Source organism: Bombus pascuorum, chromosome 5 (assembly GCF_905332965.1).
Source record: "Bombus pascuorum chromosome 5, iyBomPasc1.1, whole genome shotgun sequence".
NCBI lineage: Eukaryota > Metazoa > Arthropoda > Insecta > Hymenoptera > Apidae > Bombus > Bombus pascuorum.
The window spans coordinates 16,898,437-16,970,525 of NC_083492.1; the positions used below are offsets into that span (position 1 = coordinate 16,898,437).

The 72,089-nt window shown below is 34.9% G+C and overlaps 7 protein-coding genes and 1 long non-coding RNA gene across 10 annotated transcripts in view; 5 read left to right on the forward strand and 3 right to left on the reverse strand.

Moving 5' to 3' along the window:
• The first annotated feature begins 12,332 nt into the window (after window positions 1-12,332).
• On the forward strand, window positions 12,333-23,802 carry LOC132906776 (transcription factor Sox-21-B-like). The gene is made up of 2 exons (XM_060959284.1): window positions 12,333-13,225; window positions 20,028-23,802. The coding sequence occupies exons 1-2, from the start codon at window positions 13,023-13,025 to the stop codon at window positions 20,803-20,805; spliced, it is 981 nt and encodes a 326-aa protein (XP_060815267.1). The 5' UTR covers window positions 12,333-13,022; the 3' UTR covers window positions 20,806-23,802.
• A 15,694-nt stretch (window positions 23,803-39,496) lies between these two features.
• Window positions 39,497-48,582, reverse strand: LOC132906919 (peroxisomal ATPase PEX1). The gene is made up of 15 exons (XM_060959554.1): window positions 48,469-48,582; window positions 46,633-46,848; window positions 46,448-46,562; window positions 45,142-46,120; window positions 44,610-44,824; window positions 44,148-44,304; window positions 43,918-44,080; window positions 43,440-43,599; window positions 42,698-43,014; window positions 42,542-42,606; window positions 42,323-42,382; window positions 42,058-42,244; window positions 41,698-41,871; window positions 40,092-40,204; window positions 39,497-39,760 (listed from the first exon to the last, which is right to left on the reverse strand). The coding sequence occupies exons 1-15, from the start codon at window positions 48,559-48,561 to the stop codon at window positions 39,688-39,690; spliced, it is 3,087 nt and encodes a 1,028-aa protein (XP_060815537.1). The 5' UTR covers window positions 48,562-48,582; the 3' UTR covers window positions 39,497-39,687.
• LOC132906941 (G2/mitotic-specific cyclin-B3) lies at window positions 48,535-53,920 on the forward strand. Its single transcript, XM_060959614.1, has 8 exons — window positions 48,535-48,659; window positions 49,229-49,445; window positions 50,140-50,398; window positions 50,488-50,826; window positions 50,911-51,360; window positions 51,830-51,985; window positions 52,055-52,362; window positions 52,466-53,920. The coding sequence occupies exons 3-8, from the start codon at window positions 50,177-50,179 to the stop codon at window positions 52,515-52,517; spliced, it is 1,527 nt and encodes a 508-aa protein (XP_060815597.1). The 5' UTR covers window positions 48,535-48,659; window positions 49,229-49,445; window positions 50,140-50,176; the 3' UTR covers window positions 52,518-53,920.
• Window positions 53,921-54,253: 333 nt separating this feature from the next.
• On the reverse strand, window positions 54,254-59,485 carry LOC132906924 (run domain Beclin-1-interacting and cysteine-rich domain-containing protein). 2 transcript variants are annotated; one of them, XM_060959572.1, is made up of 8 exons: window positions 58,733-59,485; window positions 58,216-58,367; window positions 57,899-58,082; window positions 56,194-57,791; window positions 55,935-56,117; window positions 55,676-55,858; window positions 55,447-55,600; window positions 54,254-55,349 (listed from the first exon to the last, which is right to left on the reverse strand). In XM_060959572.1, exons 1-8 carry the CDS (start codon window positions 58,910-58,912, stop codon window positions 55,152-55,154), a joined length of 2,832 nt encoding a protein of 943 aa, XP_060815555.1. In that variant the 5' UTR covers window positions 58,913-59,485; the 3' UTR covers window positions 54,254-55,151. The 2 variants fall into 2 exon arrangements, with proteins under 2 accessions (XP_060815555.1, XP_060815556.1); XM_060959573.1 differs by having other exon boundaries at window positions 55,183-55,367.
• Window positions 59,486-59,629: 144 nt separating this feature from the next.
• On the reverse strand, window positions 59,630-62,099 carry LOC132906956 (transcription elongation factor S-II). Of its 2 annotated transcripts, none has more exons than XM_060959645.1 (4): window positions 61,879-62,099; window positions 61,005-61,182; window positions 60,548-60,906; window positions 59,630-60,471 (listed from the first exon to the last, which is right to left on the reverse strand). In XM_060959645.1, the coding sequence occupies exons 1-4, from the start codon at window positions 61,945-61,947 to the stop codon at window positions 60,136-60,138; spliced, it is 942 nt and encodes a 313-aa protein (XP_060815628.1). In that variant the 5' UTR covers window positions 61,948-62,099; the 3' UTR covers window positions 59,630-60,135. The 2 variants fall into 2 exon arrangements, with proteins under 2 accessions (XP_060815628.1, XP_060815629.1); XM_060959646.1 differs by having other exon boundaries at window positions 61,871-62,098.
• Window positions 62,100-63,865: 1,766 nt separating this feature from the next.
• On the forward strand, window positions 63,866-64,747 carry LOC132906906 (uncharacterized). Its single transcript, XR_009658062.1, has 2 exons — window positions 63,866-64,431; window positions 64,566-64,747. It is a non-coding gene; the product is annotated as an uncharacterized LOC132906906 (long non-coding RNA).
• Window positions 64,748-65,250: 503 nt separating this feature from the next.
• On the forward strand, window positions 65,251-66,842 carry LOC132906905 (odorant receptor 9a-like). Its single transcript, XM_060959515.1, has 5 exons — window positions 65,251-65,559; window positions 65,670-65,760; window positions 65,834-65,970; window positions 66,050-66,182; window positions 66,273-66,842. The coding sequence occupies exons 1-5, from the start codon at window positions 65,540-65,542 to the stop codon at window positions 66,324-66,326; spliced, it is 435 nt and encodes a 144-aa protein (XP_060815498.1). The 5' UTR covers window positions 65,251-65,539; the 3' UTR covers window positions 66,327-66,842.
• A 4,873-nt stretch (window positions 66,843-71,715) lies between these two features.
• The window catches only part of LOC132907470 (small ribosomal subunit protein eS6-like), a 2,424-nt gene continuing 2,050 nt past the window's right edge, over window positions 71,716-72,089 (forward strand). The window contains exon 1 of the mRNA XM_060960599.1: window positions 71,716-71,803. Coding sequence (XP_060816582.1) covers window positions 71,798-71,803 — 6 coding nt within the window. The 5' untranslated portion in view covers window positions 71,716-71,797. The remainder of the gene's footprint in view (window positions 71,804-72,089) is intronic.

Consider the following 72,089-nt stretch of genomic DNA (forward strand, 5'->3'; position numbering starts at 1 on the left):
CCGTACAAGTGGCCCTTCTAGTAAAGATACTGCTTCAAAGATGTCTGCTTAAGAGTTCATTTACAGGTTAACGTTGATTAAGAAGTGTCTGTTGAATGGTAAATGGACTTTAATTATTATTCGAATCAGACAATTTCTTTTGCTGGAAAAGCGACTGAAGATCCCTAACATAATATGAAATGAATAAAATGTATCGATTCAGATTGTTTCTACTTTGCTCGATAATTTTCATTTTCAAATAAACTATGTCTATTGATATTATTTATCTCGAAACAATAAATTTAATACAATTCAATTTGAATAAAAACCTTTCATTTTAAAATAAGTTTCAGTTAAGGAAGAGAGCATTCATTTCGTAAAAATATTCTAACGAAAATAAGGGTATCATCGATCGTGATATGGTTATTACACGATTTATGTGGAATATATAGAGTTTAGGTGATAATGTCGCGCGATAATTTACAGCAATCGATGAGGCTGATTTTGATCACGACGGAATTATAAATGCGTTTAACGCAGTTCTGCCAGTGATTATAGAATAGTGACGATTTTATAGGCAATTATAACGGGGATTATTTCCATAATTTACACGATGAATTCGAAAAATGAAAATGGTATTCATGAATCGTTCAGCAATCTGCGGAATAAGGCAGCCCGCAATTAACTACCGAAGAACGCGCGAAAGCGAACGTCTACGACAGCTCCATTTCCGTTATCCCCGGGAGACCTTAACTTACGATAATGCTTAAGCTAAAGTAGTAGAATCTGTCTTATTACAATCTATGATCGCGATAATTGCATCCGGAAGTCTCTGAAACCTTCTGAGAGAAGAATTCTTTGTTTATAATTATCATAAATGAAACAAATAATAACCACATATGAAAGAGATAAGTCATATTTCCAGTCTTTTACAGAAGGACAACTTTACACTTCGATATATCAAACTTTGACCGATCCCACATCGATTTGATCTTGAAACCAAGACTCTATGATAGGATCATGCGAGTCAAACACAAAGTATTATACAGATATATATAAGAATAATAAAATAAATAACAGAATATCTTCCAGTAATATACTCCAGAATTATGGTAATTACGATTGAGAATGTTAACACTGTTTATCAGATCGCTAACAACCAGTCAAGCTGTCTATTTTCAAATATAAACCACCTGAAAATTGTTTCGCCAATTATAAGGCGATTAATTTACTTTATCCTATTACAAAACAAAGTAATTACTAGTAATCTTCACAAGAATACTAATTACGAACAATGACATTAAACAGGCACAAAATTCATTTTCTAGTTCGATAACATCTACCATACCTATGATGAATTCAATATTATCGTTAAAGAGAATCATTGCACTAAAAAAAGAAGAACAACTTATACAAATTAACAATTTCATCTTACATGAATATATCTAATCACCTAATCTTAAGCTGCTCGAGGTAAAAACGAGTAAAATAAGATACGGAATAGCACAGCGTGGAAAGCGTAGCAAAATGTTGATTGCGTTCATTTGCGCTCCACCCCACTATTTCACCCCCGGCTTGCACGCGTTTAAGAGTCACTACTTTTATGTAACTTTCATTTTTCGATTGTCAGACCGACGAAGGATAACGAATAGTTCTGACAGGAAGAAGGTGCGCACGCTTTTTCACCCTTTCACACGTTGGCTGAACTCGATCACGATTGGCGGTCGAACTACGGTTGTTAAATCGATTGTTTACCCTTCCGCTTCTACTAACTAATATTAAAGATCTTTCTCGTTTGCGAGCATTCAGGATCCGTTACCGTGTTCGCCGCTATTAACAATGCCCTTGGCTGACGAATCAAAAATCCACCTTTCGAACCTTTCGAAGGTTATTTGAAACTAATAGCCCTAATGAACGGTCACGTTTCGTTTAATGAAGTTCTAATAATCGAGAAAGTTGGTAATTCGATCGTACGAGTGATGTTGGGAACGAAAGCAAGCTACGACTACTTTATCATGCAACATTACCACGATGATCAATTATTTCCTTCTTCAATTATATCTAGGATTCTTGTTTAAATATGAAAACAAGCTGCGTGAGATGCAATTGTTCGTCCTTTATTTGGTTCTTTTATTTGAACAAATTGAGGATCATTGAGATGATAAAATACCATCACGAAATTAAATAAAGTTCTTACTACGTTTTATATCACTTGATATAATCTACTAATTTCATTAAATACAAGAAAGTCTCCTTTTCGAAAGATCATTGATAATTGTTCTACGAATACTTCGTATAATTGAATTATAATGCAAATTGTATTAAAATCGTACAATGTTTTCTTAGATAAAGTATATGAATTATTACTAAAGTATGGGAAGTTTTAATTAGAAAATTCGTAATTAAATTGTCTACAAATTATACATTTGTAATTTTAATATTATTTATCAGTATTAATTTCGAATATTAATTGATTAATTTTCCATATAAGAAACCGAATAGCTCGGTATTATTTTAAAAACAAGAAGCAGAAATTCTACAGTCTCTTAGAAAATGAGTCTGTTCGAAAAACATTATAAGTTTATATAAAGAACGCGATCGAAACGTGTTCACGGAAATAACACCATGGTTCGTCGATCGTCCTTTACCTCGGTTCTTTTTATAAGAAAGAAAGACAAGCTGGTCGACCGTTTATCTTTCCCACAGAAGGACTCGCGATAACGTTTTACTTATCGGCACTTCCGCAAATCGATTACACAAGACCAAGCCGAAGGGAAGAAATGACGATTATGGGACAGAGAACGCGGATGGAAGAATTTTCAGAAGTTCCTACGTGATCATCATTATTCGCGTTGCTTCGAATAATTTGAAATTTTTACACGAAAACAATGTTTATTTCAATAGGAAACAATTGTAAAAAAATTCCTATATTCATACGTTTTCTATACTTTTCCTATAAAAATGGGAAAATTCCATTTGCTCCAAATGATTTGAGATTTCGTAAGAAATGTTTATTCATTAAAATATTAAACAATGGAAAAATATTCGAATACATTTTCTATATTTCTCTTCCCGTAACAATAGATGTATTTCTTCTTTATAAAATCGCTTGTTCGTACGAAAGTAATGTTCAAATCTTCTTACCAGAGTCAGTAGTTTTTGCAATACTCTCTTACTGTTGCCAAATAATTTTTGTAATATTTTATAAAGCTTCAAAAAAAAAAAAAAAAAGGGAGAAAAATAGTAATCAAAATAAGTCATAAACGCTTGGAAACGTTCGAATCGAATGAAAAGGAACGCCACAGAAAGAAATGTCAGTGTTTCGATCGAAATGCCGAGTTTTTTTTCGATTTAATTGGCCATTCAACCACCCTCCCATTGAATTCCTCCAATCGCGGAAAATGCGTATCGTTTTAAACCGGGGACAATGTATCACGGGTTTAATTTCGATTTTATTGTGCGGTGGCTAACCAAGGGACGATCCGCGTGAATGTAATGTACATTTTCGGGTATTGTGGATCCTTTTTTAGCTGTGCACAGAAGTCAGAAAGGAAAGGGCCGATTCGAATCGATAATTGGAAAAAGGGCCGTTGTCGCGACAAACCAGTCACAGACAACCACTTCTGCCTGGCACATAATGTGTGTACAGGGTCACGTAGATAAAGGGCTTATTCACATGCCCCTGCAAAAAGATTTGCATCGAACAATTATTCGCAACCCGCGAATCTATATACTCAATCTATCTATATACTCAAACATTGGCGATAGAGCCAATCAATCGATCAGTTTTAAACGAACAGGGTGGAATTAACGAAAGCAGATTAATATTACGCTACAAGTATCCTAAAAATTTATGGATTACAATTTTAATATTTAATTAATTTATGCAAATTTTGTTCATCCAATCTATCGCAGAATTCTTCGTTGATTTTCCTTCGTTCTTCTGTTGTAGCATACACAAATCTAGTTTAATTGTTACAATAATCGTGCCTATGAAAAATGTACATTTCACTTATAGTTGAAAACAAATAGATATACATATAAGACAAGATATGAACAGAAAACAATAAAATTAGTACCTTTATAATTATAATAACGTTTTGCTTATGTATAATTTTAAGTTCGACTATACCGTACTATTATACATTTGTTGAGAATTAAACAGTAATCGTGTAACTATCCAGATAACGAAACTGAAGAATTTACAAACAAGTGAATTGATCAATTTCGCTTTTAAAGCATATAAATGTACAAATGATTTCACTTTAACAATCAGTCAAAAAAAAAAAGATAGTACAACAAAAATTAAAAATACTTTCCATTATCCACCAAACCAACCAAAGAAACTTCCCATTAGAAACATTAATCGAAAAAACCTTCACTTTCAATTTGCACAAAAGTACCAAATCTTTTACCAACTGCCAAGAAACATGCCTTCTTGACAAGAAAATCATCCTCTGGAGAAACAAGTTCGTTCTTTTACCAAGCAACCGAGGCTGCATCTCTAGCCTTGGCAAAAGGGGCGAGACACGAAAAGGAAAGGAGGAGGCGGGGGCTCGGGGGTAGAGATGGCCACGATATTGCAGCTTGTATACCCGAGGCAACAGGGCTCATATCAAACCCACGACAATGTCCCCCATAATGCCGACAGTCCAGCATTGTCCGGTATTGGCGCGCGGATATCTTTGCTGGTCGCGTGCAAAACCTTCGCCAATCTCGTCGAACGTCTCCGTGGGCCCCGCGTCGATATTGATGGACATCGGACGGACGTTTAATCGTTCCCTCGTCCGCGTTGTGTCGTTTATTTTCCAAGCTAGCGGCCCTCCTCGCCGCGTTGTCGCCCACCAAGCTCACAATGGCGTGAGCGCGTGGCCGCCGGCGTTCCTCGACACACGTTCCTCGACACACGTTCCTCGACACACCTCGACCAAGAGCAAGGAATTCGATTCTGCCGACGGATTCTACCAGGATTCGAGTCGCGGTAACGAGACGTTATTGTAGGCTGCGACAGCCGAGGAGCGCAGAGTTTCGACGTTTCGCGGAGGATGTTGATGGAAGGAGACGTGGAAGATGGTGATGTTTGGAGAAGGCTGATGGAGCGTGTAGAGGATTAATTGTGAATGGTGTGGCGAGTGACGGGTTAGTTTTGGTTTTAGAAGAAATAATTAGGTATAGGTGGGAGAGGAGAGGAAGATTTGGTGTGGAAGGACTCGAGACAATTATATGCTAAGGATTGATTGGAAGTTTGTTAGCTAACTATCATAAGGAAATGGAAATACATGTGTAGGTTGATAGCTGGGGTAGAAGATAAGTTGGATTTCGAGATAATCTAATAATAGGTTGTATCGGTGTGAGAAGCGACAGCTTGGTTGTAGTTGTAGAAAAAAGGTAACAGTAAAATATCTACTTCGAAACGTAACAGTATCACCAAACCCGTTTGTAATTAAAAATATTAAACATTTCAGAATATGAATAAGCGGCTGTAGATGGAAGCAACTTAAAAATATTTAGTACAAAACAGGAGCTAATGTAAAATGTTACGATAGTTGAAGACAAAATGTCTAAGAAACTTAATATTCATCGAGACGATTTTTAACGAAAAATTCTTCGCTATCCAACATTTCAAATTTCTCAACTATAAAATGAACAGAGTTCTCCACATTTTCCCACATTCTACGCAACTGGCTGCATCGTATCGTACGAAGCTCGCAAAGTATCGGCTTCGAGGAGCATCTTCTCAATGTCTAATGTCGAACCAGCTTACCCGAAGCGCGTGCACACACGTATATATCGTCTGTCGAATCAGTGATCGGCACCGCTCGACGCGGGACCATTCCTCACAATTAGCGGCGATTCAGGTGCCGTTTTACCGCCCGGGCAAGCCGGCCTTCCATTCGTCCAACTAGCACGGAACTCGTCGGCCGCGGATAATTATTTTCCGATTATGATTGATAATCCACCGGCACGATACGCGTTCCGTTTCACGTATCCCGCCGGTTATCTATCACCCGTGAACGTTGCCAGCAGAAGTGTTAGTCAGTGAAACCGGGTGAGGTCTGCGTGAATAGAATTTTGTGACTCGTGGAATCACCTTGAAAAGGGGACGCGCAGTTGGCCCTGAAGATAAGACGGCTGTAAGCGTGAAGCTTCTTTTAAAGAAAAACGGAATTATGCTTTCTTCTTTCACTGGTATAACGTAATACGAAGAAGAAACTGATAGCGATGGTTAAATTTGTCTGTAGGTATGGAGGACAGGTGAGCTAGATTTTCAGGTAAGCGATATATATACATAGGTAGGTTGAGGTAGGCGATGGTGTGTTAATAGTGGAATCGATAAAGGTACGGATGAGGATTGGAAGGCATCAAGATAGGAATTTTTATGTTTTCTTTGTGATAAGCTAAGCTAGTAGAATCTAAAATACAAATATCAAGAACCTTAAATCTAGTATTTCCAAAAGACAGTAGCCAAAGACAGAATATGAACTTTTACCACATACATAGACTTTGCATTAGTTGGTTCTTATATCTATACGTAATTTTCATATATAATTAATTAAGAGGCTCAATGGGAACAAATGCATTTTTTCACAGACAGAGAAAATTGGCACAGAAGTACATAAAGTAATACTCGAAAAATAATTGTACAGATATATTCTAGCAATAATAACTACATACACTACATAACATTTGGAAGCATACAAATCTCCTTTGTTAAAACTACTTAATTTTACCCATAGCATTTCTTAAATTAAACATTGCGTCAATTGTACAAATTAAACATTGCAAAAGACCATATTTTTATGAGTCTTCAATCTGGAAGCAACACATGACGAAGTCGATCTGCTTTAAAGAGGACCTGCCAGGAGGATTCGCACTCAACGAACACAAATAACTAACCATTGTCATCGGTGGTCAAAATGGTAAGAAATAAGACTCGATATACGAACGTGTAGGATATCCGAAGATCCTGGAAGAATGGGTTCTAAACCAAACTGCTGAGATTAGTATACGTGAGAGTCGACGTACGGGGGTGGCTCACCCCTTAGCCGCGTTTATGATACATTCGAGTCACATACGACGAGGCCGGTCCCCGCCACCGGTCGATGTATTCATCGTATGTAACTCGAACGGGACTCCATAAAATACTACCCTTCCACAGGATTTTGTTCGGCCGAATAAGTTATTGTAGCGCGCTCTATTTTGATACGGCGACGCCTGGCCGAGCGACCGCTCGCTGAATACCGAATGCCGCGTATATATTCGGCCAAACAAAGTGGAATTCGATTTTACGGGGCCTCGAGGAACGTTCGTACGCGCGATACGGACAATCGAGTCTCGTTTACGGGGAACGCCCTTTCGCGGCTCTCTCTTTTATCTTTTCGATTCTTGCGACACTGGCTCGCCTGTACGAAGCGCAGTTCCTCTTCATCGGCCAGGAAATGATACCTCCCACCGTTAAAAAATATTAGGGTCTTGCAAAAATTTCGTCCAGGTCTTTGTTTATACAAACAAATGTTATAATAATAATGTATTTATAAAGTGTTTCGTTTATCTTGCATTGTCAACTTTTTAAGCATTTTAATCAGCGTTATCAATAGCACATATTGTAGCAACCTAATACATCGACTAACCGTTTAATGTGTAGTGTAATATGGTGTTTTGTAACGAAGGAAAGATTTGGGATTATGGATGGAAATTGGTGGTAATAGAGGCGAAGAGATTGTACGGGCTTGGAGTGAGTTTAAGTTGATTAGAAGGGTAAAAATGGAAAGGGGTTGATGAATTAAAGGTACGCGTGATGCGGTAAAACTGAGAACCTTCGTAGGGGAAGGTTAAGCTATAATACATGTAGAATCATAAATACTCTACAACTTTGAGTGTTTTAACTATGATATTCGTTTAATATCCTCTAACTATTTTGAACGGTGTAATTACTGCAGTACCATTATGAAACCTGTGCCGATACGTCATTGCTCGCTAGATGTACAAATATCGAACGATTCTCGTAGTTTCGTAAAATATGTACTCCTAAAATAGCATAAAACACTAAAACACTCAAACAGAACCACAATGAAAAGCACAAAAATGAATGTATTAACGTTGTTTCAACCTTTATGCATATTTTTCTTTTCTATTTTTAACTGTCAATCTTTATCAAACTACAGTTGCAAGGTGGCGACTAGTTAAAGAATTTCACAACGTCTCGCATCTTCGTTTCCTTAAATTCCAGGATGCACCCCTTCGTGTATCCGGGTGGGTGCAGCTGGCAACTGGTCGGCAGAACGGCGCGATAAAAGGACAACAAAACGCCACGAGGCGTGGCGATTAACTGAAACAACCGGTCCGACAATGGAGTAATCAGCGAGCTTTTCGACGCACCCATGCCTCCGCCCCGCCGTTCGCACACCCCACCGTACCTCTTACCATTCGACGTCGCGGGCCACCGTTTTGTTGTCGCTTCAGCAATCGCAACGATGATGCCTCGCGAGCTCTTTGTCCCGTCACACGTTCTTTTCCACGCTCTGCACCAGTCAAGAACAATTTGCTCAGACTAGCTAAATATGTGTTGGACTAATTTGTGAAAGCATATCTGGAACGAAGTTTCGGTTTAATGAATTTCGGCGTTTATTATGGTGAATGAACAGTGGCAGAGTGATTGAAAATCCTATGGATTGATCTTTTTACAGATTAATTGACACGTGGGGTGTGAAATATGGATACGAATTTGGAAGACTTTTATAGCGAATGAATACGTTAAGAACATTTCAAGTAAGTTATAAAAGTATTTGATGAACCACGCTAATAGTTACAGAATCGATAGACTGCAAGTTTCCATGCGTTTTTTAAATAGTTGAGACTACAAACATGCACAGTATATACGCGATACCTAAAAATATCTTATAAAGTAATCAAAGTAAAGTAGACTGAATAATAGTATAAAGTAGAATACTAAATTATTATAAAATGATAGTAAAATAGCGATAACATCTAATGGATGAAACAAATGCCTATTTAATTTCATTTCTTTATTCATAAAAATACGAATTTGCATAAACGTCCGCAGTCCTGGTTTAGTCCAACCATCCACTAAAATAGTCGAAATCAACAAAATGACGGAAACAAACACAAACACTTGATAATTGATCGAAAATGTAGAAGAAGATTTCGTTGGAAAGGGAGACGTGGTATCCCGAAATTAAGAAGCCGTCGGCGACGGGGTGCCGGAAAGCCGGATTGTTTCATTGATGAGGGAGCATTCAGGGCCGTAGTAGTCGCCGGGACCAAAGTGGGCACACGGTTGAAAGGGGGAGAAACAAGGGGTAGAACGGTGCTACGACGTTTACGAGTCCGCTAGCAACCCTCTTTCGGACTACGGTGCGCGATGAATGGTATAATCAGCGGTCGCGTGCCACCCCACAGCACGGAAGAGCGACCGAGACGATAACGGAAGGTGAGACGAATGGAGAGAGAACGTGTACTGATAGAGAAATTCCCTCCCCCGATTGTCGTGCCTTTGCTATCATCGAAATCGAGACAGAAGCGAACATGGAAAAGTCACTTAACATCCCCATACCATCGTACACTTTCTTTCCTTTTTTGGGATGTACAATCCCAAATCCTTCTTCGAGTTCTTTTGCAGGAAAAAATCAGATATACTTTTTATGAAATTTTTCAAGATATCACTTTCTTCTTTATCTGGGATTTGTTGGCAAATTGTTATATCATTGTTATATTAAAATTAGTAAAAAGGAAAACATTTACTTCAAATGATATTAGTTGAAATTATTAGTGCAAAATTACCATTTAGTTAATCTTTTGTAAAGATGGTAGGGATATCTGGTTTAGGTTTTTGGTACTTTATTGAAGATGATATTTTGACAAAAATATGGAAAGGATAAGGAAAAATAATTATTATTACTTGGTATTCGGTACACGATACTTTTGAATTTCCTAACATTGTGATGGAACATCCCGCAAAAAGAGAAGCGTGATATTTGCCAGCGATACGGACTAATTGAAAGTGTCAGAGTACAGATAAGGGTTTCGTACAACTTCGTGTATGAAAAGGGACACGGTTCCCCTTTTCGAGATCCTTTCTTCTCGTCGATGACCGATAAAAATCGCGTTCACGCCCTGCGAATAACGGAGAATGTGTAACGAGGGGTGATAAAGGAACGCCGGCAGAGCGACAGCCGAGCGTGGCGATTCATTCACCATCGTGTAGTGAATTTATGATCGAGTTAATAACAGAACAAACAGCTGATTGCCTTCGATAATTTCAACCCTCGCTCGTGCATCCTCTTTTCCACTGCCATCCGATTCGCCTACATCTGTTCATAGCTAAATTTTACTGCGAATTCCTTTCTAATCTCTCATTATCCCTATTACTAGTAAAAAGAAATTACATAGTATTCTATCAATTTATCAAGAAAGACCATAATAAAAATAATCAATCTTAGAGAAGTTTCAGAGAAAATATGAGATGAATAATGAATTTAATTTTTGTTATGTTATTCTTACTAATAAATTTCGGATTTTAAAGCAGTGATATTTAAATGAAAAATATATGTCATAATATATATAATAAATAGTAAAATATTATTGCTATATTTTTAATAGTCATGTATATTGTATTTGTAGTCTGGTGATTCCATTATTGTTTTTCCATGAGCTTGTATATTTTGGTAAAATTATACTATCTAAAAATATACTTTTACTAATTTTACTAAAAATATACTATCGTACTAACCTACTTAGGAATAATATTAAAAATAATAAACAGAATATTGGATGTTAACAGAATCTCGAAGTAAAAGGAAGATAACGAAGATAGTTAAATTAACGTTTAGAAATCGACCCTTTTTCTTCTACCTTTCTCATTATTTCATTTTCTCGTCGACTTTTCTTCTGCCTGACACAAATACACCCCTGCTTCACCCCAGTCAGATGAATATTTCGGAACCTTCCGGAAATTCGATGACACCGACCGTACAGCCGTTTCTTTATAAAAGTTGGAATTCGCTGAAATGTTACCACTAACACACAGCCCTCTTGTCTCGTTTTATACCTCCTCTCTTTATCGTCTTATCACTAGAGAGACGTCTTCAGCTCTGCGTTCCCCCTCGACCGTTTCTTCAAGCAAGACATTGCCGACACTGATAACATTTATTTGGAGAAATGGCCCGCTCGCTCTTCGCCTCTACAACGGCCGAACAAAGCAAAGAAAAAATTCTCCGTTCATGGTGTGATCACTACAATACATGTGATGGTGTATTAATGAGGTACGTCGATGACGGTGGAAAAATTTCTGAGCGAAGTATCGTCCATTTTGTGGATGATTGATGGTGTTTTGTCATATTTACTCGATAGATTTATTTAAAACTAGATATGCATTTTTATTGCAGGAAACAATATCTATCGTTACTGGATATCTAATTTGTATTATAGATTTATTTAACATCGGGAAACAATTGTTCTTTTTAATTTAAAATTGAATAACAAATTGCTATGATGATATATTAGATATATAAATGTCATTACATTTTGTTATGCAATATTTGATAGATATGATATATATAAATTTAATTTATCCAATAATTGCGTAAGTATTGTCTAACTGTTATCTAACTGTTCAGTCACTATTTAATATGCATATAAATAAAAACTTTTCACATAATAAAAAGTATAAATATTAAAACAATAGAATATCAAATAAGATAAAATACTAATGTCTATAAAATGAAATGCCAAATAATATAAAATACCGATATAGCAAAGTATCGAATCTATAAAAGGTTCATTCATTACTTTATCCATTACTAGTTACGGAAAATTTAGAAGTATAAAAATGCATAGAATAGCAGATAATACACAAATCCTCCTTAGATCCTTCAGACACGAATCTCATCGTCAGAGATGCGCGTAACGCGTTACGTCTGACTCGTGACGGTCCTGTTCTACTTACGACCGTAAAAATCAATTCAGCTCGCGATTATCTAAAAGCGTCGATGTCGACCGGATGCAAGCTGACCATCGACGTCGACCAAAGAGGTCAGAAAAGCGGTAGTACGATAATCTGCGTGACAGACACACAGCGAGAATCATGGCCCGGCTGGCTGGCTGGCTGCCAACGTGTACAACGAGGAAACGTAGCTGAAAAACGAAGAGAGAAGAAGCATACCTCCACCTGTTGAACACGCTTGTATCCTCCGTCCGCCATGTCGACGAAGGAGCCAATCGTGCTTGTCCATTAGCCGTGAACCATGGTGGGAGAGTAGAAACATCCCTGGTTGGCCGATCCTTGTCTCCTCCGCGTCCCACGGGACTCCAGCTACTCCACTCGGTCCCGATTCCTCCCTGGCTCATCCCAGACTCGATGTCAGAGAGGTCCTGACGGATTCTTACCAGTCCTCGTCACGGTATCAATCACACAGCTTCCCTACGGTTAACTTGGTGTCGGTGCGCTGTTTCTCTCCTTATGAGCAATCCAGTTTAATTGAATCGAACAAGGACAGATCGAATGGAGAGGATTCAGGAAGCTGGTCTTAACGAAACATATTCGTATAACGTTGAAGAATGAATCTCTCTGTGAGTGACTGCTGGAACGACGATCAGATTCGAAGAACATCTTTCGTGCGAATTTTGAAATCCGGTTGGAGGGGGTGAGTGTAAAAGGAGAAAGATTCTGGCTCGAAGATTCATAAGAAGATTGAAAGAGAAAGTTGATGACAGTTTTAAACAGCAGAGTTTTGTTGCGAGAATTTTGATTGGAATTGTGGTATGAAGACTGAAATCGAGTCGTCGTTGAGCATGTGGAAATTGTTGGCTTTGACGACCACGTGATCGAAAGTTGTAGAAAGGTGCAGTGTACAATATTTGTCAAGATCGATACTCACTGAGTAATGATGAAGGACAAGAATAGTGAAGAAAGAAATTGTTTATCGATAGAGAGATGTGAAAAAATTATAGAGGATAGGAATTGAATTTGTAGAAGGAATTTGATCGAAAATAATTGTAGATCGTAGATCAGAATAACGGTCGAGATGTCATCGAAAACGCTTCACAACGAGCATATCAAACGTCCGATGAACGCGTTTATGGTGTGGTCACGAGGACAGCGACGGAAAATGGCCCAGGAAAATCCGAAGATGCACAATTCTGAGATATCGAAGAGGCTTGGCGCCGAATGGAAACTGCTCAGCGAAAGTGAAAAGCGACCTTTCATCGACGAAGCTAAAAGATTAAGGTGAGTATCGAAATTTTATTAAATATTCCACAAAAAAGTAACGTCTGTATCAGTTTCTACTGATAAATTTCGAGATCCTGAAAGAAAATCACGAAATTGATCAAATATTATTTTATTTATTTATTAAAATACAAAATTTATTCAACCATGCTGTGCATTATAAATGTAGAATGAAATCTTGAAATAAGAATTCGATATGTTTTTTACATAATAGCAAAATTAATGCTTAATAAAATAATGTAGAGATTGGGAAAATACAAGAGTAGCCGTCGCGTGATGTTCGCTACTTTTTACACGCTTCTGAAGACACGACACGCACAACACACATTCTTGCCACATGTGCAACTTCAAATTTCCACGTGGGGTCACTCATCTGAGTCAACGTGTATATTTTCCGAATCAATCCTTGCTCACTATCGATAATTTAAACATCTACATAATTCGCTATCATTTTGCACGAATTTTTTACACAAATTCACAAAAATGCGTATATTGTATCATTCCCTCATAAATATTACAAAATTTCTTATAAAAAGACCACACGTTATAATTTTTCTGTGTATTATTCAAACTATCTTATTTACCAAATTTACAAAATCTACCAGATTATAATACGCATCATAAATGTTATAAAATTTATCATTAAAATACAAAAATTTTTTCTTAATAAAACAAAAATTGTAAAAATCTTCTAATTTTATTTCCGTTAAATTTTGTTCTCTAAAAGTATTTAAGAAAATATCGATCAGTTTTTATAAACATCAATTTTTGTGGTTTGTGAATCGAAATGCCTTTTTGAAAGAATATGAAATAGAAAGTTCGTTTCGTATCGCCTTCAATCAATATCGAAGATTTTTCTTTTGCGTGCTAATTGCTCTTTAGTCACGAGTGGCCGAACAAAATTATCGCATCGAGGCGTATCTGCAATAACTGTGAAGAGGATGAAAAACGAGGAAGGGGGATCTCGTAGTTCATAATACGGTACATTGTTGCTAAAGCTAAGGGCGTGCTGCGCTAAGCCAAGGGGTGGAATAGGGTGAACGAAGTGGTATTTATGGAGGTGGAGGGGACGGCCTCTTTATTACCGACCCTGAATATTTAATCATTGTTATGAGTTTATTTAGCTCGCCGTACGATGAACAGGTCGGAGAGATTTCACGATCGAACGACATTTTTATCATTTCTGTTTCATTCTTCACGCTATCGAGGGGAATTAATGAGGGAATGATTGCTATTTTAAACATAATATTCTGTGTAGTCAGGTATAACTTATCCAACCCCTTAAAGAAATATTGGATACTATTTTGTGCGTTTCGAATATGTTACGTTAAATTTTAACTTTCCCTACTTTCTTTCGGTTACTACTGTTTTTAAAGAAAGTATGAAGTAATCGTTCTTCAAAAGAGAAATTCTTTTGGGCACTTGATATACATTTCTAACGTTAACAAATGCAGTAAATAGAAAGAGCAATAAAAAGAAATGGAAACAAAGGAACTCAAAGAACAATAAGACAATAAATACAGCGGAGATCGAGAGAACACGACGAAAGGAAGATTAATTTAAAAGTACGATGCGCGAACTGTCTATGGCAGAATCGAGGTCTGTCAGGGTTTTTCAAAGCAAAAATTGCCGGGACAGCGAATTGATAGGAGGCGGCTGGGGTTGAATATAACCGGCGCGGCGATGATGCTCGTAAAATAAATAATAGAATAATAAAGTCGGTTCTTCCTAAATTGTCGATTCACTTTCAATTGCCAAGTATTCACTTTACCCCTCTTTTTTTCATTCGGGCCAGATCGGTTTTGAAAAGAAAGAAAAATAAAAAATATATAGAAAGGGTAGAAGAAAGAAGAATCAATCGACTCGGTAGTGAATTCTATCAACGGAATGTAACATGGAATCCGCTTTTCTGTCGATGACCATGATCGAGTCCAACAAAAGGAATTATGAAGTTTCGCACTGACGCACAGTCCGTGTCAGTTGTGATTCGATTCCTTTTTTCACGGTATCGAATATTGCCCTTTTCAATTGCCGAATGAAAAATATTGTCCCGCCTAACAGACGCTACTGAAATTTTTTTCAAAAGTGGACAAATGTGTTGTCATTGTTTTGCAATCATCTTTTATTCGCAAACAATCCGTTCGAGTTTTCAAAGAGTCGTGCACATAATATTCTCAAACTGAAAACTATATGTATTACATATATATTTCAGAAAAATTCTATCTCACATAATATGATCCTAAAACATAAAACATCAAAACAAGACCTATATATTCCTTAACCAGTATTTGTTACCAAACATGCTATGTTTTTTTATTTATTCTCAACGCAATCCTATTTTCCTATCATTGAAAAATTCCTCGAGTTTAAAAAAATGTGATAGAATTATTACTGAGGTATGCGTTTTTCAGGAGCGTTAAAACATTAACGTTTGATGTTTATGATGGGTTTTTCTACTCTTCATCTAGTGTTCAATAATAACAAAATATTTAATTCCAATTGCTTAGCTTCCTCAGTTTCCTAATTTAAAAAAAAAAAGTATATTGTGATAAACTTTCACTGGTGATAGTGACTTTAAGGGTTAAAAGTTCTTTTGATTATTGAGATGAGAATGAGATTGAGAAACAAAAATTTGGGGATAAGCATGACTCTTCTGCAACGATTGAACTGGTACTATTAGCGAAATTTTGCAAGCCATCTCACAAGTTTGATAACGAAACAAATTAATATTGATCGTTCTGTTCAACATGTAAACCACTTTACAATGGAAGCCTATTATCTATATTTTTTACTTACCAATTTTGTAATATTACCACTTAGATCGTAAGTAAATTATTCGTAGAGATTACCATATATTCTTCCACCACATCCCATCTCAAAAAGAAACAACTCCACTGAAACAAACTAACAACCATCCCCACTGGAAGTCTGTAAAATCGACTTGAGGGAACCTCAATATTCATTCTACCCGCGAAAACGTTTCTCAGGTAAAGGTACAGAGAGTCAGGGGAGGAAAATTTCGAGCAGAGACGTGTAACGGCGAATCCGCTTTTCTGGCGGATGACGGCGTCGCTGACGATTCTGGTAACGGTAGTGTGCAAAAACGAGAGGGGTTGGCCCGCGGGGGAGGGTTGCCAAGAGAGGGAGGAACGGTCGTAAAATAAAGAGGAGAGGGCCCGATAAAAGTCGTTCCCCTGGAGCCAGGTTCCTGGTAGGAACGGGTTCCCCTGGAGCCAAGCCGTCACTGGCCCGACGTAATCTGTCCGTTCGTTCACGGCGACTCACAATGTGGCCCCCGAGATAACAAATAAAGCCCCATTGTCGCAATTGTGTGGATTTAAAAGGATTTGCGCGGCTCCTCTGCCGGCCCCTACCCTCTCCGCCGCCCCTGGTCTCACCCCCTCGCTTGCTGTTCGTTGGCTGTGCCGTGCTGCCACTGCTGCTGCCTGTCCTACGATACCCTCCTCCTCAACCCTCTTTTCTCCCAACTCCTACAGACGCTCTGTCTACCCCGTTCTTGGTCGCGCACCGAGGAAATCGAGAAGGAAAGCGGCGAGAGTGAAAATGCTGCATCGAAACGGTGGTAAAGAATTGGTGAGTTAGAGTCAGTTGCGTCGATCAACGGTGTAAGGTGAAAGGGGGAAGGTTAGTGAATAGGTGATAGGCAGCGAGATTTTGAAGATTTTTTATATGGTTGGTGGGTTTCCTGCAGACGTTGTTAGAATTAATTATAAAGACTGATGTTTAGAAGTAGATGTAGGTAGAATGGAGACTAAAGGAGAAGAACACGAGAAACAAATTTCGAATTTTTTACTTTCAAAAGGAGCTGTTCTACATTCAGTATATCGTCGATCAATTCTGTTTTATCAAAATTGTTTTCGTATTTTCTGGTTTCCGAGCTAAACACGCGTTTTTTCGCCATAACCAATATTTTGAAAATATGTTGATGCAAATTCGTATATTGTTAAACTCAATTCAAGAGATAAAATATTTCTTTTACCATGAAAATATAATAATGAATACTTCAGCTTGAATATTTGGTATACTTTTACATATTTAATTTTTCATATACGAAAAAATCAGTGTGAATAAACTCAACCTTCCTGATACGCCTCACTGTCGCTATCATAATCAATAATCCCTTAGGATAGACATAACCGAGAGATATGGAAAACAAGATCAAACAACTTTTTACATATTGCAATAATTATCAAAAGGTATATAATATGGACCAATTTATCCAACAATAATCGGTCACATCGACGACCGATATTCGGTTACACGGGTCGCGGGAAGACCGTCACGGGGACATCGAGAAAGTCCGTCGATCGTTGGCAGCACAATGACATTTATGACGAATCGTTACACTAACGACATTCGCTAGGCCACCAGAGGACAATCGTGACTAATTGTTATTGTTTCTTGTTGCGGCAGTCGCGAGCGCAACTACTGCGCGGCTTATGTCCACCGATATGATATAACGCGTTGTTTATCGCACGGTTGGAAGTGGTGTGTGGTCACACCCTCTCCCTGCTAGCTCTGGCAGTGTGCTATTTTCCCTGTGTGATGGTGGTGGTAGAGGGCTCCAAGCGAATTGTAAAGATTACGCCCGATGTTTATGCATTTATGCTGAATTATTGTCGGCGGGGCTTTACCGATGTTTATGCTGATTTACGCTTTGTGCTATCTGCCGGGACACATTGTCCCGGAATTATTATTCCGCTGCGTCACTCTCGCCGCGAGGAACCGAAATTTCGGATTTCGTTCGCGAGTTGGAAAATTCTCTACCGTTATACACCTCGTGGCTCGTTTTCGACCACGCCGATACGAACCATCGGTTTTGCCAATGTGCGGCCTGACTTCCCTCGTTATTCCTATCGTTCGTTCCCAAGAATCGATGATACACTCGAAATATAGAAAATATAGAAATATGACGATACTTGTCTTGCAAAAATAAGATGAATTTGGATCTATTTCCAGTATTGTATTAATATATCATTGAATTGGAAAGTTAGAAATTTCATCATTTTATTTATTTCCTTTATTACAATCATTTTATTTGTCTATTTAGTAAATGAATGCTACGAGATCGATGTCGAAATTGTGTAAGATGTCCTGATAAATTCATCACGTAGTAGAGTACCTAAAGGTTTATATATTCGTAGATTTAAAAGAAATATTTTACATAATATATAAATGATATGGGATTAATTTTTTACCAAGCTCATATTTACAGTAAATTCATGTAACTGATGCATATATCTGCGTTGCTAGATTCCTTTCAAATTTTACCATGATAGTCGTATCTTATCACGGTATTCATGATACTTCAAAATATTTTATATAACACACACAATATATTCATAAAAGATGTCTATATATGTTCAAATATTTTCGCCAGACACTATATAGAAAATAAAACATATCGATGCTGAAAAGTACTAAAAACCCCTGGCGAGATGGTCGAAGTAATTCGAGTGGTTGTGATTGCGCGCGCGTTTTCCGGCAGGATTCCCCAACGCGAAACTCTAGGCACGTAAAAAAGAGTTCCCGCCCGTGAAACACCTATCTCGCTCGCTTTCTTTTATCTCCGTGAGGCGAAGCATAAATAAGGACTGCGTTTGTGCGCCTCTTGGGTACATAATGGAGTATTATGTGACGGAGATACCACGGGGTTCTGACTCTTCCCTTCCTCCCCTCACTTTTACCAGCCTGTCGACACAAACGTGGCGTCGACTGCGCCTTCAGCCGAGGTGTGTGTACAAGATATTAGCTGCAAATACCCATGGTGTCCCGTATCGTGTTCTAGTACCACGATAATACGTTCCTTTGTACGGATAACGGTGTCGAGAGCAAAGTTTACCGAATTCTCGAGTGTCTCATCTCGTCTCGCGCGATTCTTCCAGTGATAACGCGACACCTTGGATTATCGAAGATTGATAGAGGGCGACATCATTGTTTAAAACAGCGCAAAGACTGATTTTACTTGGTGAACTTGAAAAATAATCTATATTTTATCGAGATACGATGCATTTACTTATATTATTTAAAATATAATTTAATATGTAATTTAATATGTAATTTCTAAATATACATTAGAAAAATACTTGTCAAAAGTGGTTTTGCTCTAAATATAGATTAGATACACTTGTCAAAGGTGCTTTTGCTCAAATTAATATCGACTTGTATTATTTAAATCTACGTTATTTAATCGAATATTTCTGTTGCGTCCTGAACGCGTTTTTTCGTTATGAAAGATTCGTGAAAACTTCTAGAATCTTGCAAGCGTTTTCGTTCAACCAGCGCTGCCAGAGATTATGCCTTCGACCCTTCGAAGAACTATCGCGTTCGCCGTAACAAAACTATTCAATTAGGCCACCCCTGAAACGCTCGAACACAAGCCTTCCTTACAACCTAGCGATAGCAGGTTTAGCGGTAGATTTACGATAGCTACGAAAATCTTAAAACTTCATGTAACGAAAAAATTAAATGAACGTTTCATTCTTTTCGTCTTAATCATCGTTAATAAATCATAACAAATTATCAATAAATACTAAGTTAAATAATTATTACTTATCGTTAATTATATTATTCGTTAAAAAAAAGACATATTGTCACCTCAATAAAGAAATGCATATAAATAATACAAATACAATAAAGAATACATTCTTCAAATATATCGTGGATATCGCGTACCGGTCAATTCTGTATTTAATTATAATATTCTATTGAAACTTCGTTTTAATTATAATCTTCTATCAAACGTTTAATATGGTAACACAGAAAAACATTTTCCTTGCAGAGCCCTCCACATGAAAGAGCACCCAGACTACAAGTACCGGCCGCGCAGGAAGCCGAAATCTTTAGTAAAGAAAGAGAACAAATTCGGTTTCTCGATATCACCCCTGATGTCCTCGGGTGAGACCTTAGGCAATATATCGAGAAGCCTCTTACCACCTTTGGCACCACCATCGCACCACACGTTGATGAGCCACGAGGATCTCAAGATTCCCCGTTTCTTCCCGCCATTTCCATACCCCCTATATCCTATACAACACAAACTTGGAGAAGAGTTCAACGGTGGCAAATTAGCCGCAGATTTGGCGCTTCAAGCACTCTACGGAGGCAGCACCTTTTATTCGAGCCATCAAACCATGTCCTGGCCGGGATTATCAACAGCGACCTGTCTTCAACCCAATTGTGGCTGTCCAAGTCCACCTAAAGATCCAAAGAGGCCGTACTTGCCCACCAAATTAGAAGAAAGACCCTTTCCTAGCCCAGGTAAGCCAGAAGAGGATGGATTTCCTTCAGACAGAGACTCTAGCAGGGAAGAATCTCGATATAGAAAACTTGAAGAAGATACGTACTTGTCTTCGGTCGACAGGCACCAGGAAGACAGGTCTCAAGATAGATTTTCTTCGTCTTCTTCGTCGTCACCTACCGATCAGACAGAGAAAGCTGTTAATAGTGTTCCAACGACGACGTCGACCGCGACGACAAAGGTTGACAGCGCGTTTTCGGTTCAAAATCTGACATCGTCCAGTTCAAATTTGGGAAGTCATCGCGGCCATGTCATATGAAGGCCGCTTCCGGTTCTCCCGGATCTAAACTTCCGGGGGAACCTGGTACCACCTGGATGGCCAAGCACTGACTGGTGGAGGGTACCATCAATGTTATCGCCCATTCCTCAGACGACGGTGACGAATTTAAACGCACCACCGAAGGACGACGAAGTTCAGTTACAAGAAGAACAGAGAAACTCCGTGATGGCTAGGTCGAGGGGCATTCATATTGGAAATGTACAGTGATCATTGATGCTCAGGGAGATAAATGGCTCCTAAAATGATTCGATTGAAAACTACTTGAAGGTTCATAATCTGTTATGTAAACGATGACGAAAGGGTGTTATCAATCATGTATATGATGTAAACGGGACTTTTCATTGGAAAAGTGACTCTTTTACGAATCGGAGATTTACATTTATGGAATCTTATACTCTCCTCCTTAGTTAAAATGTCTTATCTACCACCTTGAAACTGAAGAAAACTGAAGTTGAATAGTGTAGTTTGTTCTATCTTTAGTTTTCTTCGTTCAATCGAAAATACTTAGTCATTATTTCGTAAGAGCATGTGTAATATAACATATTGTTAAAAGAAAAAAGCATATGGAAATACTAATTGGGTTCATATTTGAACCTAATTAATTGTTATGTAAATGCTATAATAAATACAATGAAATGTAAATACTTTCCGTATCCGCTGCATATCTTTAAAAATACTAGATAGGATATTTTGACGAAGGAGGGTTGTATAGAAAAAGGTATGAAAGATGAACCACGAAGGTCGTCGATCGTTCGTAACCTGTTGCGTTGTGTGATAATTTCAACAGCCTACTTAACCTGTTTTTTACGATTGTATGTATGATATCTCGTTGAGAGGAAATTCTAAAACCTGGTTGAAGACCTCGAGAAATACCACATCATCCCAGTGATGTTCCACAATGTCCACGAGTGATCTTACTCTTGGGGGTTGCAACTGTTTCGCTAGGAAGACGGAACGAGTCGAACTTTTCGACGAGAATTCGTTATGCGACTCGACGGTGGATACCAAAGCCGAATCGATAACTCGCCACGGCCAAAATCCTACAAAGAGAGAAGCGAAAGGGTCCTTTCTGGCAAAGCGTGTACAGGGATGCCAGAGAAGAGTCCAATTTTGATGAGATAACCAACCCTCTCGGTGGCACATATTACCGCACACGCGAGCCCAAAGCGTCATGGGAGGACAGAAAAGAGCCCCCATACGAGCGAAGAGAGGTAGGAAAAAAATAAAACCCTCTTCGAGCAGAGGCAAATCTCTTCTTTAGGGCGCGGCCATGCGAAATAAGCCAAACATTCTGAATGCTAACGTAGATGCGACACAGCGGACCTGTATACGCGTTATACCACCCCCCCCCTGTCTCCTCACGAGATGATTTTATTGCGTCGCGCATTGATACTGCAACTCCCTGATATTTTCCCTGTGTCTTTCTCATTTTCCTTTTCTGTTTCTGTTATTTGTTAATTTCCTTTTTTAGCAACCTTGTAATTGCTAGATCGCCGGTTGGTGGTGATTGTGAGGGAGAGATTGGTAAGTGAATCGACGAAATGAATTTATTTTTACGTCTTTTTTTAGCTTTCATAAAGATTTTGAAATCTTGTGATCCTTTTGAAATCCTTTTGCACAATTGAACTGATATTATTAGCGAAAGTTTATAAATCACAAGATGTTAGTGTCAATATATCTTCCTGTGCAATACCAAAACGTTTGTTAATGAAGCAAATGGAATTTGAGGAAGTATACGTTACCTAATTGTTCCATTTAATGTAAAATTTTAGAAAGGAAATTATTGACTCATAACTTATAACTTGTTGATTTACTAATATTTATTGTGCAAGAGGATCCTGGTTATTACTGTTGTATTTTTTATGTTATTCGTGGTTCTATTGTTGTTTTGTTTTCCAGTTAGAAAATATTAACGAAAGAGTTTATAATAAATAGATTATGGATATTTATGCATATATATGTAGAATACACATAATATAAAAAGATACATAAAATATCCAAAGTACTCATTATACTACCTTAAAGGTAAATCTTCTATTTTTTAAATTGTGTGCATAAAAATTCGCAGTCCAGTAATGTGCAGCATACAAACTGTATAACTAGCAGTTTAGTATTTATCAATTAATTTTATAGTATAGAAAGTTTCGAAGATAAAAGAGTATTAAAAAAAGACTTGTTTAAAGAACGAAGTTCATACGTAACATAGTATCGTTTATCATATCTCTCTCATAATCCTACTGAAAAGAAACTACATAAAAGCAGGACGCAAAAGTGTCGAACATTCTTTTTCGAATGGCATAGAAATATACGAAGCTGTAATTTATTACTGTGAAGCTTTAAACAATTGGCCAGTAATAATAAAACGTTCAATTCGAGCGAATTGTTTGCAGACGTGCCATTCTGTCCGCGAATTGCTCAATTCGTTGCTGGTCCCCTTTGACCTCTTCCCCCTGTTCACGCAGTTTTATTGCAGCTGATTTTTCGCGATCGACGCACACCCGTATATTCAAAATTTTATACGCTTGTTTTGCAGCGCGAGACACGTATTTTTCGGTGAAAAATTTCGACCATGACGATCGAGCCTCACTACCGACCAGAATGGAAACTAATTCCCACGCACACTTCTCCCACATCTAGAAATTGTATACAGTTAACAAAAAAAAAAAAAGAAGAAAAAAGAAAATCGTAACGATCATAGAGAATCGACGATACAAAAAAAAAGAGTACCTATAATGTAAAGCGTATTGTAAACAAATAGAAACATATCTTCTCGATATTTACATAAGTTCCTCGGCTACCGTTCATTTTCAACGTTAAACGAGAGAAAAGACGAGAAATATAGAGGATCATGTAGGGGTTTTCCATTAATCACAAAAAATGGCTGCGTTAACGCCCCAGGCGATATGCACGTAATCATTGTTAATTATTTGCTGTAACATAACGCGACGTTTGTAAATAAATTCGATCTTAACCGAAGCATTTGACTTGCCTGTGCTATATCCTAATTACGTAAAAGGTTCTTTGATAGCAGTAACACCACGTATTGCATGTTTCCTTTAAGCATTTTTATAATACAAGAAATTAATTTAATTTTTCTTGCACGATCATTTTATGGAATACTCAAATTTCTATAATACTATAGGACTTTGATTATTCGAACTAATCTTGACACGTTGCTCAAGGTAATCGAATATTTTACCACCAATTATTGCTTTATAAAAATTAATATTAAATAGAAACAAAAGCTTGTAAACAAAAATGTAACTATTACTTTCGATTTTTGTCCCTGTTTCACGATGTTTCTTACAAGAAACCATCCTTAAGTTTTTCATTAATTAATATCCCTATAATTATGCGTTTCGTTAATCAATATTCCAATAATAAAACCTCTACTACATTTCAAAGTTTTAAAATACCTATTGAATGAATAGTATACTTCTTATTTCACACTTTTTAATTGACAACACGTTTCATGATTACCACATTTCACCGAAATATTACAGATGGTTACATGTGTGCTCGAGAACTAGTCCTTGACACAGAAGGTGAAAAGTAGCCAGGATCGATCAACAAACCATCGACACGTATCTCCCACGTATTTGTAGAACTAATCGGAGGTTATGTGAAGGAGGAATCGTCGTAGGGGAAAATCTAAAGGACGAGAAGGAGGAACTTTCACGCCTCCCCTTCGACCCTCGATCCTCCCCTCCGTTGCGTCGTGTTTTATTTCTGATAGCGACGCCTCCGTCGTCGCCGCGAGGACATTATCGCCACCGCGAAGGACCTTTTCTTCCCCCATAAAGGCAATCACGCTTTCTTCGTGGCGAGATAACAGCAGAATGGAGAGCCAGAGACGTCTCCGTTCGCGCCAACGAATTCAACCACGATTCCATAATTCTTCGTACGACCATGAAGCGAGAAAAGCGATTCTTTCCACTTTCTTTCTTATTATGAATAGAATTCTGTGAAACCTACGAGCATATTGTTTTCTATGTCGGTTTTCAATTAAGTAATACATGAAATTATTCGCGGTAATTATATGTTGAAAATGTTCAAGTCTTGAAATTATTTTTTAATTGCTGCTTAGTGTGTAATTAATCGTAAATTTGATCTGAAGCAACACACAACGCGAAGTATTCTATTAATCTTCGTTTTGATCAATTTAGTCAATATAGCTATAGGACTGTAATCGTACTCTTCATGTGTCCGTATTTTCGAAGATTTATAAAATTGTGAATGTTTTTAGGAATTAGTACGAACTAATGAAAGAATGATCTTTAATTACAATGAAATGAAAACATATTACAATTCTTTGGAGAATAGACATTTGAGACACTACAATGATAAATTAAAACCTGAGATTATAAGTTATAGTTATAATATATTATACAATACATATTTCAAATTATATTTCAATAACTATAACATGATTATACTTTAAACGTGTGTTTCTTTATAACTGCAACTTACAAGTTCTGATATCACAATACCTTACTAAGTAATCAGCATATCTATTTCCAATTCATCAATAGTTAGTATCATTTCTTCGTTATCGAAATAATTCTTAGAGAAATTCATGACTTTGTAGCTTCGAAAGGACACGAACACGAATAGAAGTAGTTCGATTGAAAATGTGGACGTTTAAAATCTGAAGGAGGGCACGAGGAACGACCGGAAGCCCGAAGAACCGACGTAGACTCGAAATGCACGGTGGGTGTTCCGATTCGAAAGTGATTACATTTGACTTGGATTCGTGCCTCCTTACGGCAAAGGCAGCCTCTGCCGGTACAGAGCCTCGGCAACGAGGACATTCTTCCCCGACAATACCTCCCACAATCGAGCGAGCAGCACTTCCGCGCATACTAATGGAGAGGCGCCTAGACTCCTTTGGCCAGCCAGTAGTCGACGCCCCAATCCACCCTTTCCCCCTTTTCACCCCTTTGCACGCCGCCGTGGAAAACTTCTCCTAGCGGAGAAGACATCCTCCTCTAGTTTCTAGCAGAAAAACACCAGACCGCGATGCATTTTTCCAAGGAAGTCGATTTTACGTTCTTCGACCACTTTTGTAAAATGGGGAAAAAATTAGAGATGAAATGGTTGTTTTAATGATGAAAAGAGGTAAAGGATTAGATAGAAAGTGTATTATACTGAATAAGCTTTAATACTAGTGTTAGTATCCAGTTTCTAACGTGTACTTAAATATACTATATAAAAATAATTACAATAAAATGGAAAATGAATAACATGTGTTAATAAAAAACTGTTTCAAAATTAGAACTGCTAAATTTATGAAAGTAACGGATTTTAATTTTCTTTTTCATATGTAAATTATATATTGATCTTAATAAAAGTGAAAATTAATTTTATTAAAAGCATCCACTACTTTGCTAGTGTATGAAGATAATCTTCAAAAAGTTCACAAACTTCTTACTCCACACATGATGCTATTACAAAGTCTTTAGACAAATGAAGATCCACGCTAAAGGAGGAGATTAAAATATTCAAGCAACTTCTTACAGATTCATAAATAAACTATGGACATATAATTAAAGAAATAATAGCAGGAATAGAAGCAAATAAAGATTTGTTTTATCCCATTAAATATTGTAAAGTATACTTTGGATACTTTACCTTTAAATCGATAAATGCATGGGCACCATCGTTTCCTCATAAATCTGGCTTACTTTATACTTGCCATAACCAGTTCACAATGGAAAGGACAACGAGCTCACTGTCTATAAGAGAAATTAGAAATGTTTAACTTTCATCCTTCAGTGTGTAAAACCTACTTCATAATATCACACCTTTTTCCAAGACTCTTTTAGCTTCAAAAAATTCGGACGACATTTGAACGCGAAGAAAATAAATTAAAGAATACGAAGGAGACGACACGCGATTCGATAGACATTTTAATTGCAAATTATATAAGCGCTTTTGTAAGCACCGCGTGAGTGGGAGCTCGAGCGCATCGCACGAATCGTTTGATTGCGGAAAATGACGGGCGGCGATGGCGCGAGTGGAAGTTTTGAGTGGGCGTCGGTCCTGACAGACAATGAGGCATTCAGGGGTGGCATTGTCGGGCCGACAACTGCGTTACCGTAGACAAACCCGAAATCACCGGCGCTATCGCCGTCCCAGATCCGATTATGCGAATAATAAAATGCAGCGAAACAGAGGAGAAGAAAGAGAGAGAAAGGGATGCAACGTGGTAAAGCAATGGATGCAGGGGTAGCGGTGAGAAGTTTGTTAATAGCGTCAGGGTCGCATCTTTTTCTTCGTTCCAACCTCACCCTGCTCTCCCTTTTTATAGAGCGACGATAATCCTGTGAATTCTGATAGTGGGTTAACATAAAAGATGACTCGAAGCTCTGAACATAGTCGCAGTTCTTTTAGGCAAAGTATTTTTATATTATATTCTTAATCTGTTTTAATTCTTTATATTATTTAAAGATTATCCGTTTTTATGAGAATAGAGATGAAATTTATTAAATTGCAAATATTTTTATGAACATAATTAAAGAACAATCAGAGTACATCAACTAAACTTTATCATCTGTATCATGTATTTCTTATTCTTTAATTTCCAATGTTTCATAACTCCTAAAATTTTCATTACTATATACCTTATTTCAATTATATAACTCGCATTTACCATCGTAAAACAAAATTACTTATTAATAAATGATAAAATCCAAAAAGAATCAATTTTACAAATATTACACGTAAATCATCGAAGTCGGAGAATAAATTCAGAGCAAGAATACACGATGTCTTCGATAGAGGATCAATTGGCAAAGTGGGTCGTGCGAATATTCGCCTGGAAACTAGGTAACAGGGACGTTGATCGGTCGTAAGGGAGACAAACGTGGCCAAGAATCGTCGTAGAAACGATATTCTCCCAAGCAGCGGCTATAATTATGCATCAAGGGTCGTCAAGTCCGGCCCAAGTTGGGGAACTTGGTTAATTAGGGACGGTAGTCAGACGCCGCCCGGTATTGTCCGGCACTGTTGACTTCCGGCCTCTTCTCGCCGCCACGAAAGCCCCGCAGAGAGGTAGTACGGGGTTGATTGTTTCATTGTTTCCGACCCCACTGTCAAATGCCACCACGCTGAATAGCGTTATTGTTATTTCAGGCCATGGCGCAGACAATCCAAGGGTTTTCGGGATCCCCACCCGCTTCGCGGTTTAATGTCGAGGTATGTCGACTTCGGGCACGTCAACAATCGCGTTGCCTTCTTCTGCTATTGCGCTTGAAACTTTGCTAAAGAAAATGAACGGAAAACTGGACAAGAGTTTAATAAGTATCTCGATATATCGGCAATAAATTAGAAACGCTCGTAACAAAAATGACCATCGTCCACGTCTATCTCTTTCCCGAAAGACGAAAGAATATTGTAGCATTTTTTAATTTCTTTAATTTCTGAACATGAAGCTATGTTTAATGGAATCATGAAGTTATGAAACTTTGATAAAGATTGCTTTGTAAAACCATTTAATTTCTATTTGGTAATAAATTATGACATGGATCATCTTTCATAATACTGATAAAATTGATCATATCACAAACATTACCTTTTGTAATCTAAGAGATTAAGTTAATTCGACTTAATTTAAGAAAATTGGAATTTATAGTACCTATATCTGGTTTCTAATAACACGATAGTTGAAAGCAAACTTTTCACATTCTTATCGTTATCACATTACAGAAGGTCGTGGTTTCAATTTTTATAAAATGACTAGCTAAAATTGATATTTAAAAAAATCCAATTTATATCGAAGATTATGATTTCCTTGCAAAAAAAATTAAATTCTAAAATATTGATAACGCTTCTGTTACGATCTCCGATAACATCCTTCGTCGATTTATCGATTTTTCCGCAAGAATCGTGTGACCCTTAGTGGCCCGCCTTCGTGTCGACCGGAAGTCCGTCCAAGCAGCGCCCACTGGCCGCTTTCGGTTTTTCAATTTCGCATAATGTCTGGGCATGGTCTATCGGCGTCTTGGAAAAGCGCGCACGTGATAAGATAGCCGTGGCCAATACCAGGGAATTTACGTTCGGCATAAGTTTGCCTTATATATGAGCGTCCACGGGAAATGCGACGATCCTATCGGTAGCGGCTGGGTCATGAAGATCCGTCCGTGAAATGTTGCCCTGGCTAGTATTTTACTAGTCGTGGGGGATGCGACGTGTTCGAAAAGCGACCGCGAAACCGTTCAAAACGAACGGAGATAAACTGAACCCAGTGGTCAAGTGCTGTCTTTTAAAATGGTAATCTGTTACCCGGAAGTCGATCGATGATCGTGCCACTACTATCGAGTAAACATATATCTTTGCTCATAAATATCAGAATACTTAAAAAAATTTAGATAGATCTGAGAAATCATTAGGAAATTATTTGAACCTAAGAACTGTTGTCTCATTAGACTTTCAATATTTCAGGAAATATTTTTTAACATAGGATTGAAACAAACATAGGGAGTCATACATATCAACAACGATTTCTTCATGTTTAGAAATCGTTTAAGAAATCGTTTAAGAAGATAAAAGCTCAATTACGTCGAAAATGATCTCAAAAAAATGCAATAGGATTAACTTGGAGGATTTTAATTTCAGTATGGACGTTCAATAAATACCAAAAGTGGACTTCAAACAGAGTAAAGTGCACATTCAATAATAATAACACCCAAGGAAGGGAGTAAATCTGGGAAAGATCATTTCCGACGGAGCGTCCCATGCTTCAAGCTTCGAGAAAGAATCGCGTGTAGGTCTGCCGAAGGAAGGAAGAGAGGAGAGAAAAAAAAGGTTGGCAGAGGGGGCCATTCCGGGGATACTTCATCACGATTTAACGCCATAAAAGTCGCATAAGGCCCGACGCCGATGATGCCCCGACACCTTCTACCGCGGATTGGAAACAAAATGTCGTAAAATATCGGGTGGGAAGCTTCGGCCAATGATTCCCTCCTTTCCTCACCCCTTTCACCCCTGCCTGTTTCCAACAGTATTCCGGCTTTCCCTCTCGTTTCCGCGCCGTACCGGCTGACCCGAGAACGACGGATATAAAATCGCGGCTGGTAGGGGCTGGCAGGCCACGCGGCGGTAAATATAAATAAAAATGGAAAGCCGACCATAATGGTCGATGGAAAGTATGACGCATACCTATACCCGTGGCTGTTTCAAATTGATATTTCGAAAGTGCCCCCGATGCAGGCGAACGTACATTTTTTCTCCACACGTTCTACTCTATTTTCTCATTCCTACCTTCTTCTACCCTGTGTAACATTGTCGAGCGTGGTTCTTCTGGTTTCAATGGTCCTCCAACTGACTGTTAAGCCCTGTTGCAGTCCTGGAATTTTTATAGCTATTATCGTTCTCCTTCTCGTTCTAGTTCCCGTTTCAACAAACGCAAAGGTTTTTAACGTTGTATCAATAGTTCTTTTATATTTCTGTCAATCCTGTGATAGTCTTCGAATTTTTGTTTTTTAATTTCGCTCAGGAGACAAACAAAAGACTCCTAATGTTCTGTTAATGATTCCACCTATTAAACTTTTCGTAGCCCTTTATGTCATATGACTATTAGCTTGTTTACTCACACATAAACAACAGATAAGTATTATTTACCCAAGAAGATAAATAAAAACTTCTGACAAAATGTTAATGTTCTTTTATCGCATTATACAAATCCACGTTACACAGGATACGTTGTACTTTATTTTCGTTTTCCTTACTCCTCAACAGTATTTCTGTCTATGGCATATAGAATTGATTTTATTTCCTTTCAACAGTTCTCAGCAGACACGGCATATCGTGACATCTCAAGTCCTACTTGACGATCCCTTCCTTCGATCGCGTAAAAATTGGACCACTGTTCTGCACGCCATTTCTGAAAACCGTTGACCATTGGATCAGCCGCTGAGAGGAAGATTCGATTTTAGCAAAAGAAAATTCTATCTGCTGGCAAATCTTCGTTTTTGGTTTCGTGTACTTATATAGAGAATATAGAAGATACTACATCACTGTGTTTCATTTGAAGATTCTTTTAATTTTTTGTTAAAATTCATAGAGAAAATTTGATTGTCGATAAAAGATTCGTTTAGGTATGGAATAAAATAGAGAGTATTCGTGCGATATTCGTTTCGTTTCAAAATAGCTGGTATTCCGCTAGTGGCTCTAGACGGTAGTTCTAATCGATTTCAAAGGTTATAACGTCTTCGACTTATCCATACGACGCCTGACATCGACTGCATTGCACCAATAACGCGAATAAATCGCTTGATAAATACGTAAAACCGCCTAGACTCGCCAGTCATTATCGTTCCTTCGACGATTCACTTTAAATAATTCAATCATAGATATGCAAATGGGTAAAACGGTACCAATATACTAGCTTCCTAACTATATCACTGGCGATTTCTTCAAATGATCAAAATTATTGTACGTGTTGCACATTGCTAAAATATAATAACGAAACACTGTATTCTATAAACTGGTCAAATTTCAAATAACCAAATAAATAATTAAAGAATGACGCGTTTGTCTTAAAAAAAACATTAACAGATACGCATTGTTATTTTTATAAAATTCATTTTATTAGATTTTTATTTTTGTAAAATACGTTTATTTATTTTATTAATCTTATCTTCTTTATCTAAGAAGAAAAAAGAATGGTTTACAATCTGTAAAATAGAAGAAAAAAAAAGAAATTTTCAGTGGATCGGTGGAACGAAGGAAATCGACGAAGGGTGAATGGAAGAGAAAAAGAACGGTGCTCGCGGAGACGCGACGCGAGCGCAAATTATTTTTCACGGTGACAACCATCCCCGATAGAGGCTCAGGAATCCATGCACCAATGGATATGCAGCGGAGGCAAAATATAATGCAACGTTCGCTTCTCTCTTCTCTCCGCTCTTCTATTTCCCCGTAACCAACAAAGGAAGGATTTGTCGCGAAGCGAAGCTCCGCCGCCGACAAAACCTTACCCTCTCCTCTCCACATCCCTCCTTCACCTATCTATTCGTACGCTTTGTAAAGCTTTTAGCCCATTACAAGAGCGTGTGTAGCGCGTTCGGCTCGTCGATTGATGTAATGCTATTCTTGTTGCTATATTTATGCTTAATGCATATTCCTTCGACGCGACGCCGTTGAATTATATGTATATATATTATACGTATTTGCGAGTGTATTTCAATGTTTTATACAATGAACGAGAATGTCACATGTACTCTGTGTGTTTTATTATTCCTATTGATCTGATTCTTTTACATTTACGAGGATGGTGTGTAGTTGCCTGCGCGACATTGTATGATAAAGTCGGTCAAATGTCAAAGTTCGCATGTGCATAGCATGTTGAAGAGAAAATTGAATGAGGTTTATTCTTAGTTGTGGTTTATTCCATTCATGAATAGTTGCTATTATTTGATGATACAGTAGAAGTCCCTTTATATGATCTTTCTGAAAGACAAATAGATCATGTAATTAGAGTTCGTATTATAGTTTACCAATATTGTCCACTACCTGTTAGTTCACGTAATAGGAGTTCACATTCAGATAAATAGATTCAATTGACAGGAGTTCGTTTAATCAGACACCAACTGAAATTTCGTGGCTACAAAAGGAATTCTATTTGTGCTTCATTTAACGTTATCATGTAACGATAATAATGCCATCGTGACTTTTTTCTACTTTTAATTATATTAATGCAATTTAATGTATTCCAATTTTTAATGTATTTAATGTGACATTAAGTTAGTGAGCCCTCTGAACAACTAATACGTGGTTACTATATTTATTAAATCGAATATCGAATTATGCAGAAACCATGTTGAAATTGCCGTTTGCTCATACTTTGGTAACTAGTCCAAGAGAAAATTCGTTTGATAAAAAAAAAGACTTGGTGTAACTAATATCATCGACGACGGGCATAATTTCTGTTTTTAAATCTCGACCCATCCTTTACCATCCCCCAACACTCTTCGGTAATTGAATTCTTGGCCGAGATTACTTTAGCTTTCGCCATTTACTTCAGCTGGAGCATCTTGCAGCGAAGCTCGAACGATGAAGACTCCTTCAACGACGCTTGAACCCCGCAGGTTATTTAAGATAGATTATTATTCTCCGAGCCGTGGCAGCAAGGCATCAGCGAAAATGAAAACGCTATCATTTACAGGCGAATTAATTGCCGCGAATCACTTTATCCGTCATTCCTCTCTCCGCGGCTCCTTTCTCCTTGCTGTTCCCTGCGTCGAATGTTTAATAGAATCCTGTTGTTGCACCACGTTCCTGTCGTTGCTGGTTACCCCTTGTCCGGATACAACGTTTGTGAAATTGAAAATATCGTGAGAGAAATGTGTAATTGTGTTTAATGATTTACAAAGAGTGGACTGAGTACTACACTTATGTAAGTCAACATTTTGAGACTTTAATAACCACCAATTTCGGAAAATCAATCTTAAAACCTGATGAGCAGTCGAACATTCCCTTGACCACAAGGTTCAACTACATAATGCTCTATCTTTCTTTAATGACCAAAATACTGTAAGCTAAAATGATCCAATTGAAAATTCAGAAACTTACTGGAATTCTAGGAATCGAACCCCAATAATTAATCAAAAGTCAAATCTTTTCGTTACCAATAAAACCATTTTTTGCTCATAATGAAAAATACAGTGACTGAAAACGATACAATTGAAAATATTTCCAAAATCACTGCCCTTAAAGTATCCAATCTTATGTACTGATCAAAAGTCAAATTTCCTTCTGGTCACAAGAATCATCAATTATAAAAGGCTCTATCTTTCTTTGATAACCAAAACTACCATAAACTAGGATGATCCAGTTAAAAATTTATTCAAAGTCACCGCCTCCGAAGAATCGAACCTAGACGACAGATCAAAAATGAAATTGTCCGGAGACCACGAGGACCAGCGTCACGTTACCAGAGGTCCGATTCTTGATCCTCGATCGTCTCCCATGGAAAGGGGTTGGAGGGCCTGGATTGGAATAGGATCGGAGCGAAGCGTGAAGAGGCCGTTATTGTGGGCGCTGGCGCGCGTCATTTGATCGCGCACAGTGGAAGCCGAGGCCTCTCTGTGTGCACCATTTCCCTCCTGCCAGGCTTGTCGGCCGATCCGCCACCCCCGTTTTCCCTCCACTCTCCCCTTCGCCATCGGTCGTCTGTCGTTTCGCCCCGCGCCGCCGTCGAAGTTGCGCAACCCAGCCCGCAGGAAGGGTAGGTGGGCCTGTGAGGGTGGAATTTAGCCCGCAGGCCGGCCAACCTAATGGAAACAAGAAATTGCGGCAAACAGCGTTACCCACGCCTCGACGCCCTGTAAATATCGCGGCCGAGAGAGACAGCGTGGCCGAGAGCGGCGCTCACAACGGCGTCGACTGTCCTCGTCAAAAGATCCTCTGGATCGGCTACCCTGTAAGGGGAGGCCGCTGCAAAGGGTGCCAAGCGACGTGAAATGTCATCATGAACATCTTTCTACTCAGTTGTTCGATGCTATTTAATGTTTGGACTGTTTTGTTTGTTGGGGGTGAACCGCGATAGGTAGTTGGAAAGAAAAGTACGTATGTAGTTTAGAAAGCTGGATGAGCATTCGGATGATTTGTTTGAATGATTGAAGAGCTTGAAGGATGATTTATTTCGGGGGTTGGAATGGGGGTAATTGTTTGGCAAAATTGGTTAGGGTTTTTCGAAGATCTGCGATTATTTTACACTGGAAGTTTTCAGTGTAAAAATTAAAACATAAAACACGTGATTACAACTGCAACTACTCCAACTATTGGCTGGTGATCGGTAGTTAATTGATTTTATTAAAAAACGAGTTTCTTTTGTCTATTGTGCATTAGTCAGGTATAGTCATGGGAATTAGGTTATACCATTAGATTAATATAGTCACATAGAATTAGCATAGCCATATAAAGTTTCGGTAAAAGTAACTTAACTTCAACTAGTTAGATCCTGAAATTAAGTCTCGAAACTGTAATAGATTCAACTATGATAAACTATGACAACTTCAACCCTATTACACATAAAAACACGTAAATATGAATTAGTTAAAAATTACAGATTTAATTTATTCTTTAGATTATAGACGAATTTAACTAAAGAAATTCTCAGAGATTTTTCTATATAAGGGAAAATAATTCAATTGCCATTTCCAAAAGACAGTAGAAGTGGTTCAGCGCGATAAAACGTTGGTAACAATAGAAACGGAAACCGTAGACATTCTTGTAATGCAGCTTCCGGACATTGGACGCGTTCGAGTGGGTAGTACTCGTTCCTGGTAAAAGCGCATTGGCCATCGTCTATTTATCTGGGTCTCTGATAATCAAGTTATCGCTGCTTTCTTTTCATTCGATTCGACCGACACCGAGAGATATCGGTGACACTTTCGAGGGATCGGCCACGTTTCGAGTGCAATTTATTAGAGAAACTCTCGTGTACAACGTTCCGACGATTTCACCCCACCAACAGAATCTCCCGTGTTTGCCAAGAACGTTTGTTCTCCAAGCACAACTTTACATCATGCCATTTTTCCTCCGCGACATTCACACGTTGTATCCATTTTTAAATTGTTCAATAATAATTTTATCTCTTTACTTTTAAACATTTTTGCTTTATGCATTAATCTATACATTTATGGGAAATTAAGAAATATAATAATATGAAATATATACATTTAACACATGTGCATACAATACATAACAGATCCAAAGTATAGTTCTCCTTACAATATTTAAATGGGCGAAACGAATCTTTGCTCATATTCCATTTTTTCCTTCGATAGAATAAAGCTAGACTAGTATTCTTTATAGAAATATGAATTTGTATAAAAATCCGCAGTCTAATTATTACGATATGTATGTAAGTATATCGAATAATTATGATATAAAATATAGTAATAATAACAACCATACTTTTAAAAATCACAAATCCCCACAAAATATACGATCCAAATTACAAATCGAAGTATACTCGAAGTAGCGACGGGGTGCGGAAGAAAATAGTATGAAGGAAAGACGGTCACGACTTTGAAAAAAGGCGAGAACGCGACGGAAAGGGGGTACGCTGAATGTCGAGTTTTCAATCTGCCATTCTATCATTGACAATTTCGCGCAAATGGGATCGCGGTGCAAGGGCGTTGAGGCGTGCTCTCGGCGCACATTGGCGTTAAATAAGAGTAACCCAGCCAGCACGCCGCCACGACATAATTGCCTGTGAAATCACTAGATGGATTTTGCCTCCTTGTTCTGCATTTCCATCCTGTATTTTTGCAACACTACCCACGCTTAGTCCAGCCTCCAGCTGTGCCGGCCGCGTAATTCTGGGATCGAATCGCAACCGCGAAATTGTTTCATATCACAGCCGCGAATGTGATTCGTCTGTACATCCGAGAGCCAACCATGACGCGAAATTTCAATCTTCTCTGGATGGATTCCTTTAATTTCGAAATTCTATCATAAGCGGGGATAGAAAATGAAATTTCATAAAAACAGAGCTTTCATGGAAGATTGAAAGGGAATATGATAATCCTTGGGATTTTTATTGGAAAGAGAAATCGTTTACTGTGGTTGCTATTTTTCAACTGAGAATATTTGTACGTTTATGAAGAAAAAATTGTAATGTGTGCAGAATATATACATATTTAAAATATCCAGAGTAAAACAATTGTTATAATTAGACTCTGAAGTTGTATGCAAAATATAAAGATATAAAAAAACACACTAAAATTGATATAAAAATGGAGTTCGTTCCGGGAATACGTTTCGTTCCCGTCCAATTTCGCTTTGTAGAAGGGGAACAATCGTTGCAGTTGGAGGACGGTGAATCTTTTCCTTTCGCGACTTCTACCACAAAGGTGCACTGGTACTTTGACCAGAGAAATGTATTTCCGCGATTCGGTAATCGCCTTACCGCGGCACAGACCGCCGTTACAGCCTTATCTTGTAGCAACCGCGAGATAGAGAGAAAGGAGACCGACGCTATAAAGAAAGAGCACATGAATCGGAATGTACGACCAACCCAAAACTGAATTCTCTTTTTGAAAATTATTCTAGATAATAAGTTGGAAGTTTGCGAGCTCCGTGAAGAAATGAACTTCCCGGTACGAAAGTTATCGATTTCTTAGCGATGAGGATATTCTTTTCGTCCTTGGAGATTTTTACTATTTCTTAATCGAATTCTTTTCTGCAAGAAAATACAATGTAGTTATCGATTAACACGAATAATGATTTCTCATAAATAATTTTTATCATATAGTATTCCATTAAAAAGTGAATTCCTCAACCACATTAATAGAACGTTCCTCGATGCATATTAACTACATGTCCTAGGATAGTTACACAGCTTCCACAAAAGACGAAACTAAACATTTGAATTTATGCAAGGAACGCTGCCGTCTTTTTAAAATTCCAAGTTTTTAAAAAGACCAATTCTCTCAGGAGTGGAAAGACAAAACCATAGGACGATCAAATGGAGGTAAGAGCGACTAGAAGAAAAGCGGAAACGAGAATGCGAGGTAGCGTAACAGCCACGGGTCTGCTTAGCATAAAAATGGCCAATTATCCGGCTAACAAGCCGGCCGAGCGACGAAAACCCCGTGGAAACGCGGAGGCTGGCTGGTCCTAACTCCGTTAGCGCCTCCTCGCCTCTTGAAGCAGATTAGTTAGCGTAAATGCCGTCGGTCCTAGCATTTTTATTCCTGATTACCGTTTCTCGTCGTACTAATCTCGTTACCTTGACATTCGAAAACTTATCTCTCTCTCTCTCTCTCTCTCTCTCTCTCTCTCTCTCTCTCTCTCTCTCTCTCTTTTCCCCCACCTCCTTTTTCCTCTACTTTTCATCGACAAGAAGGGCGTCTTGAAGCGAAGAAGACGTTACGAAGAAGAGGTGAGAGAAGCTACAGAAACGTAGAGGCACCCAGCCAGTTCGAAGGACACGCGACAATGCCGTCATGATTTCCAAGAGGACTGAATGCCATCCTAATTCTTCGCGGAATAATCGCGAGTGCAAGTTTGTTTGCCTCCGTGTTCACCGGTACTGTGTGTTGCGTAATGGCTTCTGATGGTTGCGGAAAACTCACCACCGGAAACGTCTTTCACTTGGACTTTAACTGAGACGCTTAGTTTTTTAATTTTGTTATTTAAGTAGCAGTGGCAGCGATGAAAAGTCGATAGAAAAGTTTTTCTTTTCGCAATATACTAGCTGCTCATACATATCCAGATATTTTTGTCAATTTGTAGTAACAGTTCATGAATGTTGATAAAATGTATAAATTAATGGGAAGCTAATGGCTGAAAGTAGTACTCATTGTCGCACATGTATTTCAAAAGTGTCAGAAAATAACTCAGTCCCGTGTTATAATATCAAAGAGAGATCTTTTTTAAATACTTGACCTTTAGATATTTCGTAGGACCTATCTTTTTTGTCAACATTATGTGTTTAATATGCGTGTATAAATAATTCTTTTGTAAGTTTTCAAATAGTTCTTTGCTCTTTCTAATGAGCTTATTCGAATTGAAATACTGTATATGCAACGATATAACAACATAATTTTATTCCCATTTTTCTTCCAATAAAATATACACACCTATGAAAGGAACTCGTCGAGAGACTAGTGAACAAATCGGAACCGGAAACGAAGATTCCCGACGTTATTTCAACGAGCGCGTAATTTCTTTGGAATCCGCTTATCCCAGCCTCGCAAAACTATAAACACATGTCGACGTAGAGAGGGTTGGGTGGTCGTGGGGTAGATGCTGGTTAACCAGGCTGAAGTAGGAGGCAGCTGAAAGCTAGAGGCGGATGTCGCACCGGGGCAAAGTTAAATTAAATCACGGGCGAAGGCAGCTAATATTGTAGTTTATCTGGCGGGACATTAGCGCGGTGAAATATGCGCCTCCTTCGCCTGAACTTAAAATCAAGATTCACCGAAGTTCCCAGAGCCTCGTTCTCACTCTCTCAATCTCTCTCTCTCTCTCTCTCTCTTTCTCCTTCTCACTGTGTTTCACTTCTGAAACTCGTTCTCTGTCTTACATGCGGCCACATCCTTCCTGCTAAGTCGCGCATGAAAATACTAATTATTATACCGATTATTAATACGAAAAGTTCCGTGGCGCGCTATGCCCGTGCTGTTAAGCTTCAGCATGGCGTGCAACGACGCCGCCGGAGGCTGAGTTTCTTGAGAGACGCAGGCATCCGGATTACGCTTATGCTCGGCTAAACGAGGAAAACTGGGCCCCCGTCTACACGAACGGCTCCGCGGATCTGCAGAACCGTATATACGCGATAAAACGAAAATTAGAACGCGTTCTTCTTTACGTCAGGCGATTTCGGTTTGCCAGAATTGTTCGAGCGCAGTCTGTCTTGGCGGAGAATTCGATAATATTGTTACAGAATCGGGCTTCGTCTTCATTCGTATTCTTCACGTTATACTATGTTATATATTGCATATATATATGTATATTATGCGTATATTATATATTGCATAAAATGTATCAGAATGTAACTTTGCGAGTGTACTTTATAGATAGATATAATCAAATAAAAAATCTCATATAATCATAAATCGTTTAAAGGTTTATTAAAATGTTGTGTTAAAAATACGAAACACGAAAGAAACAGTAATGAGCGTACAGTTATTATGTTATAAGACAAAAATATGAATAATAATTAAACTTTGGTTTATTGGAAATAACTTTATACAAGTCGATTGTACTCTTGCAAAATTCAATATATAAGTAATCAGTATCAATGTATAAGAATAACGATATAAACATATTTCTTATAATGAGACATTGTACTTTGAAAATATATTCTTAACTACACCAAAAAAAATCCAAATCCTTATCTTGCGTTCATGCCAATGTAGCTTTCTGATTTTGCAATATATCTTCCACGAAATTATCATTCTTCGCAAATTTGGCATAACTGCGGTGAAAAAATATAAAAATTACCAAGGATGAAACACTCGAAACCTCAAAATCCCACGAAATTCAGAAAGTTTCGTGTTCTCGAATACAGGAAGCTCTGATTAAACAAATTGATCTTTTAAAAAAAAAAATCATTAAGATTTTAATTCCTAGCAAAAATATGTATATTCTTTAGAAAAAAAGGAAAGAAATAAGCATTCCTGGTTTCGAGAGTTTCGAGGCTTCACAAAATTTTGAATTCGACCCATTATCACAGATTTAGAAATCAGGTTTCGACCCACTTCTAAAAATTGGCTAAGATGTATGGGTCGGTTTAAGGAAATACTTACATCCTTTTATATTTCTCCTTTTCGGCAGGGGATAAAGAAGGATGAGTAGATTTGATGGAATCGATTAAATGCGTCTGAGAAACCTTAATGTCCTCCGCTTCGATCTTTCCGTCCTAAAGTCAGGGTAAGAAGACAAGGCTATTAATTGGTAGGTTAAGCGAGAAACGACCTGTAAGTCTGCCTATATGCGTTATCGTTTATCAGTAAGACGCGTTCCTCTCGAAACGTGTCGCGCTCAGGAAACTCGCTCGCTAATTAGACGTACAGTTTGGATATTCGTGTTCTTCCGGTAGGTAAGTGCCGGCGTAACTTCGTTTTCTCAGTAGGAAGTTAATTAATGACTCTACCACCTTCAGCGTATTAGACACACAACACTCACACCTCTTACACGTTACACGTGAAACGCGAATATTTACACGTATATCGTTTCACTTTTCATGTTTACTTTACCGCTTATAAGCACGTGGATACTGGTATTTAAGTTAGTATTAACAACGCACGAATACTACTAAAATATATAATAGTATGATACCAAAATATGTATATCATATATGCTGTGGTCCCCTAAATTCGTGATACAATTAAAGTCAGGAAGTTTCTATGATTCAAAATAGAATGAAACTCAAGAATAAGAAAATTACGTCGGAAACTTTATTCACGAGAAAATTTAATACGACATGAGGTATATGTTCTATAAAAGATATAAATTACATTACCTATATGTTGTATAAGTAACTTTTCTGATTGAGGTAGTGGAGAAGAATTGAAGGTCAGGTTAATAATGTAATTTAGAATTAGTGTCCTTTTAGAATTAAATCGACGCAGAATAAGCGTCAATAGCAACGAGTGTATTAATTCGTAAACTAAAGACTACGCTCATAAGTCGCTGTACTTTTAATAAAGTATCGAAGAAAGTGATCTCGTGGTTCAATCGCAAAATCCGAACTCTTGGAAGCAAGGTGGCAACCGAGGGTGTGGGTGATGTCTGCCTTTCGATTTTACAGGACCGCTGCAGGCCCTAAACCGTGTATCATTATAACGCATAAGATAATAACCCCCTCGACGTTCAGTGAGGCGTAGGCCAGGATGAAGTGGAGCGAAATGGGGGATGGCTGGTGCTCTCGGCAGCGTGCGCTAATAAACCTGGTCTACGTTTCCTCAGTTATATCGCACCATACCTACCCACCTAGCCAGCTCGACACTCTATATACATAGGACATAAGCAGAGAGGGGTAGGAGAGGAGTATACACCTAACGATATTATCATCATTACGCACTATCTTACTTCGGAAGCTCCCTACAAATGATTCTCGGCCGGAGTCGCGCTAAAATGCTTTTCATTATTACAGAAGAGAGATACAACGGGCCGTGTAACAAAACGGCGCGATCGTTAGGAACAGAGGAACAATTCTTTGGTCCGTAATATGTACAATTCGTTTTCGTTACTTAAACATTGCCTTATGAACTTACGTTCATGCTAGCGTTTAAGTGGGATTCGTTGATAAAGGGTTCGTTACCTGACATTTTATCATACGTAACGTGGCTAATGTGGTGTACATATATATATATTTTGTACGTAGTCCTAAATCAATTTAGACATACTTACAGGAGCATTCGCAACTGCATCTTCGAAAGCTGATAGTCTGGCCTGTGTTACCACAGCATTTAAATCTGCACCCGTAAATCCTGAAGTAAGTACTGCTAGTTCTTTTAAATCTAACCCCGTCGTATCTATGCTCTGTGTTTTACACAGGGCAATTAAGATTTCCTCCCTATCCACCTATATAATTCAAGAAATAATTTCTTATCAGAGAAACTATTACATAATTTTATTGTACCTATATAGAATCTTTATCTGTATATAAACTTGTATTTCGAGTTATAAGAATATAGAATTTTTATTAGAATTTATTAGAATATATTACTTTTATTTGGAATTATAAGAATAAAATCAAAAGCTACCTACCTCATTCGGAAGTGGACAATATAAAGCTTTATCGAGACGTCCAGGTCTTAACAGTGCTGGATCCAATAAATCTGGTCTTGAAGACGCTGCCACGACTGCAACACCTTCTCTGTCCTCCACCCCATCCATTTGCGTTAAGAATTGGTTTACCACTCTGTCAGTAACGCCAGTACTATCGTGACCTCGTCTGAAATAAGTTCGGTAATAAATGGTGCAGTTTAAAACAGTCCAGGAACGAACATTAGTAAAAAATAAATAAATTTACCTTGGAGCAAGACTGTCAAATTCATCGAAAAATAATACACATGGTTTGGCACGAAGAGCTCTGTAAATTTCACCAACTTTTATCGTTAATCTTGAAACGAGAAATCACGCAATTTGCAGATAAGAGTTTTTCTCATTTTTTTGACATAAAATATTTTTTAACGTTCGAAAATTAAGTGAAAAATGACTGGAAGAATATAACACAGTTAAAAGTTCTTACTTTTCGAATACGTTCCTAACAGACTCCTCGCTAACACCAATATATTTTGATAATAATTCTGGACCCTGCAATACACATTTATATATGTAATAATTAAATTACTAAGTTGAATAAAAGAAAAAATAGAGAAGAAGGTAAAAATGTATTCGTTCATACTTTAACACTGATTAAATTAACACCGCATTCGTTAGCAATCGCTTTGGCGAGCATCGTTTTTCCCGTGCCAGGCATGCCGTACAATAAAACCCCATTTTGCAACTTAATAGGAGCATTCTTGAATATTTCAGGATATTTTAATGGCCACTGCAGAATCTCTACGAGAGATCTTTTCACTTCAGCCAGACCGCCAATATCGGACCAAACGTGGCCCGCCCCTTTGTACAATTGTACATCTTGCAAAGATATCGGTGTGCAATTCTTCAGGGCGACCGCTACATCCTCTTCTGTGACCTCGACTGGAGGCTTGACCGTACCTTTTGTGTAAAAATCAACATTATAAATATTTATCTTATGATCAGAAATGGTACTAGTTATTCGTACTTCGCACAAAACATTAGAAAACTTGTAACTTTATACCTTTTGTGTAAAAATTAACATTATAAATATTTATATTAAAAATTATGCCATAATCTATTCCAATCTTACAGATGAAATTATCTATAATTTTTATTTTCCATATCTATCAATTATTTAAAACCAACTCTATCATCTCATAATAATAAAATAATAATATACAATAGAATGTACAATAGTTGGTCATTATACGAGTACATACTAATTATGTGTTCATTACGACAAAAAAAATTGTTTGATGCTAGATAAATTAATAAATGCTAAAAATGAAAATGATATAATATTTTAATCTAATATTTGTTTTAAACGAAGGTAAATGTAGTACCGTGACGCTTCCAAGCGGCAAATGCAGCTTTCTCAGCCATATCCACGAGATCCTGAACCATCCATCCCTCGGTCTTGTTTCCATAGTAATCCCAATTCACGTCTCCAGGCACGTACAACTTGTCCCCAAGCATTAATTGCAAAATATCGATTCTATCCGCCTAATTAGAGAGTATACGTTATATTCCAAACAGAAACACTGATCACGATCTGAGTTATTTAAACACGATGACTTTCTAATACATAGTTCGATCACCACGTACACGTTCTCCTTCCTCTCTTTCTCAAGTTATAACTCTTAATTTATATAACTTTCATTTTAACTAATTTGGTCCTTAATAGTTGATCTATTTCTAATTAATTTATACGCTTATAAATAAGCGTATTATGAGTTATAAATGTTTAAGATATACATTATGTCTTCTTATACTGCAACCGAACATCTATTTTACAAATAATGTACAATCAAAATAAAATACCTTCTCTAGATTAGGAACTGCTAAAACGGTCCTAAAAAAGTGACAGCCCCTAGCCGGTCTCAGTTTTTGACCTATCGTGTTAACACTCGCACACGTAGCAATTACTGATACTTGACAACTTTCTTGATATTGTGTCACTATATTAATCAACATATCTGTGATCCTGATAACAAGAAATTAGAAAATAAGAATAAATTTTTACAATTTTATTTCAAACTAGACGGAAATACCTGGCAGCGTTTATGGTATCGGGAGTGCTCTCTTCATCATTCATGGACGCACTAGTAATGGACTCTAAATTGTCCAAAAATAATACCGAAGGCTGATAATAAATACATTCAGTTAGTACGGTCATAATCATTTTTTGTAACATTTCAGCCTTCTTTCCTGAAAATTAACAAGTCCCATAGATCGAGAAATTCTTTAAGGAAACAGGGTTATATATAATATTATATGTATAATTATATATATTTTAATACATTATATACATAAACTGAGGATGCAATTTTATATCTTTATGAATATAACCAGAGAAATAACTTTTAAGTAGAGATATATTTCATTGGTTAAATATTTTATTATATGTTTTATTTCTTTATTTCATATATTTTTAATATTATTTTGTTCATTTCTCCACCCTCAAATTTTCCATAAATAACTAAACGATCGCAGCTTACTTATAGATTATCTACCTTTTACAGATCTACAGTCCATCATGCGAGTATGTACAAAATACGGTGGATTCCGTAATTTTTCTACAAGTATCTTGCAGATAGTGGTTTTGCCTGAACCAATCGCTCCAGAGATTAAGATATTTTCAGGTTCGTATTCGAATGGTAGTTGTGTTTTCAAGCCTAGACCAAGATCTAACGCGAGTTCGCATTCTGATAAAATTTTGTTTAAGTATCTAAAACAAACAATATTTGAAGTGGAAGAGAAAGTATCAAACACGATAAAAACAAAACACATGGTGCTATTTAAAAAATTACTCCGATTTCTTTTTAATAAGAAAAATAATACTTCTGAAATTATCTGTTACATCAATAAATTCTTCATTTAATAACAATGAAATTTTACTCGAAACCTTCGTTTTATTGAGTTGCCAAGATTAGCTTAAATATTGTGGTGATGAATACATGAATCATTCTGTATATTTTGAATACTTTTCTAATAATATAAAAAAAAGCTAATAACTTGAATGCATACAGAGAAGAGAAACAATACCTCGTGGATGTGATCCCTAGCGAGGGAGTTTCTTGATCCAAGTGTTCAGATATTCTCAGTTGACTTTTCTCTTCAACATCCGTCACATGCAACCATATGTTTTCTAACTTGTTCTCCGTAATCATGGCAAACTTACATTTCTCCGGTGAGATATTCACTATACAATGACAACCATTATCCATAACGATAGCAGCACGTGTGTTGATTAACAATTCTTTATGAAAGGAATGCGTTTTAACGTAATTCTCAAAATCTCTCATAGACACAGAATTTCTCCATGAGAACAGCTCGATGGAAAATAGTGAAGATGTTTCAAAAGTATCTACCAAACATAAACTTACTTTCGCACCTACTTCTAAGCTCAAACTGCTTCTCAAACTGGTCGAAACGTATACGCTTTTATGACGAAAATTTACGTTAAAATAGTTCCTGTCCAACGTGGAGGATTTCTCTAATAAATCTTCCAATATAAACACTCTCGTTATCAATTCCGTAGAAAGCTTTGGAACCGGGGATTCTTCTTCCTCGAGAAAATTCGTGATTGTCATGTTCACGTATTGCTTGTTCTCTGGAACTTTCTTTATACGACAGATAGCAAAATCGCTTGATTGTGAGAATTCTGGCGCTTGAATTCTTGGAATAAACACGTGATAGGGGCAACGCGCAATCTCGTCGTATTCATTTCCTTCGATTGCATTCACACTGGGCATCGGATAGACGCGGTACACCATCGGTATTTTCCTATCGCGAAAACTGTGCAAAAGTTCGTAATTCTTTGCTGCTCGTTCTTCTTCTGAATTTCGATCGTTTACGCTTGGTAAGAATTTTTTAAGAGCGGAAAGCAAATTGTTCGCTATACTGAACGACTGTTTGGAATTTTCGTCTGACTCGTTCTTTTTTGTACTTGCCACTGTATCAGAAACGTGAACCTCGGAAAATTGCTCGAGTCTTCCGTATTTCATTGCTGGCTCTAGCGATTCTATAAAAAAGAAAGGACTCTGCTGTCTCTAGATATGTATGTATTTCTAGTCGCAAAATAATAGAAGTCATTACATTGGTAAAAACTTATCGACTCTGTAACCTTAACTAACCACAGCCGGTAACTAAGCAAATTTTAATTATTTTTAATGGCCATTCCTATGAACAATAATCATTTTAATTACAATATGAATTCTTGCACTATAACTTCTTTCGCGTTATGGTCATCTGATCTTTGTTTGTTGTAGCGTTCTAATTTTATCGGTAATAAACGATCGTTGTATGGAACATAGGGTATCTCATTATATAGGGAACTTTAATTACTTGCCTACGATTAGCGTAATTGATGTATGTTTCGAAACCCACGCGACAATTGGCTGTCCCACAGCTACCACGTGAATTTGGCTTAGCAGTGTCGATTGCACCCTTTCCATTTGTATTTCCTAAAAGTAATACAATTTTATATCCAGTCGAGTATACGACAATGGTACCTGATTTTTTTATAGGACATACCAAAATTTCCCTATCAGGCGCAGTGAGAGGTGCGACGTTAATTTTTGTTGAAATTGGAACATCCTTCAAGGGGGATACAAATACTTCGTCACCTTCTTCAATGTTCAAACTTCTTGCAAAAATTGTACCAAGGCACAGTGTTCCACTGGGATTCGGCCTTACGTTATAGGAAATGTAATATGTTTCATCCTTATGCATTATTTGAATTACATTCTCCTATAATTTATAATAAAGGATATTGAATTATTAAAAAAAGGAAAAAGACAGGATGATTATATACTAATACAATTGCAGAGCCTATAACAGAAACGTGTCAACAACAAGATACAATTGATATTATAAGAAACGATTTATATCTTGTCGAAGAATAATTCATCTCTATTTAGGTTCCACTGATTTACTTCAACTTTAAATTTTATTCATATATTTTATTAAAAATTAAAATATTTCAACACTTGGAATGGGAATTCTTGAAGCGAAAATATACGTCAGGTCATACATTTGGAATCATATAATTTTGCCTAATACTAAACTGTTGTTCACCTTTTATTATTTTGAAGTTATATATACCCTGTGTAGTAGTAGGGATCAAAATCAGAAGGGAATTATTATTCCTTATTCGACCCAATAACGGCATCAAACAATGTATAAGAATGTCAGATAATAGCTGTGGATAACTTTTTGGAATTAAATTTAGTAAGATAATAACAAATTTAGTGTAATACGACTTAAGCCGTTTAACCAATAGGTATAAAAGTCACAAAAGTAAACAAATGTTAAGAAATATCTGGCGTTGTGCACTTTGAATGTCTGGTTTTCACAATACTGATTTTAGATTACACAGGTATGAAAACCTGCATAACGGCTTACAATAAGAGCGGGTAACGCAAATCGGTCTATTTTATTTTACCAGCCGATCTCTACCATCAGTTAAACATAAATTTATTTAGAAAAGTAATACATTAGCAGCCGAAATGTTATATAATTTTTCAACTTATTGTATACCATTAAAATATCTTCTGACCCGTTTCTATTTTTACGACCCTAACTTTATTAAAACCATGGAATAAAATATTTCATAGCTCTGGTTTAATGTTTATATTAACAAGTTTAAACAAAGATAGGATAACAATGTTTAAGAAAAATATGAGAAAAATAAATGATTCCTAATATAATTTTTATATAGACTTATATTTTTGCTTGCAGAAAACTGCTGGTGTAATTAAATTTTTTGTTAGAAAAATACACAATATTTTTCAGATCCAATAGGTTTTGAAGTGTTAAGAAAAATTCCCTAATTTTGAGAGCTGCTTTCAATCCTTACCTATATATTAGTAAATACAAAAAAATACGTGTCAAATATTTTTCCAAAAACTGTCGGATCTTTAAATTTTAAGGAATTAACCTTTTTAAGTAATTATTTTAGGAAAACTTTTTTGTATATGCACATACATACGTAATTACCAACACTCGATGTTCTCCTTTTATCATATAATGGTAATAGAAACGAACAAAATCGTTTATAACGAAATCAATATAAAAATTTAAATTATTACTTATAATAAAGTGACAATACTTAAAACTATTACGATTAATAAATAATATATAGATCTGTAATCGTCGAAATATCTTCAATGCCAACGAGAGCTTTCTTATCCACTTAACCAAAGAAAAAATTAATCTCGACATCTAGCGAGACGATAGGATATTACCGCCTTCAAAATCGACTCGTTGAGTTCCAATTGGTGTATCAGATATTCTATCTACCATTATATGTGTGATATATGTTTCACAATCTATACGTTTCCTAGTTGATTATAAGAACAAAGCACCAACCTTAGTTTCCAATTTACGTAGCCAGGTGTCCGGCAAATAAGCAAAACAGTTGTTCACTGTTATATACTTAACTACAAAACGTTCACTTTGCATTCTTTTGGTTCATAAAATCAAAGACCAATAAAAACGAAAATCCGGATCACAGCACGTGAAGGTACACACGTATGAAGAGAATATATGATAAATACTCGGTATGTGACAAAACTTTCACAATATCCAAACGAAAATCATGTTTAGTTAGGTTAGCGAACATCAAAGAAACGAAATACTCTTTATAATTACTCAAATAGAATTTATGCATCTACCCGAAGTTTCAAGCATGCTAATGTTTTACTCTAAATCGAACGATTAAATACAGGTCAAAGGTTAATTATTTATTACAAATATTATGTTCAATCTATTCACATGAGACCAAGTATTTGCAGTAAGAATGTATTGTAGTATTCAACGGAACAAACAAGAAGAAGGTAGACATAAATGTTCTGTATATATATATATATTAATGTATATATAATAGACAATTTTTTATACATATTGTTTCGTTTTACATTATAGACAATCATAAATTGAGTATACCAAATTGTTAATCAATTAGTATGTTTTTCTACTTAAAGTTCAGAAATGTGATGCACACATTATATCAAAGATTAATTGAAATTATACTTGTACAATATAAGTCATTGATTATATAAAGTATAAAAAACCGATGTATACGTTTTAAATAAACTGAACAGTATTGAATTGTATATTTTGTCGATAGGTGGCAGTCGGATTAATTTCGTCTCTGATTGGCTTGCGTAAACCGAAGTGGTCCAATAGCAGGAAGAGTTAACAATAACTGTGATAATTTGAACAGCGTCAACTTCAGTTGCTCTCAAGAGATAAATGGACACAGCAATCTGTTAGTAGCATAAGAATTTGATAAATGAGAAACATTATTAAACTAGAACGTACTAAATCATAATTCATACTTCCAAGTAAGTCGGAATAATTTATATATTGTCAGAAAATAACCTTTTAAGTGAATAGTCAATTTTCCTCCTGTATACAAATTACTAGTTTTGGGCCGTTTTTGCGATCGCTTGTCTTTATAGCAGTCATGATGAATTTATTAAACTTATTTTCATTCTTCTTTGATATTACTTTTAAAGATTGCGTATTGTAGTTTTGAAATGATAAAACTTGTGCTTTCGTATCTCATTTAACGACGTATTGGTGTATATTCCCGCGCTTTTCTCTCGTCCTGAATAGACCGTTTCATGAATTAAGTCAACAATCAAAGTACGGGTACAAGAAATGTGGAAAACTCTCCCGATTTATAACAGAAAGTGATTCCAATTTTTTAATAAATTGGTTAGATATTGATGAAAGTGCTATGAAATTGTGCCAATGAACAAATAAACGATCGAATTTATTGATCATCGAGCTTTGCTTTCTTCGTAATTTAGACCACGTATATTTAACATATTGCTATTGAAAGTCTCATATTGCGTTAAAAAATATTGCTGTAATATTTATTTATATTTAGATATTTTTAAATAAAAACTTTAATTTAAAACTTTAAGTTAAAATCTTTTATTTAATAATGGATTTAAATAGTCGTTGGTTGTATTTTTACTACTGTAAAATTATACATTAAATCTAATATATTAATACTTGGTTCCTATATAGGGGAAAATCTGAATTTTAATCTTAAGTAATTATAAGGATGGCTCCATCAAAAATTTTAAATATACAAAATAAACAAAGTGGTACTAATGTGACAAATACAAGAAAAAGAATAGCCACGAGAAGTCAAAATTCTGCACTAAACAATGTTTTAGTTAAGCCACCTGTTCTTGGTAAAGATCCCCGTGTCAAAAGAAAAGCAGAAGCATCCCCACCAAAAGAAAAGACAACAAAGAGATCTGCACTGGGAAATATTACTAATGTATGTTATTTAATCTTTCATTTTTCTTCTTTTATATTTTGTTGATAAAAGTCCCACGAAATATAATAATAGAACATATAAAATTACAGGCAATTGGGAAAACATTGGGGACACATCAAACACAAGAACCAAAGAAAACATTAAAAAAGACAGCTGTTACTCAAGTAAAACCCTTCACACAGACAAGTTCTATTAGAACGCTTGAAAAAGTTGTGACTAAGCCAGAGGTAATACCTCAAAAACCAAAGCCAGTGCCACGTGTGAAACCAGTAAAAAAGGATGATGGAAAAGTTGAAATACCTAGTAAAATTGTAAAGGTTAGACGTAGTTTAGATTTAGAAAAATCAGAGGACAGTTCTTTGTATGTAAGTGCATTAGAAGATATTGGAGATGACAGTACAAAGAAATCCAGAAAAAGCAATGTACAGGTAAGCAATTTTTATTATATATCTTTACCTATATCGTGTACTTTTATGTGACTTTTAAGTGTTCAAATAAATATTTAAAAACAGTCTGAAGAAACCGAGAAAATAGATGAAAAAGATGAACCAAGTGAGCCCCAAGTACCTGCAAAAGTTGAAGAAAAATTAGTAACGAATCAATTGGATGCTGTTCCTGAAAGAACATTACCTGAAGGTGTTCAGTGGGATTTTGATGTAGAAAACTGGTTGGATCCATTTCAAGTTTCTCACTATGCTATGGATATTTTCAATTATTTAAAAGAAAGGGAACATCTATTTTCAATTGGAGATTATATGGAAAAACAAGTATGCCTCTCACGATGGATGAGAGCTTTATTAGTTGACTGGATGGTAGAAGTTCAAGAATCCTTTGAACTCAATCATGAAACTCTATATCTGGCTGTGAAACTAGTTGATCTCTACTTGACAAAAGTAATTGTTGGAAAAGAAACATTACAATTATTGGGAGCAGCGAGTCTTTTCATAGCAAGTAAATATGATGTTAGTATTGAAATTAATTGTATTATTTTTATTTAAGCCTTTGCGGACTACCGCCGCATATATGCGTTCTGCATAAACCATCAATTTGGCCGAGGAACTCACATATTCATTTGACGAAAACAACTAATAAAGCCGAAAAACTCATATCTGTGTCCTACATAAATGCGTCCCTATGGTCGAGCAACTCGTGTATCTCATATATGCGTATATATAAGAAACTCATATATGTGTCATTTTAATTATCCTATGAAGAATCTATGCATGTACATATGTCTAGAATTTGACATTTTGGAGTGCTATAAACGAAAATCGCGTCTAAGCAGAAATGTGCGTTAGCAATTTTAAATGAGTATCGCGGCAGCAGCTCGGCCTCATGGTACGGTTGACTTCGAACCGTCCCGTCCGCAAAGGGTTAATTTCTAAACAAATTTAGCATGTCTCGTTATTGTTCAATTGTATAATTTTAAAGGAAAGAATACCTCCAATGGTAGAAGATTTTTTGTATATATGTGACGGTGCTTACACACAAAGAGAATTAATTAGAATGGAAATGAGCATATTGAAAGTAGTCGATTTTGATCTTGGTATACCACTTTCTTATCGATTTCTTCGACGATATGCTAGGGTGAGTTACGTTAATAACGCTTTTTTGTATCATAATGTAACAAATTATAATTATGTCGTTTTCGAACAGTGTGCAAAAGTGTCGATGCCGACATTAACTTTAGCTCGATATATTCTTGAATACTCATTAATGGATTATTCGACAATAATGTTCAGCGATAGTAAAATGGCTGCATCTGCACTTCTCCTAGCATTACAAATGAAAGATTTAGGAGGATGGACTCCTACTCTAAAATATTATAGCGGTTATAGTGTTGATGACATACGAGACATCGTAGATATTATGAACCAAGGGTTACATCGGAAACTTAAAGAAGATGGACTACATCGGAAACATAAAGAAACTCTCACCACTATACGCAACAAGTACAGTCATAAGTAAGTATATCAATATGCTTCATATATATCTCTAATATATAATTAGAAAAACTAAATGGAGATTAAAGGTAATAATGAAATTTACAAATAATTTTTATTTTAGGATATTTTTTGAAGTAGCAACGCTGCCATTAAAAGATACTTTAAATATATAATTAGTTTAAGTAAAGATGTGTAGTTGCCAATAATATATAGGATTGCCTAATTATTGCTAGGTAATCTGTAATGACATTTATAAAAAATTGAGATAGTCACTGAGCATTAACTTATAAATCAAAATGATTGTTAATTTATGTAATAATGAAATTCCAACAAGAAAATTTTCAAGTTATCTATGCGCCATAAAAAAATCAAATAAATTATGCTCAGTATAAATTTAGTATGTCCAAAAGGATCGACAAATACACGGTTTCTCTTCTTCTTTATATTTTTTCTTTTTTTTTTTTATTATTATTAGTATTTATACAATATTAGTAATCGCTATCTACAATCTCAGTATTTGTAAGTTAATTTTTTCTTTTTTTTTTCTTTTTTTTTTTTTTTTTTTTTTTTTGTTGAGAAATTTATTTTAGCGCCACGCTTTTATATTTCATAAAAATTCTGATAAAAATTAATATTTTTAAATCCGTTTTTTAGCATGTAAAGATTGAAATGAATCTTTTACTCCTTTTTTTTTATTTATATATAATGCTATTATATGATGTCTTACTGAAGATTCGGTTGGTACACATATGCAGATATCAGTAAATAGAAAATTAAGTGGTACTCGTATTTTATAGAGAGTGGCGTATTGTTATGCATTGTTGTTGCACTTTATAGACTGATAATAAATTGTATGCTCCTAAGGGTAGTTACATGAAATACCAACGAATATATGTTTTTACGCATTACACTCATTAAAAGAAAGAGATTATTTCCTCTTTCATAAAGAAATTTAGGAATTTAAAAAATTTAGATGTTTTCGATTGATACATTGCACGAAATTAATAAATTTCAATATATATATATATATAAATATGTAATTTATAGAGGAAATAATTTCTCATTATTTGCTATTATACATAAAATTGTATTCTTCACTACTTTAATTAATTGCATACATATTATAAGTGTAACAAAGAGGTCTATTTTTCGGATTTTACTCATAGTCACTAGTTGTGTCTGTAAGGCATGTTCTTTACAAAATACCACCTGTGATATATATGTATTCAAAACTTTGGTACAGTCAAATTCATCACAATCTTCTCATAAACAATATTTATGCAAGGCATGTGCCTATCAATTAGAACATGTTGGATCAGGAGGGTAGTTGTACATAGTAAACACAATTAACGACGTGTACATATTTTTAACAATTATTAAATCAAATTTAGAGTGATTTTTTTATAATAAAAATTTATCATATAGAAATACAACATAGTAAGACTTATTGACATTACGTGGTGTACATAATATATTTTTGTACCAGCAGTGAATGTATTACCTATTATTTTATAAGGTGTGTGTATGTGAACCATTGTAAACGAGATGTAATTTAATAAAAAATAATGATTTTTCATTTTTCGTACATATTATTCTTGTATACAATCTTCCAATACAATTTATTAAGCCAATGAAATATACAGAATAGACGGACATTAAATGAGACTCCGTGTCTCATAACCTGATCTATATTTTATTTATAATTTCGTACGTATAAAGCTTTATTTAGGTTTAATTCAAACCAGTACTATATACTGAATCGATAACGTCACATATGGTACGAAAGTGGTAGGGGAATGTCAGATAATCCCCAAAACGTAGGAAACGTAGAGCATTGCATATCACGTCTATTCTGTACCTTGTTTGTAATACATATATTATAAATACTTCCGGAAAATAAAACAACCTATTAGATTTTAATATTTTATTATAAACTTCGACCATATTAACAACTTTTATAAATAAACAATGCATACTTTCAATCATGATAGGAACCAGGTACAGCATTTATGACTATTATATTTTTTCAGTATAAAGATAATATTTTTATAAACCATTGTACTAAAAATATTATTGCCACTTTATAATCAATATTTATAACATGTAATAATTTATTTTTATTTTATTTTTAATCATATTAAACGTCTATCAAATTAATTCATAGTTAAAAAAATAAAAGCAAGATATAAATACATATTTAGAATAATACATTTTGCAAATACGTAATATTTACACTACTTTTTGTCACATTGAAATAATTTATATTATTTAAGTCGAAAACTTATAAATAAATTATATATATAGTTATCTTCGTGTTGACTGGTAACAGTATACATACTACAGCATGAGTAATTATGTAATATAAAAAAAATAAATAGAAAAAATACTTCAAGAATAAAGTTACAATTACTTTAAATATCACATTTTCTCAGTCTTTACTACATTTGTAATGTACACATAATTATATTAAGTAAATTTTTTTATAAAATGCTATACTTTAGGCGTTTCAAGCAATAGAATGTTTCAATTCGTGAAATTTGCAAATATATTAAATTTTTTAAATTAAAATATAACTTTTACATTTTAACACATCTATGTAACTAATAATATAATGGAGATTTTTGGTAGTTTGAATTTACTTGTTGCTACTTGACAATTTCAATTTTGTATTAAATATGATAGATAGAAACCAAAGCACAATTTAGGAATATCTTTTTTTTTTACAAATAATAATTTAAATGAAATTTATAAATTACTAATTCGATACTTATAGCTAAAGATATAACACAAGATAATCTTACCGTATGTCAAAATTGTTCTCTAGATATTCGTCTATCATGTAAACGAATGCAGCGTGGACAATCTACTTTATTAAAATTCTGCTTGCATTCATTATGAAAACATGCACCACATATTTCACATCTACTAACTTTTGTGAATTCCCACGGAAATATGACATCTTTGGAACGACATAGCTCACATACAAATCCCCTAGCTTGGCATAGCTAAAAACAAAATTAGATCTTATTAAAAGTACAAATATATAACATACATAACACGGCTTTCATTAAAAATATAAATATTTACTATAAAAAATACTACCTCACAGCCCATAATATGCATATTACACATTTCAACTAATTCTTGCAATCTCATTGGTAAGATACCATATTTAACATGCATCAGATCTTGAATGGAATATACATGGGGTTCACTTATTATATAATTTGGTTCCTTCTTCAGTACATCTTGAACACTAAAGGAAGTAACACAAATTTCAGAATATTATCTTTTCTCACAATAAAAAAGAAAAAATATTTGAAATGCATACCTTGTCGCAAATCGACATGTAAATAGAAAATCTTTAAAGAAAAATAATTGTAAACGTAATAATCTTGTTCTGGCTAATTGTTTTATTCGTCTATATAATGATGGATTTAAGTCATTTATTTGAAATAATGGATCTGATGTCATTTGATCCAACAGTCTATATGAAAAGTTTGATACAGAATATCTAAATGGACAAATAAATGAATATATAGTATCATTTTATAAATTATAAATGTATGTTGTCTTATTAATTGTTATACCTGTTAAAATCCCACTTAGTTAAAATTTTTCCTGGTATTAATGCTACCTGATTAGTATGGCATCCAGTACAGAAGTATCTACCTAAATACTCACAGTAACGAAATTTATTTGCATATTTTATTGCAACCTTCATTCCACATCCTGCGCACCTGTAATTCTGTTTGGCTATAAGAGTCCGTCGCCTATGCATAAAAAATATCATGTTTAACTGAATAATGAAATTATATATATATGTATCTCCTAAATTCATAAACATACACTGGTGGGGGATGTGATGTAAAAATAATTTGAGGTCTTGGTGGAGCCCATTCTGTTGTTCCACGCAGAGGAATTGACTGTGGATTTTCTGCATCATCTGGATTTATTGGCCAACTTTTTGGTAATGGTAACAATCTTTGTGGTACATCCTTTTCAGAGACCAGCCATTGTAATTCACTCGCTCTCGGTAATTGTTTCTCACTAAATTTACTAAGAAGTGACAAAGCTACCCCTTCCGCGGACATACTACTCTCTGTTAAAGTTGATTCTGTTCCATGTGCAGGGGATGATTGATACAAATCTGCATCTGAATATAAAGATGCCATGGATATGGAAATTCCAGCATTTTTAAGTTTTACTGCATTTCGCTCGTCATCCACTTCTAAGTCTTCTATGTCATCTGTAGATATATTTTCTGAGGGAGTATCAGACGAAGTTGATAATGGACTAACACTTTGATCAGTGGTTGTAGTATCAGTTTTGCCATCACTCAGTAGTTCGCGATTCCACGTCCTTCCTTTGTACCGCTCTTCCTGTCGCTGACGCCGTCTTAATCGTATCCTTTGTTTTAAGCTATTTATTTCTTCGTCGCTTTCTTCAGTTGCTTCTTCCATAAGACGCCATTGCCTGTTACATTTTACTTGTTCTATGGCAGCTATCATTGCTTCGGAAACACTGAAATGTGCGTTTTCTCTATCCAATTCAGCATTTGCTCTAGAAAATTGTGCAGAAGCTAAAAAATTTGTCAAACTTTGACCTTCCGTTGGACGCGGAAAATATCCTATTGCCATAGGTTGGACACTGCTTCCTCCATCTTCCATGAAACTCTTCTTTGCTGTTCTTATATCTTTTTGCCCCTCAATTTCTAAATTCCATGGACTAGTGAATTCAGGCGCTGAACCTGATAAAAGAGAAGTTTTTCTTCTTGGCGTTTGAGAAATTCTAATTTCTGCAGAATTTGTGTTATATGCATTTGGATTTGCTTCATTTGGTATAAAAGAAGGAATCCGGTATTCTTCTACTGCATTTATTGATCTATCCTCAGAATTTAACACATCAGAATCTTCGCTAGATTTCTTCATACTTTGATTCTGTTTCACTTTAGTTTTGTTTTGTACTTTCCTTACAAGAGTCCTTGGCTTTACAAGTTGTTTATTATCCACATTTGATGTTGAATGTTTTAATTCGGCATAATTTACATTAATTATTTTTGATAATTCAACAGAAGATGTTTGAGGATCATTACTTTTATGTGAGCTACTCTTTGCAACACATAATGAAGATGCAGAAACACTTTTTTCTACAGATGTACAATTTTTAGTTAGTGCTGAAAGACTACTCCAACTTTTCAAAGGTATATCATTAATTTCTTTAGAATCTAATGATTTATCTTCATATTTTTCATTAGATTTAACATCATCATGTTGCATAATTTTGTTGTCTGAAGCTATTTTTAATGATTCTAATTGACATTTCTCAATATGTATTGCTTTATCTCTTGCAACACTAAAATTTATTGTTGAGAAATTAATTGGATATGAAGAAGATCGACGATGTCTCTTTGGACTTGTTTTAGGAGAAATCCAACAAGGTAAAAACTAAAAACGAAAATACTAAGTGAACGATTAGATTAAAATGTGTATAAATCATACAAATACAACGATATATACATTACAATAAATAAAATTGTTTTTGGACAACTTACCAAGGATGGATCAATTTCTGTAAGCAATGTAGGTTGGTTTCTTTCAACTGCTCTTAAACATAAGAGTGTGGCTTCAGCTAAGTTTTCTTGACACAAAAATGCCCATGGCTCAAAACAAGAAAGTAAATGTTCCTTATCAGACAAAAGCCATGGAAGCTTATGTGACAAAGAATGACTTTCCAAACTATGTCATAATAATTATTAAATTATGTTATGTAAATATAAGTATCTGATTTTATATATATATGTTACTAAACTAATTGAGTTTGTTATTAAACATTAATAGATTAAATCAACATGTTCCTTTTGGTAATTACCTCTTGTACAGCCATAACATATCTTTGTGTGAGACAATTCGAGTTGGTAAATTTGAAAGATAATCTTCTGTTTCAGGAACAACAGGTGACAATGCTACAGAAGGCTGTAGCCAATTTAATCCTTGAATAAAGATCCAACAATCTGGTTCTCCCTTGTAATAAATTTTATTAAATTCTTTTCAACATTAAGTTTACATTAAATATTTTTCTATGTAAAGTATTTTTCTATGTATAATATAAAAATATATTGACCATAAGTAAAAACAGTAAAATTATTCTAAATATAAAAAAAGATAATGACATCTTCAATGAAAGAACCAATGTCACTGTCAATGTAAACAAACAATTATAACAGAGTACAATTTCATATTACATTGCAGTCCAAAAATTCAATTGTATTAAACAATAACGAGGCAGAAATAAAATATGGTCAAGTATAATTACAAATACAAGTAAATTATATCATATTAATAACTATGCGTGTCAAGCAAAAACAAGTTAAAGGATTTAATCTTACATTTCGATTAAATATTCGACAGCCATGTTTGAATATCCTTTCCATTACATTGTGAAGACGATTTAAACCACCGTAAACATCCCATACGTTTAAAACACCATCGACCAATAAACCTTCTACCGTAGATCGAAGGTTTTGCAAAAGTTGCCATTGCTCTTTGATGTGGGCGTCTCCGCACATAGTGATGATCAGGAATCATTCACTTTCTATTTTAATATATTCTTTAATTATTTTTCGTTGTGTCATCAAATATTTCAGAAAAGTTAACGATCGTTACATATTATATAAACATTATGTATAATTATTGAAAAACGTTACTTATGCTTTCCTGGATATTTATTAAATTTTCTATTACCTTCAAAAAAACTTCATTTTAAATGTTACATCATTACGATCAATTTTACTATAATACTTATATGCTATCTTTTAACGCAAACAGAATCACATAATTTCATTCTTTTACATGACCTGTTAATAAACCGTAAAAGATTTAGAAACCATTAGAAAAGTACATACTGATGGACATACTTTAATAGTTACACAAATGACATTGATATTAGGTTAGAAATTAGCGTACGCGTTGAAGTACGTAAACCCTTAAATCTAAATTGCTAGAAACATCCAGTGCAGTGGCGGCTCCCAACGGTGATTCATAAAAACTATCAAGTTTATGGTAAAGTCAATCGACAAAAAAAAATTATACCCGTGTGTGGTTGTACGGTAACATATGTACATTTGTTAATTAACCAATCCAATATTTTCAGATGATATAATAGAAATTCTTTAATTTAAATAAAAATAAAACTTTTACATTCGCAATCATATATCATATCTATTTTTAAATATGAAATTTTTAACTACTATATTGTCAAAAAGGGTTCCAAAAATACTACAATGTAATTACATACATGTATTTCAGAACTGTACCCACAATTTCTAATTTTTCACAGATAAAATACGATGTAACCTCGCACAATATAAAACGAAATATCTTTATTTTAATGTTAGTCGCATATCCGAACTTTTTAACAGCAACAATGCTGTATATACACAAAATAAGAACATGTATCATTCAATTTGTTTAATTTAATCAATTCTTTGTTAATATATTTTAGGTCCTATAGAGCTTCCATGAGTCTTTAATCTTTAAATCCTATAAGACCTCTGGTAAATCAATCAAATATGAGTATATACAATTGAATGAAAACTACATACTTTTTGAACTCGTGGAAAAACTAAAAACATCATTAAGCATCCAATGTAATCTGTGAATTGTAAATATGCAATATATTTGCACTGAGTTTCTTTAACTCCAATAATAATGATTAATAATAGGTAGGTCTTGAACGAAATACATTTTCCTCTCCATTGCAATCAGAAAAAACTGTGGAAGGTAAGGATATTTAGCAAAACTTCCATCGATTCCCACATTCGTTGCATAGCACAAAAGTAGTCATAGGTTCATCAGCTGAACGTGTCTGCACTTGATTATAAGTACAATTACGTTTTTTGCACTTTCCACATTTTAATAGATCAGTTTTCGTTCCTTGTACTGTAGCAAGTTGTGCATCATTAATTGCTTCCTTTTTAAACTGTTCCCTTAATTGTTTTATTTCGTCGCTTGCCATCTCTTCTGCAGTCATAACAGCAAGCCTAGCAGGTGTTATAGCACCAGCAATAAAATTTGTTCGAAGATTAGGATTTTTTGCGTCACGTAAATTAGCGACTCTGCTTCGCACCTAAATAATTAGCTATGTACAATTAGGTTTCATATTTACAGGAAAATATAAAAATATAAAGAAATTAGGGCCTTACTCTGTTCTTATATCTATTATCAGTATTTTTAAATTCTGCATAAATTGCTTCTTCGAGTTCTTCCGCTAATTCCTCTGGAGTAGCACAGCCATCAATTGTATTTCCATCTACTCTTAAAGCTGCTGCCAGTAGCTCTCTACATTTAAGCCTTACAGCATCTGTGGTTGTAGGAGCAGGAAACGTAGACTGTTTTCTTTGCATATCTTTATGAGGTTTCTCTTCCTTCATTTTAACGTCACTTCCATCTGTATTATCCTTTTCTTTCTTCATCTGATCTCCATCATCTTTGCTTTTCTCTGATTTATCGTCTTTCTTCTTTGAACTACTTGAAGAAGTAGAATCTTTTTCTTTATTGGACCCTATAGGAAAGATATAGAATTTTAATTTATCTAAGAGAAATTTTACTTTTATGTTTACTTTTTTATTTTTAATTTTATATTTAAATTTATTTTCTTACCAGATAAAAATTTCTTCCAATTTTTAATAAGAGTTTTGGATAACGATATAACTTCTTCATCTGTGCTTGATTTTCTCAATGCATTCACTGTCATTCCAATGCGTGTCTTGGTCAGAAGTTCCAAGTCCACAGGCAACTTTTGTAATATTTTAAGTAATTCGAGTGCTTGTTCTTGCCCCTGTAATATGATCACACTTTTATTATAAAAAAGAAATCTAAGTGTACATGATCCATTTATATTTCTTTAATATAGATTACACATATAGACATACATGATATTTATATAATCTATTGAATACATTATTATGTATTTTTATCATCAAAACATGCATTGTAACCAATTTTATATAAGGATATAATTTGTGGATGTAACGGACAATTTTTTTAAAGCAACGTTAAATGTAATCAATCGAACTGTACAAATAATCGTTATAACATAAACAAAAAGTCTATACTAATAAGCTTTGAATTAGTGCGACTACAGACTTTAACGACGACTTCGATGATTATGTGAATAGAAAATTTTATAGGCTGCATTTTCGAAAACTCTACAACGAAAATAACATGACTCGTCTTTCTTAAGTTTTATGAATGCATTAAAATTGTCGTGCCAAATATTAAAGTACCATAAATACGTTTTGTTTCTTTAACACCATCGAATTACTGTGTATACAAAAATTCATACGAATAAACATTTATTTTTGAAGAAAAGTTTCAAACAATATCTATATTTGTTATACTTCTTTGTATTTGTTAAACATTTACGATGATGTATTAGAGTAATCACAGTTAATATTGGAAAAGAGCTTTGCTTAATGAACAGCCTCCAATATGCCGAGCAGGGTACACAACTATATTTTACTCACTTACTCACCGTCCCGTCTCCGCTCGACATCTTGTTTAATTTTTTCTGAATCCGTAGCACTTCTTCCTCAGCACTCATTATGAAAATTTTGTAGTTTTTACACAAAAAAACCAATATAAACACATACAACACACCAATCAAATGAATAACAAACTCCGAGTATGCTTATAACCGTAACTTGCGATGCAGAGTTCGATACTGGATAGGTAACTTGCAACACGCTAAGGTTGCGGTCATTACGTGATATTATAGTGCCATCTTTTGTAGAGGAAATAAATTAAAACATGACGGGAATATTTAAAAATTCTATATGAAGAACATTTCTCATTGTCAGAGGAGGAATGCATAATAAATATATTTGGTGAATTTGCCAAATAGTTATCTCCTTGTCGATTTTGATATCCTTGAAATACTTTGTCAAGATCACCATTCTGAACAATTTTTTCCTATACTTATGTGGAGTGGTCGATTTTAGTTTTCGCGTTATACATAAACATATATTTGGTATCATATATGCATTTTCTTCCTATATTTTGTACAAAATTGTAGATTAGATTTTATTATTATTGCCTGTACATGCGTGTATGTGTCCATATTATAATTGTGTTGATGTATCTGTATTATTGGTATTGCCCTCACGATTTTTTCATATTTATTTACCTAAACTAATTGAACAATGAACAGTTCATACAATAGAAATTCTGATTCTTGATACCGTCTATATTTTTTCGAATAACTGAAATCGACTACTATTCTATTATCGACTATCGACTATGCTATTTCAATTCATTCTGGTAAGCGTAGTTTATTTTTTTCTATTTTTCGTCTATTACAGAATCGCAAACAGACTGAAAAAAAGAAATGAAATCGAGTGAATCTAATTTTCTTATAGACAGTAAGTATAAAGTATAACATTAATCATACGTATACACATATCCGATATCAAATAACTTGTGTTACCTATAATAGTGAAAATAACATAAATTGTTGCAGTACTGTTATTGTACTGTATATAGTTATTGAGCATAAAAGATTCATCCAATCATTTTATTGACATTTCTTATTTCCGGTCTATAAAGAATAGATTCATGCTTCAGTAACGATATTGTTAAAACCTTCGTGGCCACGTATCTACCTTACGTATCTCGAAACATACGTATAATCGTTCAAGACATTTGGAAACATATTCAAGAAATTTAAGCAGTAAGGTTGTGCGCGCATTAGCGACAAAATTGTTACTTTAGCATTTATATAATAGAGGAACGTAGGGTATAACCGGGTATGTAAGACAAACTGTATGGTGTTACATTCGGGCTGACCTTAAGTCACTAAAAAGCACTTCGATAACTTTAATAAACACTCTTTTTAAAAAGCAATTACGTTATTTACGTAGAGCCCACACTGTAACGTCGCTGAAAAATTCGTAAGAGTCGTATTTTCTTTTCTTTTCTGATGAATAGTAAAGGATAACATTAATATGAAGATAATCTGAATGACAGTATTAATGCTTTATATATGTTAATATATATTAATCGAGATAAATTACGTTGACAAGTTAAGTTATTTTTTTTTCCCAAAATTGTTAGTTAAATACTGTGCATGTACGATAGTATGACACATTTCAGAAAAAATCAAAGAATTATTTTAAATATGCTAAATTCGTCGATACCATGTAACATGAGCGCAACGGTATTTATGCAAAGCATGAAACTTGCACTAAGATTTTTACAGACTTGCTACTAAGATGCTAAATCTATGGAGAAACAAACGATACATACGGTAAAGATTCTGATTCTCGCTACTATTTTCGAATAATCGGAATTTGAATAAGAGAATTCAAACGGAAGGAGTTCACCTCATCGGACAATATCGTTTCAACTACAATGTTGTTTCAAATCGTCCAAATAGACATAGTATAAATGAAATCCTATAATAATTTTTGTTTAAAGATTCAGAAGTCTCTAACGATCAATTTTCCGTTTATCGCGGTGTCATCCAACAAACAGATTGGAAAAAGGAAGATAAGTACATCATTTTCTTATAGACTATCTCATAAATTTTAATGTACACATACTCTACCTGTAATAATGAAAATAACATGATGTCACTGAATGTAAAAGATATCCATATCTTATTTGACCAATAAAATGTTTTTTTATTCCGGATCTCTAAAGAGTAGATTCGTACTTCGTCTCCAGCAGTATTGTTGAAACGTTCGTACCACACTACGTTTCCATAGTATTACTTCAGAAATTTTGTGAACACTGGCAGTAAGAGAAAGAGATACAATATACATCTTTCATGATTAAAATATTTACAATTTCGTTCACTAATAACATTAATGTTATATCAACTATATGTGTATATATACACATATATATATATTATTTAGTGTTTCAGAAGAATGAAAGACGCACAAGCACTGTATTTGATATTTCTTATTACAAAGTATTTAAAAAGTATCTACTATTCTTGGGACAGTTTCCAAATCAATCGCGATGGAGCAGTAAATTTAATGTAACCGTGATGACAGGCAGTCTATTGACATTCTATTTTCCAGCAGTAAGTAGGAATACTACAGATGAATTAAATACGTTAAAAATACTTATGTTATTAAAAAAATATTGTGAATACTGGTTACATGAAATTAATGAAAGGATATTGGATGCAATATAATTAGAGATTTTACTCAACAGTTTGCACAAATTTTTACGTCATTGTACGAAAAAGATATGGGAGGGATGTTGGAAGGCATGCCTGTAGTGGCTTCGGTATCAGCTGTCTTAATAAAATTGCTAAATCATGAAATTTACAAGAAAAATGTATATAAATTTATGAAAACGAATTCTGTGGTAAAAATGAAAATCACTAAATACAATTATTTTCTAGTTTGAAAAGATGTTTGATGTTATAACGAAAGACTGGAAATTATTAAATGATAAGAGTCAAACACATATTCTTGAGGAAATTACTAAGCAAGGAAATAAGATTGGTGAAATATATAGAAGTAACTGTTGCAGCTTATCTTTCGATAAATTTTATACATTGAATATGTTTTTATATATTAACATTTTTAATAATTTCTATACGAGTGACAAGTTCCTGATATTTTCAGCTTTTGTGTTGTCATGTATGTCAGGATTTATAGTCATTCCGTTATACCCTGCATTCTTAGATATCATCATACCGCTCAATGAAACTCGCCAAAGACATCAAATGTTCAGACTGACATACTTTCTAGATGAAAATCGGTACTTTTATCCTATATATTTTCATTCACTTTGGTGTTCATTCATAACAGTGATGATTGCAGTCACTATCGATTCATTGTATATACAGATCGTTCATCACGATTGTGCTATATTTGCTATATGTGGGTAAGTATATAATAATATTTTAGAAACGTTTCTACATAAAATCACGTGCTGCAAGGAACGATATCATGAGATTTCCTTTGTTCGCTACAGTATTTGTGAAAAATAATAAAAATAACATTTTTTCGAAATTACTTCTATCTTGAATTCAATTTATCTAGTTTTTTTTAATATAAAGAAAAATGGACTTCCTTTATTCAGATTCTTATCAATGATATAGGCAGAACATTGTAACAGCAACAGGATCTACTGGTGTTAATGAAACTTACACTGAACGGTTTAGACAATGCTTGACCATGCATAAGAATGCCCTCCAGTTAGTAACGATAAAGTTATAATTAACGTTATAATAAAGAAGTTATAATAGAATAAGTAGCAAAAGAGTTTACAGATTACGGTTGACTTTTTCTTTGGTTGTATTTTAAGATTATTCGAGATGTTAGATGACAGCAGCCGCAGGAGTTTCTTTTTCCAAATTTTACTAACTATGGTCGGTATGACCATAACAGCCGTACAAGTAAGAATTATTTTGCAATTATAGAAAATATTAATGAATCAAATATTAAATTATATTGATACCTTTTAATTAGGCAGTTATAAATCTGCATCGACCCGAAGAAGCTCTCAGAATTGGACTGTTTCTTGTGGGCCAACAATTCCATTTGCTTATTATTACCCTACCTGGACAAGTAATCACGGATTATAGTTTCGAGTTGACTAATAATATGTATGTTAACAAATATGTTTTAAACGTACGAAAAGTCATCAGTTCGGTATAACATCTGTATTAATCTTATATCTAATAGATACCGCTCAATGTGGTACAACATGCCAATAAATGTTCAAAGAGTACTTCATATGATGCAAATAAGATCTTGTAAACCATGTAAGTTGACAGCAGGAGGGATATACGAAATGAACATAGAGAATTTTGGAATAGTACGTACATGATAGTATAAAACGGGTATAATCATTTTTCGTCATAATGTAAATAACGAAATAGTAATTGATATTTTTTCATATCTTAAGACATTTAAGACATGCGTATCATACTTCATGGTGCTCCTATCATTGAAAGACTAATTCGTTCTCGGAAGAAGTTCATCCTGTCAATCCTGTTTTTGATGTAAAAGAGTAACGAACAATGATCATCAATTGATACGAATATGGCAATGCGTATCTACATAGTAGCTAGTTAGATATATATATATATAATAAAAAGGTGTAAATCAATGTATGGTACAATAAATAAACATACACATAAACAAAGCGCTTATTTCGGTATTACTGTTTAAGCATGAGAACAATATTGTCTTGTCTTTTTACTTTGTTCTTTCATTAATTTCAATAAAATAGCACAAAACACTAATAGTATTTTCTAAGTAAAATACCTAACGATACTTGTATCATAATTTCATGCTTGTCAGTTTTTATAATTTCAAATTCAATGCTCATAAGCCCAACATAAATTGGGAAAATGAAACTTAGCAAGATCATTTTTTGTGAAGGAACAAACATTTTAAACTTGTGAATTTCAGCAATACACACTACGTAAAATTAAAATCAGTGTTATTTATGCAAAGTATGAGATTTTTAAATAAGAGCATACAGACATCTACAATATTAAAATATTTAGAGAGAGGTATGAATATGGAATATCCATTTTATTTTTTAGTGTAGAGAGTCTCAGAAGAGACAAAAATAGAAAAAACATACGAAGAAGTTTGGGAAATTTTATGTGAAATGTGCTGTATAAACATAGATCTGTTATGGATCTTATAGAACTCCAGATCTTTTTTTGGGCTTTTGAACTTCTTCCAAATGAAGGTAAAATTGAACTATTAAACATTATGGTAGTAGTATAGTATAGTGCAAATTTTTTGCTAATTCTGTGCAAGCTGCATATATTCTCAGCAGTAATATCTTGCAGTCTATTGTCACACTTATAATACTTTCACTGCGCTAATGTAGTCAAATTTCTTTAGTCAAACAGCTTTCATAGCTTGTATCACATTCTTTTCGAAATAATCATTTCTTAAATTTTTCTATTTCTTTAACTAACTTTATCCGTGACATTTAAAGGAAATATTGACATCCATTTGATTATTTACTGTATAAACTATATAGACGATCATATAGCAATACAGTATTTCTCATACTTCTGCCAATCTGTTATTTTACTTTTTCTTATAATGTCATAATCAAAACCATAAACACTTCATATCTTCATTGATTTATTAGATCTTGATTATCATAGTATAACTACGCTTTTTTGTTTTGTTTCAAAATCACAAAATAAACCAACGTAAATTTCACTTCAAACGTCAAATGTACATTAAATAAAAGAACGATAACTATCAGCAATGGTAGCTAGGAGAGAGTGTTCAGGTCGTCACAACGCGTGATGTACAAAATTCATATCGATCGACATTATCAAAACTGTCAGAACTGTACTGTAACTGTAACTGTAAATACCATGTACAGAATATAATTTTGTTTTCTCATATTTCTACCCTATCTCATATTCGTAATTTCTCCTCTGTCTATATCTCAACATTTATCTTCGAAGTATCTATGCTCTTCAATAATAGGGGACCAATTTTTTGTCTTCCATCGAATCGTCCAACAAGCGACAGTTTTAGAAAGAGATGATTGATATTTTCTGATGTGAATCCTGACTGAAATTGGCAGTCCCTTAAAAGAACGATTACGTCATTTTCTTATAGGTATGTACATATGTAACTACCGTATGAATTGCTAACACAATAACACCAGCAATCAAACAGCTTTGCCTCGATACAATAAATGAAATAATATGAAAATACCGTCATTAAATTTCTTTACACTTTACCGAATCAATTTACTACCACTTGATACTTTGGATCTATAAAGAATCGCTTCATGCATTCGGCACGGCATGCCAGTTTTATTGAGTTTGTGGTTCCGTGCGTTTCGTTTCTTTATAAGTCGTTGTTTCGAAATTTGGAAACATGGACGGTAAGAAGAAGAAATGCAATATACTTATATTATACCGTGATCAAAATATTTATCGTTTCGTTTACTAATAGTATTAACAATATCTGAATTATATTTCTGTATATATTCTATATCGATAATTTTATTCAAATATAAAACATTCAAATAATTTTATTCAATTTTCGAAATATTTAGTATTTCAGAAATCCGGGGAACAGTATCCTAATATATATGACATTCCTTATTATAATATGATCAAGAAGTATTTAAGATTTTTGGGCCTAGATCCATACCAAAAGCATGGATTGATCATTGTAATTATAATGGTGAATAGTATGACAAGCGGACTTATTCCAATGGTAAAGTAAACATATCAGGGATGCAACTTATAGAAATAGTGCTATAGTTAAAATGTGGTAATTGATTGAATTCTACGTGATAAATTACATAGTCAAATAATGTCATTAAACAACTGAAACTTATAATTCATTAGTCAATCGTATTGTACGGATCATTATACACCAAGAATCTGGACATAACTATGGCTCTACTATTACGTAATAACGTATAACGTTATATAGTATTACCCTATAACGTATAACTTTATGTAGCATTACGTGACAACGTATATCGTTATATACTATAACGTTCTAACGTATAACGTTATGTAGCATTACGTAACAACGTATAACGTTATATACTATAATGTAATAACGTATAACGTTATATACTATAATGTAATAACGTATAACGTTATATACTATTACGTAATGACGTATAAAGTTATGTAGCATTACAGCGCAACGTATAACGTTATATACTGTAACGTAATAACGTATAACGTTATATACTGTAACGTAATAACGTATAACGTTATATACTGTAACGTAATAACGTATAACGTTATATACTATTACGTAATGACGTATAACGTTATGTAGCATTTCAGCACAACGTATAACGTTATATACTATAACGTAATAACGTATAACGTTATACACTATAACGCAATAACGTATAACGTTTTATGCTATTACGTAATAACGTATTCCGTTATATAGTATTGCCCTATAACGTATAACGTTATATACTATAACGTAATAATGTATAACGTTATGTTCAATTACGTAATAACGTATACCGTTATATACTATTACGTAATGACGTATAATGTTATGTAGCATTACAATACAACGTATAACGTTATATACTGTAACGTAATAACGTATAACGTTATATACTATTACGTAATGACGTATAATGTTATGTAGCATTACAATACAACGTATAACGTTATATACTGTAACGTAATAACGTATAACGTTATATACTATTACGTAATGACGTATAACGTTATGTAGCATTACAGCACAACGTATCACTTTATATACTATAACGTAATAACGTATAATGTTATATAGTGTTACCTTACAACGTATAACGATATATACTATTTCGTTATAACGTATATCGTTTTGTAGCATTACATAATAACGCAGAGCGTTATATACAATTACGTAATAATGTATTACGTTATGTAGCACTACGTAATAACGTATAACGTTATAGAGTAGTACCTTATATCGTATAACGTTATATAGTATTACGCTATAGCGTATAACGTTATGTTGCATCACATAATAACGTATAACGTTATATAGTTATACCTTATAACGAATAACGTAAGGTAGCATTACGTAATAACGTATAACGTTATATAGTGATACATTATGACGTATAACGTTATGTAGAGTTACGTAATAACGTATAACGTTATATACCGTAACGTTATACCTTATAACGTTATATACCATTACGTTATACCTTATAACGTTATATACCATTATGTTATAACGTATAACATTAAATACTGTTACGTTATAACGTATATCGTTATGTAGCATTACTTAATAACGTAAAACGTTACATAGAAGTACCTTATAACGTATAACGTTATACAGTATTACCTTATTACGTATAACGTTATATAGTATTACCTTATAACTTATAACGTTATATAGTATTACCTTATAACGTATAACGTTTTATACTGTACTTTCGTCCTGTCGCGGGGAGACACAATCGCGTTGTGGCGCCCCAACGGGAATCGTAAGTTCCCGCTACGATTATATGAATCGACACCGCGAGTAGGGCAATCCCCTGATTTCGTTTGGGATAATTGGGGTGTTTGTTGTTGAATATAACTGGAGTCTACCGTTATGTAATATAACTATATTTACACCAAAATTACAACACTTAGAACATATACAGAAAATGTTTTGATGTCGTCGGAAAGTACACTGATTGACCCAAGGGTTGAAAGCGTTAGCTCGTCGAATACCAAGATCGTGTCTCAATAGTAGACTTGACTGCCCGATGAGCGAAAGAACAGTAGAGTTGACTATCCGAGGTGTGTTAGAGCAGCATTCTTGACTGTCTGAGGAGTGTAAGAGCAGTGTACTTGACTGTCCGAGGAGTGTAAGAGCAGTAACTGACACATCTCGTACTATTTAGGAGGAAAGCTCAATGTGGGTGTACCCTTCCTGAACTAAGAACGCGGATTCGTTGTTCTCACTTTTCGATAGAAAAGTTAGGGTAACGGTCCGCGATGCCCATTGGTTATAGCCAATATTAATAAATAAAATGCGAGGAGAAAGTCTCTTGCAGATGTGGCTCATGGCTGTCCTTGATCTTAGGAAAAACCAGGTGTTTCCCGGGGCACATCTGCTTTGCCCGTTATTAGCAAGAGCGTGCAACAAACCCAAGGACCGTTCAAAGGACCTTCCATAAACCGAAAATACTTGTATGAATAGAGGTTAAGCTAGAAAGATTCGGTTTATGGTGGTTCATTGGGTTTCTTGCGGGTTAGTGTAACGTGGGGTAGGCCTTGTCGGCCATATCGAGAGGAACGAGGCACGGTCCATCTCGCGCGACGTAACATATACTATTACCTTATAACGTTAGTAATAAAATGTAATGTAGTACGTTATATCGTAATACTCTATAACATTATACGTTATACTTAAAAGTATATAACTTTATACTTTATAACGTAATACCATATGACGTTATACGTTATAACACAAAACTATATAACGTTATACGTTATACCATATCATTATATAACGTTATACGTCAGAACGTAAAACTATATAATGTTATACGTTATACTGTATCACGATATAGCGTTATACATTATACGTAATACTATATAACGTTATACATTGTACTGGAATACTATAAAACGTTATATTTTATACTGGAATACTATAAAACGTTGTACGTTATACCGTATTACTATATAACGTTATACGTTATACGTAGTGCTATATAGCAATATACATTATAATGTAATACTATATAACGTAATACCATATAACGTAATACGTTACGATATATATCAATATGACGTGTTTATCGATTTGTAAGGATTTTGTTTATTGTTATTTTCACTTTAAAATTTCACTGGAATTAAATCGGATATCCGGTGTACGTACTCTACTACGTACTCAGTGTTCGTCAATGGATTATACCGCCTTTCTGTTTATAGCTCGTTGCATTGCTTGATACTTGTCACAATGAAAGTACGTATTCAATGTAAATTTAAAAATCTAACAAATATTACCCACTATTTCTATGCAAGTTTATCTATTGAAATGTTATGAATAATTTCAGTTATATCTAATTTATGAAACATTCGTTATCTGTATGTTTAACCAATATTTAAATATGACACATTTTATTTATTAACTGTGACATTATAAGGACATATAACAGGTCATATTCGAACGTGGAATAGTTAAATGTTGTTCTTATAGAGCATTAAGGTTTACAATTTTCGTTATTATAATATGAATGTAAGCATAACCT

Bases quoted from the DNA above. Each gene is read 5' to 3' on its own strand.
- LOC132906941 (XM_060959614.1), top strand. From the start codon at position 50,177: ATGGCTCCATCAAAAATTTTAAATATACAAAATAAACAAAGTGGTACT. The intron at 50,827-50,910 runs GTAAGCAATTTT...ATTTAAAAACAG, and splicing joins CCAGAAAAAGCAATGTACAG to TCTGAAGAAACCGAGAAAAT. The intron at 52,363-52,465 runs GTAAGTATATCA...TTTTTATTTTAG, and splicing joins CGCAACAAGTACAGTCATAA to GATATTTTTTGAAGTAGCAA.
- LOC132906919 (XM_060959554.1), bottom strand. From the start codon at position 48,561: ATGCAAAGTGAACGTTTTGTAGTTAAGTATATAACAGTGAACAACTGT. The intron at 44,825-45,141 runs GTATTGTTTCTC...TGTTTGTTTTAG, and splicing joins CTAGGGATCACATCCACGAG to ATACTTAAACAAAATTTTAT. The intron at 44,305-44,609 runs GTAGATAATCTA...GTTAATTTTCAG, and splicing joins GGACTGTAGATCTGTAAAAG to GAAAGAAGGCTGAAATGTTA.
- LOC132906905 (XM_060959515.1), top strand. From the start codon at position 65,540: ATGCATAAGAATGCCCTCCA. The intron at 65,560-65,669 runs GTTAGTAACGAT...TTGTATTTTAAG, and splicing joins ATGCATAAGAATGCCCTCCA to ATTATTCGAGATGTTAGATG. The intron at 65,971-66,049 runs GTATGTTAACAA...TATATCTAATAG, and splicing joins TTCGAGTTGACTAATAATAT to ATACCGCTCAATGTGGTACA.
- LOC132906924 (XM_060959572.1), bottom strand. From the start codon at position 58,912: ATGTGCGGAGACGCCCACATCAAAGAGCAATGGCAACTTTTGCAAAAC. The intron at 58,368-58,732 runs GTAAGATTAAAT...ATTTATTACAAG, and splicing joins GTCGAATATTTAATCGAAAT to GGAGAACCAGATTGTTGGAT. The intron at 56,118-56,193 runs GTATGTTTATGA...TTTTATGCATAG, and splicing joins ACATCACATCCCCCACCAGT to GCGACGGACTCTTATAGCCA.
- LOC132906776 (XM_060959284.1), top strand. From the start codon at position 13,023: ATGTCATCGAAAACGCTTCACAACGAGCATATCAAACGTCCGATGAAC. The intron at 13,226-20,027 runs GTGAGTATCGAA...TTTTCCTTGCAG, and splicing joins GACGAAGCTAAAAGATTAAG to AGCCCTCCACATGAAAGAGC.
- LOC132906956 (XM_060959645.1), bottom strand. From the start codon at position 61,947: ATGAGTGCTGAGGAAGAAGTGCTACGGATTCAGAAAAAATTAAACAAG. The intron at 61,183-61,878 runs GTGAGTAAGTGA...ATCATATTACAG, and splicing joins TGTCGAGCGGAGACGGGACG to GGGCAAGAACAAGCACTCGA. The intron at 60,907-61,004 runs GTAAGAAAATAA...TCTTTCCTATAG, and splicing joins TTGGAAGAAATTTTTATCTG to GGTCCAATAAAGAAAAAGAT.